This window comes from Manacus vitellinus, unplaced genomic scaffold, assembly GCF_001715985.3.
Source record: "Manacus vitellinus isolate BGI_N305 unplaced genomic scaffold, ASM171598v3 scaffold_21_pilon, whole genome shotgun sequence".
NCBI classification, from domain to species: Eukaryota; Metazoa; Chordata; class Aves; order Passeriformes; family Pipridae; genus Manacus; species Manacus vitellinus.
This window is the reverse complement of record NW_021939546.1, coordinates 1,506,548-1,577,923: the sequence shown is the minus strand read 5'-3', so window position 1 is coordinate 1,577,923 and position 71,376 is coordinate 1,506,548. Positions and strand designations below refer to the sequence as shown.

General features: G+C 39.9%; 2 protein-coding genes across 12 annotated transcripts in view; both read left to right on the top strand.

Moving 5' to 3' along the window:
• Window positions 1–19,343, top strand: part of LRRC8D (leucine rich repeat containing 8 VRAC subunit D) — a 40,817-nt gene extending 21,474 nt beyond the window's left edge. For 6 of the 8 annotated variants that reach the window (XM_018072130.2, XM_018072129.2, XM_018072135.2 and 3 more), the window contains one exon: window positions 13,243–19,343. In XM_018072130.2, the coding sequence (XP_017927619.1) occupies window positions 13,245–15,812 (2,568 nt within the window). In that variant the 5' untranslated portion in view covers window positions 13,243–13,244 and the 3' untranslated portion in view covers window positions 15,813–19,343. Of the gene's footprint in view, window positions 1–4,087; window positions 4,151–6,394; window positions 6,415–13,242 lie in introns of those variants that run through there. The other 2 variants (XM_018072133.2, XM_018072134.2) reach the window with 2 other exon arrangements.
• Window positions 19,344–36,321: 16,978 nt separating this feature from the next.
• On the top strand, window positions 36,322–65,026 carry ZNF326 (zinc finger protein 326). Of its 4 annotated transcripts, XR_001920599.2 has the most exons (14): window positions 38,253–38,281; window positions 38,777–38,851; window positions 44,473–44,599; window positions 46,648–47,053; window positions 49,689–49,887; window positions 51,618–51,652; window positions 52,607–52,694; window positions 54,940–55,057; window positions 56,040–56,187; window positions 56,507–56,606; window positions 57,843–57,973; window positions 58,895–58,990; window positions 59,420–59,535; window positions 64,308–64,418. XR_001920599.2 is itself a non-coding variant. In XM_018072136.3 (13 exons), exons 1-13 carry the CDS (start codon window positions 38,266–38,268, stop codon window positions 64,467–64,469), a joined length of 1,701 nt encoding a protein of 566 aa, XP_017927625.1. In that variant the 5' UTR covers window positions 38,253–38,265; the 3' UTR covers window positions 64,470–65,026. The 4 variants fall into 4 exon arrangements, 3 of the variants coding, with proteins under 3 accessions (XP_017927626.1, XP_017927627.1, XP_017927625.1); XM_018072136.3 differs by lacking the exon at window positions 59,420–59,535 and having other exon boundaries at window positions 64,308–65,026; XM_018072137.2 differs by lacking the exons at window positions 38,253–38,281; window positions 38,777–38,851; window positions 59,420–59,535 and adding an exon at window positions 36,322–37,244 and having other exon boundaries at window positions 64,308–65,026.
• Window positions 65,027–71,376: the final 6,350 nt, after the last annotated feature.

The window sequence follows — 71,376 nt, the reverse complement described above, 5'->3', positions numbered from 1 at the left end:
TGTTTGTTTCCTGTACATATACAGCCAGTCATTCCTTCTTTCTTTAGGAGTGGAAGTAAAGCTTTATTACAACTTGCTTCTCTTAATTTGACAAAGCAAGTTTCAGTGAATATGGCCAGTTACAAGTAAGTCTCTGCAGAGCACTAAGTGCTGTATCCAGATTGACTGTATGTTGAAAACTCAGTTACACTCCCTGATGAAGATATAATTATTAAATCAGTTTTCAGAATAGTCACATATTAAGGAATAATTTCAATACACTGTTAATACTTGCAAACTCTTTTTAGTATGACTTTACTTTGTGATTTCTCCTGTGGTCAAAGTTTAGCTAATGTAGAAGATAAAACATTTATTCCAGTTTCTAGCCCACAGCAGAGACTTAAAGGTTCTTCCATTTTGTAACTGGTCAAACTTGAAACTTTGCCTTCCTCAAACACTGCTGTGTTATACAGTATGAAATCTGATGCAATTCAACTGAATTTTTGGACCATAATCCTTTTGAGACAGGATTACACAATGTATAATGCAGTAAGGCTTTGATATAGAGTAGGAAATTGAACCTTTTATGCAATTTAAGTCTCAAGTGCTAGCAGAGTCTAGTTCTTTGTTCAAAAATAACTTTTTTGTTTGTTTCAATGTGAAGAAATTCTGACCAAGATCCAGGAGCTGGAGACGCAAGGAGCATAGAGCATAGAATTCAAGTATTGTGGAAGGTGGTAGCATCTGATGCATGGCATGATGAGACAGAGACAGGATGCCCCTACTGAATCAGGAGCAGGATTGCCATAATGGTCTGTCATGTATAGAATGTTTTAACTGAACAGTAGCTCTACCACTTGTAACAGAACAAGCAGCACAATAAGCCATTACCCATGTTTCGGGAGAAGGCTGCAACTTTCCATCAAGCCTAAAGAATGCTGTCTGTCTTCCTGCCAGCTGGCTGTTGTATTGGCTCTACTCTTTCTTGCCTTCAAATGCTAGATAACAACCATCTCATGCATGCTTATGTGTGGTGAGCAAGGATTCAACTTTGGTATTTCTGTAAAGGCCTTCTGAGCCGGGGCTTCTTCACAGTCAGCACTGAGATGGCTGTGTCCTTTTGCAAGAATTGAGAGCTTACAGCAGTAGCACATCACCTGCCTTCTTAAGGAAAGACCATTTCGGGTCTTTCCTGCTGAGTCAGTTGGTGCTGTGCGTGGATGTCCCAAGCTTTGTGATGGGGGTACAGAACAGTCCTTTACTTTCGCTTCCTAAAGCAAGTCTGTTCTTGGGAAACTGAAACCCATGAAGGCTTAAAGGAATAATTTACTTAAACTCTGTTAATCCAAAGTCGCTTGGTGGTTTTATATCTAAGAGAAAGGGTTTTTGTTTTAGCCTTTGAGGAACTTGAAACAGAGATTAGAATTGCTGTTTAGTCTAAAAGGGAACAAAAACTGTTATAGAGTTCTAGACCTTGATAAAATTTTTCTTATTTAGAAAAAATGTACTTGAGGCACAGTTTGGCAGGCAAAATTATTAGTGAAAGACAGGCTGTTACAAAACTTTATCTTAAATTAAGTGGATGGTTGCGTTCACGTTTTGGTCTGGCCATGACAAATCCTAAACTCTTGACTGATGACTTAGGGGTATGTAGTCATATGTATATTATTGCTGTACACACCCCCACACAGGCAGTAACCCAAGTGTGCAGATGAGATAACAGGAACATATAAATAAAGTGGTTGGCTAGTTGTCCTAATGTTCTTGAGTAAAACCTTGTTAAAATAATGCCGGTCAAACTTATGAATAGATCTGCTGCATCACTGATGACTTGCATTCAGCTGTGACGCGATACGGGTCACTGTGTAGGAAATTTGTGGCTGTGTTGTGTTTTGTTTTGTGTTGAGTCAACAACTTGAAATGCAAACCGAAAGCTCAAGTAAACGCTGCTGTCCCCTGATAGTTGTAGGATGCTTCCAGACTACCCTGTTCTAGGAGAAGTTGTTTGAGGCCTGTAGGGCTGTGCCACCTGATCACTGGGGAGTGCATGGAGGTCTCTTCATGCCTGTGGGAGGGGAACATTGTAGTTGTCCGGTCTCTCAGCAGCACCACTGCACTGGAACTGCTGTTTTCTGGTGGTGTTACAAGATAAAAGCAGCATTTTCTCCGTTGTTCCTGCTTTGTGTGTCTGAATAGGTGATACCCTGTGCATCACACATGCCTGTATAAATACTGCCAGAAGTGATGTTAAAGAAGAAATTGCCTTAGGACAAGTCCTGAGTCAGGACACCAGGGCAGCAAGGGAGGCTGGATTACACCTCTTTCTGAAGGCCTTGCCTTGTGCTTGATGGAAGTCACAGTGAGAACCAAGGTACTGAAATCAGTGGTGGTGTACTTACACAAGCTCAGACTTCTCATATCCCCTGTTTTTTGATATCTTGGCATGCTGATGGAAGGGCTAGAAGGTGATTTAGAAGAAGGCAAGGACCCTTCTTCTGCCAGGTCTTTATGATGTTAGTACTGTGTCCTGAACTTGCCTTGCTGGTTCCTCACTCTTGCAGAGAGTCCTGGGGACCTGCCTGGGGCCTGCTGAAGAATGTGAAAATTACCTGATTTGGCTGCGTACTTAAACAATGGCAACAACAAAACCTCTTTTGTTTTCTTCCAGTTAGAGGGCAACTCTGCATTTATTTCTGTAGCAGCTGGGGAGCAGCTATTGTGCTACCCTTAAGTGATGTGAAACTTGCTAAAACAAGTTCAAATGGCAAGCACTTGCAGTAAGGGGAAGCTGCCTCTGCAATGATTTTCTGATTTGGCCGTTCAAGCAGATAGCACATTGGCTGTAAAAGTCAGACAGACATGGTACATGGCTGCATGTCTGTGAAGGTGGCTGCCAGAAACTTTATTGTGGGTGTGTGGGGAAGGCTATAGTAATCATGGAAAGGTCGTAAGTGCTGAAGCAGGAGGGGTATCTGTCTGTAGATGAGATTGAGTGAAATGTATACTTTTCTGTATTTTTATTTTGTTTGAGTTGAAGTGTATACTGGAAAACTTCATTATCTGTTTTGAAACAAATTTGACTGTAAGGGAAAGCTTCACTGTCTGTTTCACTGGAAAGGTACATTTCAAGATCTGCTGTGTTTAGTGCCTTATTTTTGAGATAGCACCATCCTCAAACCAGTGGGAAGGAGTAAGGCTAAGTATATAGCAATGCTGTAACTGTAAATGGATTTATCTGGACATAATGTTAAGCCTTCTCAAAGATAGTAGTGTATTAAAATGTTAAATTTGATTATACTTGAATCATGCTGTTATCCCCCTTGTTTCTGTCTTCTTCTGGAAGCCTGAGGGATTTTGGCTTCTTGCTTTGAATTTTACAGCCACAAACATGCTTATCATTGCCTAACAAATAATCACTTTTAGATTGTGAGCCTTCAGGGGCAAGGGTTGTCTGCCCACTCCCTGCCGGAGAGCCCTCAGTGCAGAGGTTAAATTGCAACTGGAGCATTTGGGTCAAATAGTAATATAAATTTACTAATAGTAAATATTTAAATTAGAGGCTGTATGGATCTGTCAGTGCTGGTGAATGGCAGCAAGCAACACAACAGAGCCTTACTGAACCTTTTTGCAGAGCTGAAAGTTTTCTTGTTAGAGCAGGAATGCTGCAATCTCAGTGAGGACAGCAAGTCTTTTGGAACATTCTTTCTATCCTTAAGGCAACATTTTGAATGGGGTTTTGAGAAAATAAAGCATAAAAATGGAGGTGACCTGAACTCATCAGCAAAATTTCAAAACAACAGCCTCCAAAATATGTGTTGTAGTGCAATTCCTTTTTATGTTTAAGTACTGAAGTACACACCCTGAACCAATTATGGGACTAGATGGACTAAGCAAATAGCTTACCTCTTACAGAAAGCAGCTTAAGTTTAGAAGAGGAAAAAGAAGTATAGTAAACTTAAATAAATCCCTTTGAGGATAAATGCTTCAGCTGCAGGCATTTTTCCTGGCATGAAACCACTGGAGATTCAGCTATTGAAAGCTTGGCAGGAGTGTGGTAACATTAATAAGTCATCCTTCATCTGCTGATCAGAGTTTTACATGAGAAGTCATCGTTGTTACCCATCTGGCAGGATGTCTGAAGCGTAGGAGATCTCTGCTTGATAAAGAGCAGGTAGGGTTGGGAGCAGGCTCTCAGTAGTGTGGTGTGTGCCCAGGGTGGGGGGAGACAGAAGGGGGGGGTGTCAGAGGCTGCTTTGCTGTTACCTCGAGTAGTTTCTGTGAGGTGGCTTGACAGCTAGCCCTTTGCTTGAGTGAGGAAGTATCCCCTTCTCTCTGGGGAGAAAAGAAGCTGCGTGACATTTAAGTAGGAACACAGTTTGACTGTTGTCCCATAAAGAGTTGGAGAGAGTGTGTATTTGAAAAACTGAGGTGCAGCCTATTTATTGAGCTAACCTTTTTATTTTTTTATCAAACCAGCATAGTGGGTAAAAGGAAAGGTGGAATTAAAGCATATTTTTTCATATCCTGATTCTCAGCTGCACTTGATGCACCTTCCCACTGCTCTTGCTACAGAAAAGATCTTGGCAGAAGCAGAGGAACTCAGATGTGCGAGTAGGAGGCTCCTGTTTACATGTTGCTTGTTGTGTCACTGGGGGCTTTTTTTTGTGTGTATATACTTGTTTAATTTGCTTTTGTTGTTTTAATTTTTTAATTTATGTGACCTTTCCTAGGTTGCTTTTAACTAGTGGATGTAGTCAGTGTCACTGCAGATACTGGAAAATACAGTAGCTCCTATGTGTGCAAATCTTGTATGAAACTTCTGTTCAGTGTGTAACCCAGTGCAAGTCACCGTGTTTGCTGGCTGAAGAGATGAACCAGCTCACACAGGGAACAACAGTCTGTTCTTTAGTTAAAGGAACTTTTTGTCTACTTTTGGCTCTAGATCTCCATGAGGATGCTGTAAATGTTCCAATGCAAGGTTGCTGACAATGTCCATTCAAAATAAAAAGAAGGGGAAAGTATTAATTGAAAATAATTTACTTTAGTTACCTGGTAAACCTGCTTCCATTCAGATGGGAATGCAGTTTAGAAATTAAGTAAACCTAGACTTCTGGTGGAGAGGTCATTTTGCCCTTAAGAGGGGCTATGAAAATCTACAGCAAAGTGGACTTCAGCAACATATTTCTTTCTCTGTGACAGGCACTCCTTCCTATTCTTTAAGTATGTTTAGGGTGTGTAGTTAGAGCTACAAATATATCCTGTAATAAGATTTGTATCTTTACATTCTGTGGCTTAAAATCACCAAACTATCAGCTCTGTGTATGCCAAGTTCAATTTCTTACCACTTTGAAGTTGCTCTGGTTCCAAGTGAATCCAGAACAAGATGAGACAGAGACTGGCAGTGTGTGTGGCTGTGGATCAGAAAGGAGAATTTTTCAGAGGAATTGCATGAGTCGCTGAGTATCATCTCTATCTGAGATAAAACAATTGCATGTAACAAGCTTTATAGCCATGTGGACTTACTATTTAAATTGGCTTTTACATAAATAGCTCAGGATCTAAACCATTTTTAACTGTTCTGTTTTTCAGATTTCTAAACTAAAATGGAAATAAGTTTGCTATATTTTTTGCCTTTTTCTCCTCCAGTCCTTTTAATTTATTTTTTAAATTGTATTGCTAGAGTTTTTTAGTGATAAAAAGCAGCCTCTAGGGACTAGAGTTACCAGATGTGCTTTTATTTTGGTGCAGCTTGCTTTTGCAACTGGATAAATTCCCAAAGTGCTCTGGTTAGAAGTGCCAGATGTTTACTGTGTGTTCTTGTACTTCTGATAGTGGTCGTGAAAACACTGCAGAAACCTCACTGCCTAAAAGATACGGGAACAGCAGATTTAGAAATGGCAAAGAGATTAAATGTTTACACTCGAGTGCAAGCAACTGTACGGTGTAACTTTTAATTGCATTGTACATCCATGTCAACACAGGTTGAATCAACTGCAGTAGCTTTCAGGTGTGTTTACACTTGAATAGAAATTCTTGGTGTTAAACTGGGAGTCTTACACACACAGGTTAGGCTGTCTTTTCAGTATTCCTGGTCTGGGTGTTTTGGGAATTCTGTGCAATGAGATACAAAATGTCCTCTCACTGTTCTCGCTCTAGGTAAAACAGAAAATGCTGTTGGAAATTTGATCACTCAGCCTTGGTGGTGTGACTTGGGTTGCTGGGGGTGTGCTGCCTCAGATAAAAGAAGGATGAATTGGCATTGCATAAGTAACAGTGGTTGTAACAGCAGTGTAAGGTTGGGAGCGCATGTGCCAGGGTACACTGAGGTGTGTTCTTTGCCTTCATCTGCAAGGTCCTTGCTACTCTGCTGGAGGATTTCTGTTCTGGCAGTTGTGCCCCTCAAATGCCTGGGTGTTCGTGGGTGGTTACTTACAGGTATGAAAAGCATATAAGTTCAGGATTTACCCTGCTGGGGTTTAGCCTCATTAACTATTTCTTTTGTTTTCTTGCGTGTTGCCTTGCTGGGAGGTTTGTTTTATAACTATAAATCACATGTGATTAACTGACTTCAATTGTAACACATATAATACTGATCTCTTTACCAGCTATAGGGACCCATGAGAAGGGATGCTCATGGACCTCCCTCCAGACTTATTTCCTTCTCCCATCTCTTCTTTCATGCTCTTTCTGGTCTCTGCTGCTAACCTGTGAGAAGTAAAGATGGAGAAGTGTTGCTGAATGTTCAGCTTAGGGCCTCTCTGAGGTTTTCAAGGTCAAAAACCAACAAGTTGTATTCTGAAAGATCCTTGGTGCCTTCACTGCACTCTGAAGCCTGGGAATAAATGTCAGTGAAAACTGAAGCTTGGACTTCTGGTCAAAGCAGCTGTCTTGTAAGAGCATCTCAGGAGTACTGCAGTAGGCAGAGTGGGAAATTGCTAATTTTCTATGCTCTGTAGACACAGAGTTTGATGTAGCAAATACACAGATAATTGTGTTAATAATCTTCGGGGGGGATTTGGGGAGCTTTAATAGTGTTAATAATCCTTGAGTATTTTGGGGAGCTACTCAGAAATATAACATTGGGCTCCTGTTTGGGAAATCATCCTTAAACAGACCTCTCTGGTCATTTACAGCAAGGCAAGAATGAGGTAAGATTTGACAGTTTATTGTTAGGGAAATAATGGCTGCTAATACTGCTTTTTAAATATCACATTGATTACAAAACCATCTGTGTAGGAGTGATGTGTAGCACTAGACCTTCAAAGAGCTGGTAAACAAGGAAGATTCAATGTAAACACTTAAATAGCAGCATCCAAAAGTAAGTTAGAGTGTTATACAACCTGAAAAAGCCCAGCTTTGAAGGGCAGAATTTTTGAAGATTTTAAAAAAAGAAAAAAGTTTTTTTGTAGATTTCATTTTTGTAAGTGGTACTAATTTGACATTGATTAGGTAAAGAAACTTATTTTTTGTCTCCATCTTACTGAAGCCTAATACTTCTGTATGCAGTCTGAGAGAAATTAGATTTTGATAATTTTTCATTTAGCAAGTTACTGTCAGAGAGGTTTGTGTTGCTCATGAAGGTGTTGATTCTTTAACTGGAGATTGTATTTGCAGACTATATCAGAGATTATATGTTCCCTTTAAGGGAAAGTCCAAAATTATAGCTGTGCAATTTGGGCAGTGGGATGGGGGAACTGGGGATATGGATGATGTGGGAGTTTTTTGTTACATTGATTTTGTTTCTCAAATGATGAGCGTATGAGTAGTGCTAATGATTCCTCCTTAATCATTTAAGTGTGTTATCAAATAACAGCATCATATGTTTCCATATATGTTTATCTAATGAGATTTAATTATAAATAAAAGCTATTGGAAACTTACTTGACATGTTTTTCTGTAGGAAATCTCCTTTCAGCTTTGTGTTCGTTCCTTTTTCCTTGTTCAGTTATCATCCATTATGGGATAGCCAAACAAAAATAAATCAACCTAGATCTTTCAGATTGATTTTAAAATGAGTAAATTTGGTTGCGGTCAGATGTTTAGGGAAGAAACAGTGAGAGGGAATTCTTATCATTCTAATTTGGTGGAAAAATATAATGAAAATCTTTTTCTGTGAAACTTTTTATGTTAAATCTATTTCTGATTTTTCAGAGACAAAAGCACCAATCAGGAAGTATCTGATAACATAAGCCACTCTCAACCTTGCTTTCTGGTGTTAATGTTCTGCAGTACTTTTCCTCACTGAAAAAGTAGCAAAACACTTCATATGGTAGAGAAACACTATAAAAATGAATGTGTCAGCATGCTCAGAATGCTCATTCGTAGGCTTTTCTGTATGTCTTTATGCATAATTTCACAAGGGTTCTGGGGCTCCTTACACTTGATTCTTTGGAGAAGAAAAGAAAAAAAAAGATAATGCCATCATTTTGACGTGTGCAGATTGTGTGTGGAACAACTGATATTTGCAGGGTCCTGGCTAACAGGAATCTCATAATCCATTCTTATCTCATTAATGTCTAATAGTCTGCCTTCAGAGGTAGAAAAGGGAAATAGAAACGGTTGGTGGAAAGAGACAACAAAATATACAGTGAAAATAAATTTAAACCTATGGTCACATGATCAAAAGCAAGCTAGCACAGCCTTTTAGTTATGGGAAAACTTAATTTCCTGTGGGAAGGGAGAAAACAATTTTGTTCATGGTAGCACTTTTTGTTTTCAACTAGAAATGTTGAGGTTTTTTTAGAAAATTCTTTACCAGTTGCAGTGACAAGGCGAATTCAGGAATCTTTTTGTTTCCTGAAACAAAGTGGACTTGTTCAGAGTCTTGGGAACCTGAGAGTAAATTGAGTGGATCATATGCTGCAGTTCGTGTTTTATTTGTTTGTTTTGACTTTGAATTTGCTTTAACTTTAAATATGCTTTTAAGACAGGAGGGCCAGTGACTTACAGGACAGACAGTTGTTATCTGTGAGTACAGGAAGAAGTAGGATGTAAATAAACATTAGTGACATACCAGTCTGCTGCTTCCTTTTCCGCTAACTTCTGTATTTAAGCTAGAACAGTTTCTTAGGAAATATCCCCAATATGTCCATTTTGTATTTCAGCATTTATAGCCTGAAATATGTCAGAAATTCACCAAGCTAATCACATTCTGAGCTCTTTCTATTGTAATTTTTCTTTCAAACTAATGAAATTATTACAATTTTTAGGAATGATTTATGAAATTAGTTGCTACCCTTGCTGATTTAACATGAGCATGTAACAATTTTATTGTCATTGTTAATTTTTTCCTCTTGACATTCCATTCCCACTGTAACTTGTATAACTGCAAAATGAACAAAGTGGGTTTAATTCTACAGGTCCAGGTCAAACTACCACACTGCTTTTAGAATTTCAAGTTTTTCCACCTGAAATCTTAGAAGGTAGCAAGAAACAGCTGTACTTAGAACAGTTGCATTTATTTAGGCTAGAGATTTTTTTTTTTGTTTCTTTTTGTTCAGGAGAGAGCATACACCCAGTAGGTAGAAAGTTAATGGATGGAGCTTGGAGAAGTTAATGTTATGCTAGAACATCATCCAAGTTACAGAACTGGAGACAAAGGGGTTGGGAGGAAAAGATTATTTGTTAAAATGAAAAGTCCTTGTGTGGCTGTGCAGCCCTAAGGATCATAGGCTGCAATAGGCTTGAATTAAAATCTGTGCTTATTAAAACTAAACTAAATATGGTATTTTAAAAAGGAGGCTATCCTTAAAGTCCATGTTGGGAATTAAAAAATATTTCTCTTCAAGAACCACAGTTTTCTAGTTTGAGTCTCTTGGGATCTTGGTTTGTCAAGACCCCATGTTCTGCTGAGCCTCAGGGTCCATTTGGAAAAGGGCTGAAATAAATGCATGTTTTCACCGTGAGACATCAGAAATGTTAACATTTCAGTTTGAGCTACCTGCTTACAGAGTTCTTCTGTATCAGGATTGGGAGTAGACCATGCGCTAGTCTTGGGGGGGGCCACCTGTGGCAGGGTGTTGCAGGCTCTGCCTGCCAGACACAGACTGGCATTTGCATCCTTTTTTTCTTTCTTTTTTCCTTACTTCTGTGTTACCATTGCAGCTTATAATGAAACCCAAACCCCAGTCTGGCATTTCTAAAATAAGAGTTGAAAATTTGTGATGAAAATACGATCTACCTACTCCAAGGAATATTCCTGACATCAGGGTTTAAAAGCAGGTTTAGAAAGCTTTGAATAGTTTAAATTCAGCTGTGGAATAAAGAAAACCCAAACCCATTATGATACAGTACAGACCCGTTGCTCTGAGTACCTCTTAATTGTTTGATTTTTAAGCATGTGCAGAAATATAATAAAAGTTAACTTATATGGTTATTAGTTTAATAAAATCAAACACCACTACGTGTAATGATGGATTTAAGAGAGAAGATATCAGATTTATTTGCAGCCTGTCAGAATGTGTCTTATACTGTGTGTAGGTTTATAGTTTTTCATTTTGGTTTTAAAGACTTAGAGCATTTAAACATTTTAGACATGTGAAGACAGAAACCTGTTTTCAGCTCTTGGAATTGATTTTTGCCAGCTAGAGAAAGGTCTGCCTGTCTTTTATGGAACACAGTGTTAGTAATGCCACAGAGGAGGTTTTTGTGTTTTATAATTGCTAATCTCTGCCAAAACAGCAGCTCTTCTGTGAGTATCAGTAACTTGAAAGAAAAGACATGTTGAGAACATTGAATGTGGTACTTCTTGGTGTAAAGCTCCTGTTACACCATGCTGCCTACTGCCTTACAAAGAGGATCACACAGGCTCTGTTGTGTCTCCTAACCTTTTTGGAAAGCATTTTGTTTGTGCAAGACAGAGGTCTGGTAGAGGCGATTTTTAGCTTTAGATTCTTTTTTTATTGTTCTTTCTAAGTCTTTAGCTGGAACAACTTTGTGCTTTGTTATTTCTGTCCATTATTTCACTTGTTTAGAGCGGTTATGTCTGCACTGCTTGGGTTTCAGTACTTTATCCATGTGTTCTCATGGCAGAAGCAAAAAAATCACCTTTATTCTGTGAAAGGAATTCTGCAGGCTGTGCCCCAAACCGCAAAGTAACTTCCCACGTAATTAGCTAGTGCAAAGTTGAGGGAAAGGCTAGCCCCAGAGGAACATGCAGTAGCAGCTACCTGTGTTTGTTAGAGCAGTCAACTCATTCCTCCTTCCCATCCTGCTTGCCCTCCTCTCCCTGGACATGGCATAGCTGTGTGAGCAGCTGGGTGTGTGCAGGACTTGCCCTTGTTATGCGTTTGGCTTTTTGCTCTCCTGCTGAACTACTGCACTAGTAACCAGTGGGTGAGAAGTTCTTGTGGCAGCCAGTGTAGGTGAGACCACAGCAAAAACAGTCTGGAGACTGAGACTATCCCTTCCAAAGAGCTTCCTAGGAAAAAAAATCCATGCAGGGAAAAAAGTCACCTCTGCTGCTGTTTTGTGGTTCTCCTGTCCTGAGCAGGTGACAGCTGGGCTTTAGGAGTTTGGAGGATCCTTTATATCTATCTGTTCACACTAGCACAAATGACTAATGCTGTTCATTTGCACACTGTTATTTAAATGTTGAAGATAACAATTCTAGGGCAAGCAGTCATGCTGTGACTCAGTGTAGGTAAGCACTGGGAGACATTAAAGGAGTTGGGAGTTTGTAGCTAACTCCCAAGTAAGGCACTGCAAGGCTTTGATAGCTGTAGGGTGTGTTACTGGTCTGTGCTTCAGCACTTTCTACAGCAACTACAGCCCTGGGGAGGTGTGTGGGAAAAGGCTCAGGAACCATGCTGCTGGGAGGAAGCTCTTGTGGAGCTGGGAGAACTGTAAGACCTCGACAGCTTGTATTACTGATGAGGGAGGAGTATTTGCCATTCATTTCCCCACTGGAAAGTAAAGTGAGAGCTGGAAGCTCCTTCTGCTGGTTCCCTGAGAAACTGAGCCCTAACTTCTAAGTTTTGGCAACTGCGCCAAGAGCACCAACGGAGATGAGTGCTGCAGTGAGATAAAGCCCTCTCCTATCTGACTGCTTTCACCAGATCCCAGGCTTGGTATGCAAAAGTAGTAAAAGCTTCTGGGAGCAGAGTGTGGGAGGCTGGGGCCAGGATCCCTCTCTGTGTTGGAGGAGATGCTTTCATCGTGAGCTCCATGCCAGTAAAGAGGACCACTGGCCTTTCCCACAGACGAGGATATGGGAGCTGCTTGCACTGGTGTGGGAAGGAGGGGTGTTCGTGCATGCCTTTGGCCATATAGGCGGAGGCTGATATTTGGGTTCTGCATATAGAAATGTCTGGTTTCTAGAAATAATTATCATGTTGTATGTACATTGCCTGTGACACTGTCTTTTAGGGTGTGTAAGGTGCAGCTCTGTATGAACTGGTATGCTACAAGTTAAAAATAATAAATCTAATATATCTTAGTACTGCCTGCTTTGATCTCCTTGTGCTCTGCTAAGCCCTTCTTCTCCCGAGCAAAGGGGGCTGTACTCTTTGATAATGTACATCCTGTCTTCTTCCCTGTTGCATGTGTGTACATAAGCTAGATATTTTTCTTTAGAAGTGGCAAATTTGGGTCATAAGTTCAGCAGTTAAAATGATGATTTTACCACATCCTGCTTGCACAGGAAGCTTATTTTTTTAAAAAGCTGATAAATTGAATCCTCTATATTTTGTCAAAACAAAAAGCAAAGCAATCAGTTTAAAGCTGCAAAGATGTTTGGATTCTCACATGATCAGTTTGCTGCTTTGACTCACAGTGCATATGTTTAACATAAAGTGAAAGCCTTGCAGTCTGCTCCTGTGCTACCTGCACTAACCAGCTTCCTATGATCACTGGGCTGTGATGATAATCTGAAAAAATGTTTTCCCCATTATGTTAAGAGAAAGTTGTGGGGTTTTTTTTCCTGGTTAGCTGGGTTGAATTTAATTGGAGGAGGAAAACGCATACAGTACCATTTGATGCAATCATAGAATCATAGAATGGTTTGGATTGGAAGGGACCTTAAGATAATCTAGTTCCAATGCTCCAGGCATGGGCAGGGATGTCACTCACTAGATCAGGTTGTTCAGGGCTCCATCCAACTCAAGTATGCTACTCAAGTAGCCATTTTTACAGAACTGAATTTTGTGCAGCATAGTCTGTCATTGCATTTCTTGTTATTAATACATATCAGCTACAGCATTTTACTTTTCACATACTATAATCTCACCAGTCGACAATGCTGATTTTGTCTTTGTTCTCTTGTAGGAATGTTTACCCTTGCAGAAGTTGCATCGCTCAATGACATCCAGCCAACTTACCGTATCTTGAAACCATGGTGGGATGTATTTATGGATTATCTTGCTGTTGTTATGTTAATGGTTGCCATTTTTGCTGGAACCATGCAGCTGACAAAAGACCAGGTGGTCTGCTTGCCAGTTTTGCAGTCTACTGTAAATTCAAAAGTGCAGCCTGATACATCAGGAAAGGCTGACTTTACCACTGTTGAAACAACCACTGGTCAAGGAGAAGAAGCATCAATGAGAACTGTTTCCTTTGAAAGTACTACTGTAAGACCTGACATTTTTCTGAGCGGAGCTACCTCTTCTCAGTATCAATCCACTGAATCAGGTCAGGAGCTGAAGAAGGAGCAGAAAGATTCCTCAGGCCGTAAAACAAATTTGGATTTTCAGCAGTACATATTTATTAACCAGATGTGCTATCATTTGGCTCTTCCGTGGTACTCAAAGTATTTTCCCTATCTTGTTCTCATCCATACTATCATTTTGATAGTCAGTAGCAATTTTTGGTTCAAGTATCCCAAGACTTGCTCAAAAATTGAGCATTTTGTGTCTATATTGGGGAAGTGTTTTGAGTCCCCTTGGACTACAAAAGCATTGTCCGAAACAGCATGTGAGGACTCCGAGGAGAACAAACAGAGGTTAACTGGTGCCCAGTCCCTGCCCAAGTATGTTTCCACTAGCAGTGATGAAGGAAGCCCAAGTGCTAGCACTCCCATGATAACCAAATCTGGCTTCAAATTTTCAGCTGACAAGCCGATGATTGAGATTCCCAGCGTCACGATTTTAGATAAGAAAGATGGAGAACAAGCCAAAGCACTGTTTGAGAAAGTCCGTAAGTTCCGGGCTCACGTGGAAGACAGTGATCTGATTTATAAGCTCTATGTTGGCCAGACTGTCATCAAGACTGTCAAGTTCATATTTATACTCTGCTATACTGCAAACTTTGTCAACACCATTAGTTTTGAACACATTTGCAACCCGAAAGTGGAACATCTGATTGGCTACACACAGTTTGAATGTACACACAATATGGCTTATATGCTGAAGAAGCTGCTTATCAGCTATATTTCCCTCATTTGTGTGTATGGTTTTATCTGCCTCTACACGCTTTTCTGGCTGGTCCGAATACCTTTAAAAGAATATTCTTTTGAAAAGGTCAGAGAAGAGAGTAGCTTCAGTGATATCCCTGATGTCAAAAATGATTTTGCATTTCTCTTGCATATGGTAGATCAGTATGACCAGCTGTATTCTAAGCGATTTGGTGTCTTTTTGTCAGAGGTGAGCGAGAACAAACTACGCGGCATTAGTTTAAACCACGAATGGACTTATGAAAAGCTTCGGCAACATGTTTCCCGCAATGCCCAGGACAAGCAGGAGCTGCACCTCTTCATGCTGTCGGGGGTCCCGGATGCAGTGTTTGATCTGACGGATCTGGATGTGTTGAAACTGGAGCTGATTCCTGAAGCAAAAATTACAGCCAAAATTTCCCAGATGACAAATCTTCAGGAGCTTCATCTGTACCACTGCCCTGCAAAGGTCGAGCAGACGGCCTTCAGCTTCCTCCGGGACCACTTGAGATGCCTTCATGTGAAATTCACAGATGTTGCAGAAATTCCTGCGTGGGTGTATTTGCTCAAAACCCTCCGTGAATTGTACTTGATAGGCAACTTGAACTCTGAAAACAATAAAATGATAGGGCTTGAATCTCTTAGAGAGTTGAGACACCTTAAAATTCTCCACGTGAAGAGCAATTTGACCAAAATTCCCCCCAATATCACAGATGTAGCACCACATCTGACAAAACTAGTCATTCATAATGATGGCACTAAGCTTGTGGTACTCAATAGCCTTAAGAAAATGACTAATGTTGCGGAGTTGGAACTGCAGAACTGTGAACTGGAGAGAATTCCCCATGCCATCTTCAGTCTTTCTAACTTACAGGAACTGGATTTAAAGTCAAATAGCATACGCACAATTGAAGAAATCATCAGTTTCCAGCATTTAAAAAGACTGACTTGTTTAAAGCTGTGGCACAATAAAATAGTTAGCATTCCTTCCTCCATTACCCACATAAAGAATTTGGAGTCTCTTTATCTCTCAAATAACAAACTCGAAACCTTACCTGCCGCAGTGTTCAGTTTACAGAAACTTAGGTGTTTAGATGTAAGCTTCAACTCAATTGCGGTGATTCCAGTGGAAATAGGTTTGCTTCAAAATCTTCAACATTTTCACATCACAGGAAACAAAGTCGACGTTTTGCCAAAACAGTTGTTTAAATGTGTTAAATTGAGGACTTTGAGTCTGGGACAAAACTGTATTACCTCAATCCCAGATAAAGTAAGTCAGCTGTTGCAGCTGACTTACCTGGAACTGAAGGGAAACTGCTTGGACCGTCTGCCAGTTACGCTGGGGCAGTGTCAGCTTCTCAGGAAAAGTGGGCTGGTAGTGGAAGATCACCTCTTTGATGCTTTGCCCTCAGAAGTTAAGGAGGTGTTGAATCAAGACACAAGCATTCCCTTTGCTAATGGGATTTAGACGGAGGTGAAATGCTCTGATAACTGACTTCCAAATGGCAGATGCTAAAAAGTACAGCAATTGTGAGACGTGTTTTAGAAAGCAGAATTCGTTGGAAGGCAGGACTGCTAGCAGGATTAGAAGAGGTATAACTGAGTGTTCAATGTTTGCAGTGTTTCAAAAGATCATTTCCAAAATTTTTGAGAGGATAAAGAACCTTAATAATCTCAATTCTTTTTTCCTTAAATTGTTTGTAACTTGGATGCTGCCGCTTTTGAATGTTTACAAATTTGCTTGCCTGCTTAAAGTTAATGATTAAATTGATGACCTTTTCTTACTATGCAAGTTATTCCTTAAGGTCTGGTTTTATTTTAGTGCATTATGGGGAGGAAAACCAAGGCTAAATGTTGTATATGGTATGTGTCTAACAGCACTTGAAGCACACACTGAATTGTGTTGTTAGTGTTTAGCCATCCTTGGCAAATAAAAACAGTTTGGCTGTGATTTGAACTGCACCGGAACCACCATTTCCCTGCATTAAGGTATGTGGTTTCATAGAATTATAGAATTGTTTAGGTTGGCGAAGACTTTTAAGTTCATCAGGTTCAACCATTAACCTAACACTGCCAAATCCACCACTAAACCATGTCCGTAAAACCCACGTCTGTGCTTTTTTTGAATGCTTCTGGGGCTGGTGATTCCACCTCTTCTCTGGGCAGCCTGTTCCAATGCTTGACCACTCTTTCAGTGAAGAAATTTTTCCTAATAATCTAAACCTTCCCTGGCACAACTTGAACCTGTGTCCGCCTGACCTGTTGCTTCTGGGAGAAAAGACTGACCCCCACCTCACTCCAACCTCCTTTCAGGTAGTTGTAGGGAGCAATAAAATCCCTTCCAAGCCTCATTTTCTCCAGACTGAATACCCCAGCTCCCTCGGCTGCTCTTCATAAGACCTGTGCTCCAGACCCTTCAGCAGCTCCATGGCCCTTCTCTGGACATGCTCCAGTACCTCAGTGGTTTGTGTCATTCTTCATCCTCAAGGCCTCATGTTGTTGGGTGAGATTCCTTCTGTGGTCTGGTGTGTTGCTCCTTTACTCAAGCAAAGACTGGTCACCTTCCTGCAACTGATCTCCCCCTCAGATTCCATAACTCCTCTGTCACATGCAGCAGTGGGTGGTAAAAGGGAGAATACAGCCACTTGGCATTCAAGTTGTGGATAGTTTTGAGAGTTGAACTGTTTTTTGCAAGGTGACTTGGAAAGTCATTAAACACCAAGTGACTTTGGTGCTCATATTTTGCTCTTCTGAGTTTTCATCTGGGAAACTCGAGGTGTTTTATGAGTTGATTGGTTTTTTTTCATAGCCCTTGATTAGGACCTGGGGTGTCTGTTTCATTTACTGGACTAATGACAGACATAAGATTTTTGATTTACTCAAACATGATTTTTATCACCTGTTGTGGTGTCTTCCACACCTGGACTTTACCATAAGAGCACCCTTCTTCCCACCCCAGCCCAAGTAATTTGATGTCTTTGAACACTTACACACTGTTAGCAAACCCTAACTGTGTGCTAGATCAGTCATCAAATAAAGAAAAAAACAGACAGCAGTGAGTGTGGGATTTTTGTTGTTGGTTTTTTTTGTTTTTTTTTTTTTTTTTTAATGTTGTTTTTTTAACTTGAGTTTGCATTGCCAGAACCATTAGAGAAATATAATCCATTAAATCTGCAAAATCATCAGTTGTAAATCTCGGTCATTTACATTCCATGTGTGCAGAAAAGAAGTACTATGCTGGGAGATGATTGCATGATTACTCATGGTTTAAACACAATTCCCTATTGTAGTGTGGTCAGGACTGAACTAGTCTGTAGTTTAAGGGACTGTTCTTCTCACAGAAATCCTCATGCACAGTGATTTCTACTGTAACTTCACCAGAGCTGCCCTGACTCACACCACTATTAATGAGGGGATAGTTTAGGCCTAGAGGCATTGAGCAGGCAGGAACATTTCAAATACTGCTCTTAGGAGTCTTGCACATTTTATTGTTAATAATTTACTGTTAGTCATGCTGGGAGGACTGTTCTCAGCTGTAGGTAGCAGTCTCTGAATACATACCTGCACCGTATGTTTATGTATATCAGAAGACCAGTTTATGAATAGTGGTTTTCCTACTTCTCATGGGGATATGGTCTGTTTTCCACTTGCCAGCAGGTAGTAAACTTGGGATGTTGACAGTTTTACAACACCAAGTCACAGGTTAGGCAGAATACTTGCAGTTACTGATCTGTCCTCCACTGAGAAACTTAGTGCTAATCCTCATATATTTTTTTTTTAAGTAGAAGTTAAGGCTGCAATGGGTTATTTTTTTTTAAGAAACTCTTTAATTTGTTTATTTTTTGCACATAGATCACTTTAAAATTGCTGGACTATTGACTCTTTAGAAAAACTGTGGACTATACTATTGGTGTATGCTTTGTATTTGTTGTTGAGTGTAATTTCAGCTTCCAAGAAATTGTGTGTAGGAGGGAGGAAGAGTTGGAGGATGGCAAAATAATTAAAATATTTAGAAAAATAGTTCTATTTATCATCCGTTTTTCCTTTTCTGAAATAGAAGAGTCACGCAGAATGTGGCTGTGTATCGATCTAGCTTTTAAAAGCTTTTTTTGGTGTCTCTGATTCTCCTACTGACCCTATTGATGTTCAGAAAATAAACCTGTGTCTTTCATATGAGTATGGTATACTCAAAAAATAAACCTGTGTCCACTTAATGAATATGTTATACATAATTTAGACCATTGTTTTGACTAGTTATTAGCCGACTGTACTTCTTTAGACAAGTTCCTCCAAAATAAGTGTATGTTAAAGTTAATTTCAGGCTTCTAATGCTTGCTCAGCATAAACTCCATTATTGTTTTTAGGAAATCTTTCTCAGAGTTGGGAGGAACTGCCCATAATCCCCATGTCATCTCCCCCCAGTCCTTCCTCCTCTCTGTGACTGTTTATAATGTTCCTATTTCCTGCGTGTCAACTGACACAGTCTTGCTTTTACAGTCTTGGAAGTTCATCTCTTTTCCATGTAAGGCATGTAAAATATATTTTGCATTTCTATTTGATTTAATAAATAAGATGTTTATATCTTCCTCTAATCTATTTTTTTAATGGGTGAGAAGTGTGTTTGCATAGTAAAAGCTCTGTACCTTATGCTGAATTCGTTCTGTGGTGCCTGTAATCTAAGAAGGAAAAGGTATGAGTTACTGCTCCTAGTAAATCCTGCAGGTATGGTTTCTAACTAAGATACAGTACTTCAGCATAATTTTTCTCTTTTTTTTCCATATGTACAATCTACATGACCTACCACTGTTTTAATTTGGCTAATGGAGTTTTCAGAACGTCTGTATGGCCCCGGAAGAAAGACTTCCGTGTTTGTTCAAACAAGAGGAAGTAAGAAATTGCCCATTTTGTTTGCTCCTGCCACTGTAACTCCTTTCTCTGAAGATCCTTTAGTTTTCCAATAAATTGACCTTTTGGAAGCTGCTTCCAATGATGCAACAGAGCTGTGGCTGTCCTGAGCAGGTATCAGGCCTCTTGGTATAAGGCAGGATGCTGACACTTGTGAAAGGCTTTCTGCTGCTAAATAAATGGCTTTGCAGTCCTGAGCTGCCCCCTCTGGTAGCAAAGCAGGATGCCCAGACACTGCCAGTCATGTCTGAGAATGGGGCATCTGCTTTGTGGACTGTATTTTTAATAAAAATCTTACAGAAATAGCTGTTCTGTATATTGTATTTCCAGGGATGTGCACAGCAATTGGTGGTGTATGGTTATGTGAAGGCAATGGGCTAGACTGTGATTCCTGCACTTGAAGTCAAGTCCTACAGCTGTGATGTTGACTGTCATTCTCATTGCTTGCAGGAACAGGTTTTGGCTTTCAGACTTCTCGATTCTTAAGACTGGGAGTTGGGCAGGAAACCTCACAGTCCCAAGTATAACTCTTGTGCAGCTTGTTGTAAACATGAAAAACGAGGCTTCTATTGGGTCTTTGGCTTGGGAACCCAGGAGGGTGCTAAAGATGAGAACAAAAACCTCGAATTTGCTGAGGGATCCCAGTGTTGTTGGCAGAGCCATAGGGCACAGTGGCAGTGGGCTGAGGGTCGCTTATCTGGGCAGCTGTCTGTGATGGGATCATTGTCTGTGCAACAACTGGCCTCGAAGATATCGTGGAGTGGGGCACTACTCTTCAGTCCAAAGCAAGGAGGGAGGCTAAGCCTGGTGACTTGAGACCTATTTTTGGGTTTGGTACAGCCTTCTCACCTGGGGTAAAGGATGTTAAAAAAATTTCAATTTCCTGTCTGTAAGCTGTGGATTCTTTAATGGAGGCAAAATGCCTTCATGATTGTGAAATACACAAATCATGCAGAAATTATGTCATGTAGAAAGATTCAAGGGGCTTAGGCATTGTCATTAGCTGCATGGCAGAGCCCTATCAATGCGTTTCTAATGTGTGATCCCAGAACAGTTTGATTTAGACAGCAAACTATCAGAGGCAGGACTAGAAGATACCTCAAGATGTGTTTAAGCCTGCCACCCTGCCTCATGGAAAAGTAAGGTTCCCTAACTCATTCCTGCCAGATGTTTGGCAAGATGTAGGAATGGGTTAGACAGTGATGGAAATTCCAGCCTCTCTAGGCAAACTGTTTACTTAATGATCTTCCTGTTGAAGAAACACAGCTAGACAAAAACTGCTGATACTCTGTTTAGGCCAAACCAAATGATTGGAAATGTATTAACCCATTTGCTTGCAGAAGTACAGACCGAGATAGACTGCTATATGGATATGTTGCATTCCAAGCACCTTGGGAGGACCAAATTTTGGGATTCCTTTGAAAAAAGCCCTGAGGAACAGCTTCCATCAGTTTGGTTGCACTGTATCTGTAAGCAGTTGCATTCCCCAGTGATGGCAAGGCTATCTGCAACCACTGTGCAATGCATTTATGACTGGTCTGCCCCATCTTAGGCTGGTGGCTGACATCCTTGCCCTTGCAAAGCCTATATGGTTGGTTTGTTCACAAAGACATTTTGCAAAGGCATTTAAATAAGATGTTTCTTGAGCAAGTTGGCTGCAGGAACATTCAAGTTGATCCTTAAGATTGCCAGAACTGAAAGAATTGACATGAATTCTGTAGTGTTTTTGACCTTGGCATTAACCTCTTGCCTCCCACTGTGAATTGATAAAATTACTGCACGAACTACTGATTAGAGTACAGGGTTATCCAAATGGTTGGCATTTTAGCACTGTAGAAGACTTCCCAGTTCAGGCTGCCTATTTGTGTTTGTACAGTGTGTTCAGCACTTAAACCAAAGGCATCAAACAGTGAGGTTGCAAAACCCTGTGGGCTTATGCTGTGACCAATTTTCCAGGACAGCAAATCATTCCCCATGCTTCTGAAGGGCGGGTAGCCTGTGTTACCGAGTACAGTTGTTTCTGTTAGCAAAGATGAAGCTTTAGAATTAAGCTCAGAAACAGATTTTCCAAGCTGATTACAAACACACACCCATTCCATGATAAAAGTCATGAGAGATGTCGTTTCTGGCAGAGATGCTGAAAATAGTTCCTGTAACTCAGCCAGGCATGGGTGCAGAAGTGGCAGCTCTTTAACTCTGCACATCAACACAATACAACTTAAGTGAGGATCTTTAAAACCACACACTCTGGAGTTGGGCCAGGCTGCATCTCCCTCTGTTCCCTGAAGAGAACAGCCCCTAAGCCCTTCTGCAATTACTATCGCTAGGACCTTTGTTCTGTCTTGCCTCCAACAGCACATTGCCCCTTGATGCTGGAGGTAATATAGGGTTATTGGTTTAATAATGACTGTTTGGGAAGAATGCCATCTTCTAAATTAACACCACAGTTGCTTGCAGGAAGTCTCCCAGCACAGAGCAGGTCTGTTCCCATAAAATGAACATGTTGTGCCCATAAACAATAAAATCTCAAGTTGGGACTGGGTTGGGTAGACCATTAGTAATAAATGCACGAAATGTTGCTGTTCAGCTAACCAGCTCTGGGTAGTTTTGCTGTTTTACATGGTTTGTAAAAATGGATTTTAAGACCCTTTTCCCTGACACCATCCTGCATCATCTCTGGACCCAATGTTGCGGGCCTGGGGCAGGCTGGCTTACCCCAGAGGGTGTTGCTGGAGCTGTCCTGGCAAAGCTGGGGTGGGAGAAGGTCTGGCAGCTATGCCAGCACCTCACGGAGGCTGGAGGCTCCCCTCTGCTGAGGAAGCCAGAATTATCTCGCTCCTCCTGAGGCCTCATCTATGGGAGATGCCATACAAGAGTGTGCCCTGGACCAGAAAATAAAGGTAATACTGTTGAATGAAACCTATTGCCATGTCATGTGTCTGAAAGGTGGGGATCGTGATAATAGGAGGAAATGCAGAATCAGAGGAGAAAAAGGTAATAAATGGACCTGAGGGGAGGTAGAAATTTCAGAAGTTTTAGGATGATAGTGTAAAATCTGGAGTGTAAGTTATGTGTGCTTCTGGCTAGAGCCAAGTTCAAACCTTCAGGTTTTAACCTTGGCCTTTTGAACTCGGCTTTTCCTTTTCTTTTTTTTTTTTTTTCTTTACTTTTGTCCCCTTTGCTTCTCAGAGAGGGCCTTAGGGTGCCTGTGCAGCTGCTGCTTACATGCTCTCCTTCCCCTCTTGCTCCTGTGCAAGTATCCATGATAGCTCATCCCTGGAACTGCACCCCTGCTCTGGCTGCATGCCTGACAGTGCTCTGCAGGGAAAGCCTGGGCACTGTCGAGGGCTGGAGTCTAATCTTAGAACTGTAGCTTCCCCTTGTGAAGGGATTCTCCCTCCTCTGGCTGGCAGGTGATACCCAAGTGGGTATCAGCCAGCACAGGGAGGCTTGAAGTTCCCTTCCAGCTGCCTGAAAATGCTGGGGCTAGTGGGGTCCTGCCCACTTTCAGCTCTCACACATCCTGATGAAACCACATTTTTCCTGCAGCCCTCCAAGGAAAGGGTTTCCATAACGTCCTTAAGTTGTAATTTCCATAGGCATCCTCATGGCTCCTGTAGTTCTGTGTCCTAAGAGCCTTCCCTATCTTTGTTGTAAATTGGGTTGTCTGTTTTTTACCCGGTTCACAGAGGATGCAGAGAACACCTGATGATTGTCACAGCTGCCTTCTGCAGTGAGTGCTGCTTCTCCACCCCTTTCATTTTTTTCTCTGCCTTGGGTAAAACCCCTTCCTTCAGCCTTTCACCATGTGTTGTTTGGGTGTGTTTATTATCCCCGTAACTCTTGTTACTCTCTTCTCAGTCTTTTCAGTTTACCAAGTTTGGTGATTGGTCTCCAAGCCCTCCAGTCTCTTAGCTATCCTGAGAGTTTTATTCTGGACTTCTGCACTGCTGCAAGGATGTCTTGTGGATGTAAAATGCCAGGCAAGTGGAGACTCTAAGTATGTACCCAGGTCTGTAGGGCTGTAATGCACGACAGAGCTGGAAACCGAATGCCTTTCAGGGCCTCGGGTTTTAACCTATTGAAATTGTGAAATGTGTTTAACAAAAGGGAAAGACCAGCTGGATTGTAAATTGATCACTGTCAATACTGGTTTGTGTATTTGAGACCTAAGAAAATGCCAGCATGATCTGACCCAGGAGAATGAAATAGGTTTCTAGCTATCTTTGTATTAAAATCTTGTTAAGTAAATTGGCTTTAAAATTGTGTGTGGAAGCGCTGTCCCTGCAAGTCAGCACTAGTGTGGTTGAATAATTCACTGAGTACTTGGGAATATTCCTCAGACCTTCAGAGCTGTTTATGGCTGAGGACATGTCCCTCTCACCACAAATTTCAGCCTTCACCCAGAGCATGGGTGTTTACCCCAGGTGCTGGTGATCTGAAATCCCAGTGATCTAGTGCCATCTCTGCAAGACAGAGGTCAGCTCCAGGAGTCCACACAGGCACTGCACAAAGGAGCCTTAGCATGTCCTCTCACAGGGACCTTCTCTTCTTTCAGTTTAGGACCAGTAAAGCTGACAGGCTGCAATTTTGAACTAGAACTCTACAGAAGAGGCCTTAATTAAGTAATTTTTCTGAAGTAATTAAACGACTGTAAAATGATCATATAGATAGCAGTGCTGCACCATAGTTTGAAACCTGACTTTCTCCTCCCCATCAGGAAATCAAGAGAATCTTGGCCACCCCTATCCCAGCACAGCAGTTATGTTCCTAGCCAGGGTGTCTCTGTAGGAGTTGCCCCACAGAAGAATTACACCTGCTGCACAAGGTAAGCATATCTTCAGAGGAAGGCAGTCAGGGTTACTGTCCCAGGTAAAGGTCCTTGTGCCTCTGGAGCTTTGTTTATGTTTGTTCTTGCACTGATCATTCCTAGCAACATGTTTAACTCTGAATATATTTGTTTAATTAAATGCTTTTAACATTTTTTATGGGGCCTCTAGTTGTTGAGTCCCCCAGAGGAGCTCAGCAGCAGACAGCATGGGTTGTGAAACACTGGTGAACAGCCTGGATGGGACACAGAGGGTCTGAAAATGAGCATTTTAGCTTTACGTTCTGCTGCTCTCTCCTCACCAGACTGAGAAAGGGCTGGCATGGAGGAGACCTTAGAGATCTAGTATCACTGTGGTTTTGTTATGTGGCAATCAATGCTCCTGACAGACTGAACGGCTGCTGTTATTATTAGCACAGTCTTGGTGGGGTGATTAGCTCTGTGCAAGACTGGAGTTTAAAGAAGCTTAAAGGATGAATAGACAGATGCAAACTGGACTAGGCACTGGATATTATAAAACTATACCAGTTCTATGTGATGTGGAAAAAGGTGTGTAGATGCTGATTCTCCAGTTGTTATCCTGCTGGCCACAGCATTTCCAGTACTTAACAGCTAATGGGTCTCAGTGTGAGCTGCTGCTCCTCAGTGTATGAAGGTGGAGCAGGCTGGGTGCCCAGGAGGGGTTCCCCATGCTGGGATGTGCAGTGGGGTGGGCAGGTTTACAAGGACTTGGGGTAAAGAAGTCACTGCCTGCAGGGCTGGCTCTGTTCCTGTCAGTAGCTGTGAAGGACAATTTTGCAGGAGAAAAACAACTCTAAACACTCGTTTCAGTCCAAAAGTATTTTGGTGTGATGCAGTTTAGGAAGTTTGCAGCTGTGAAACTCCTTGCTACAGGATATTGGGGATGCTGTTAGTTTTCATAATCTGAAGAGGATGCAAAGGAAGTTCATGGGAGAGAAGTTCAGGGAGAATTGGCAAATACAAGGAAACTACCTCTCCTGTGGTATGGCCCTGGCTTTTGTCCTGATTTTCCTATGATCTGCAGCACCTCCTTTGGCTGCCGTGAAGAAGGAATGTTCTCCCACAAAATGCCCTGGTGGAGAGCAAACGGCCGCTATGTGCTGTGCAAGCCTCCCTCCTCCCCTCCGGAGGCACCGCAACCACAGCACCTGCTGACGGCCCAGAGCACACAGCATGGCTGCTAGCCTTGGGCATGGCTTCACTTCCTCCATCATGGCATCTTTATTACAGACTGCTTGGGATAACTTTCTGTGACAGAAAAACCAGATTCTCTGTCCTTCTCTGCCTTGTTTTTATCCATCCTTCAGAGCACATGCCCACTTCGTTTTTCCAGGCAGACCTGCATTGTTGTCTGGGCACAGAGGCACTATCTGCTCAAAGGGGAAAGGCATTACTCCTTGGTGTAAGCTACAGCCTTTGATAGATATTTGATTGTATCACACAAACAGACCCAAATCATGGTATGTGCCCCAGCCACTCATCTTTGCCCTCTTTAGGGGCTTCTCACTGGCAGCGACCCCTCTCCTTCCTGCCATGTGCAGGATGCCCCATCATTTGCTAGTTCCTGAGTGGTCTGAGCTTGTACAACCTTGTGGCTCCTTGTACAGCCCTTGTGCAGAAGACAAAGATGGGGCTTCAGGCACTGCTGGCAGAGGATACTTGAGTCCCACTCCTGCTCACACAGGGGGAGAGGGGACTGCCAGATACCACCATCCTCACTGATTTGTGCTAAAGACAGGCATGTACCTCTGGTCTGACACATGGAGGAGAGGAAGGGATGGATGACTGGTGCTTGGCTTTTGCTGATTTTGTGTCTCTCCAAAGCACTGTCAAAAAGAGGACCCTGATGGGGCTCTTCCACTTCCTCTGCATGCTAGGAGTTGCTGGGGGATGTGCTGATTTTGGGGCAGGGCAAGCCAAGCGTTTTGGAGCTCTTTGGAGCTGACTTATAAATGCAAAGCTTTTTTTCAGACTGAGTACATAGAGCAAGACCCTTGCTGTCTCCTGGAGCAGTCACCACATTTGGAAATGCAGGTTTGTTTCCCTCTATGAGGTCTCACACAAAAACAGTCACTAAGTGGCTGTCAAAGGCCGAGGTGGTGGAAATTTCCTGCTCCTAGTATTGCAGAGTCGAAGTGAGGCACAGCTTGGGAGATTAATGCAATGATTATGAGGAGTTTGGAACGGGTCCTAACGCATCACAAAAAGCAAAGAAATCCTGCAGTTCAATGTGCTGACTGTTCACAGGGCTGTTCTGCCTCTTCACCGCTCACCTCCTGAAGCTCTGTTGTTAAAAAGAGTATGGTTAAATGAACTCCAGTGAAACAATCCTCTAAAAAACCTGGTTGTTGCTCAGAGCTTGATCACTAGCTGGGGTATAGATGAACTGCTCCTGCCCTAATCCCCCTTAAAGAATGTTTTTCTGTTACCAAAATGTTTGTTCTGAATTCTTTTGGCTTCACATCCAAAATGATTAAAAACTTGTTTTTTCCAGATGCTTCTTTTGAAAACTGCTCACTCCATTTGGAGTGGTCTTTTATACATTTCTGAATCCAAATTATTTCCCTGGAAGAAACTACACACTGTCCTGGAGCTGCTGAAATTAATCACTCAGGTAAACACTTCCTTCTTTTTTGCTGCCAGTTTGGAACAGGAAAAATTCTGCGTAAATCTTTCCTCCCTAATAAAATCTAGTGCAAAACCTCCATTCATCTGAAGGATTCTACTGCAGCACCCTATCAGTATGTGGAGACCATTTTCTTCCTGAAAAGATTTTACTGTGCCTTTATGCTAACTTCATCAGAAAAAAAAGCACCCTCTAAAATTCAGGGCCATTTTGGAGATGCTGCTATCCTTCATTAACTAATTTGCTGTTTTATTGAAACCACAAACTTGTGGGGAACAATTCTGTGCCAGACCTTTTCAATGAGCTGGTTGTGCTCAGGTAAGCGCTCAGTACTGCAAAAGTTGCACAATCCAGCCCTTCAGCTTGTGTGAGAATATCCTTTTACAAGCTCTAAGATCAGGAGAAGTGCCTGCAATATTTTTACTTCATTGCAGTTCTCTTTAGCAATGAAGGACTGTGTGTGTGAGATGTTTATTGGGCAAACACCATGGCTTCAAACTCCTGCAAGTGAAACTGCCTTTATTGATTTTCACTGTCCCAGGCATGCCAAAAGAAAATACATACACCAAATAAGGATCTTCAGATGCCATTCGGGGATAAATGTTTACAAAGACATGAGTTACAGACAAAGAAACATGCTCCTGGCTGAAAAAAAGTTTCCAAGCTTTATGTTGTCTCTGTATTTGCTGATCTGGTTCAGCCAAGGAAATAGCAGTGAGTGCTGGTCAGCCCTGCCCTGGCGCCTGGATCCAGAATTGGGCAGGGAGCAGACATATGGCTGAGGAAGCAGGTCACTCCTTTTGTCTGCTCTGTGTATTTTGCTGAAGCCTCAAGAGGAGAGCCAGACGGTGATATTCATTCCAGTGGCACTGAGCAGCGGACACCAGCCTGCTGGGAAAAGATCCAACACCATCAATTCATTTTCATTTCCCATGAATGGTGAGAGTATTGATTTAATCCAAGGGTTAGAATTGACAACGCCATATCCATGCTTGCTGATATATAGCTTTGCTTTCCTTGTGACTTAGAGCATTTGGGAAGTGGCTTTAAATGAACAGCTTTTGTGTCTTCTTCCAGGAAGGAACTGGTGAAGGTTCATGGAGACATGGGTGCTCTGGCACAGCCCTCATGAGGCTGGATGGATCCTGGGCAGATGGGACATTACTTTGGTTGTTGTGGTCAGCTTACAAATTTCTTTAATTTGCTGAAGGAATTGGGCCTTACAGGGCTATAGGGCTTCATAAACAACTTTAATTTTCTCTTTCCTTATCCTGACTCAGATCCTCAGGTGAAGAAGATGTGAAGCTTTGATTCAAAACTCCACATCCTACAGTTGATGTCTTAGGTGACCCTGTCCCACATTTAACAGCAAGTTAATTTGGTTTCTGTATTTAAAAAAAATACATGGAGGTCTCTGACCTTTTCACTTGAGTTAAACATATATGCAAAGGCAGGGTATGATCACAGTGGAGGGTGGTGTTGCAGTGCTGCCTTTAAGTTGGCTGATCTGACCAACAGTGTCATGGATGTCAGCAAGAGGTCTTGAGACTCTCTACTTCAAATGTTTGTAAAAATACCTTTCCTAATGTTGCTGGCACAGCCCTGACTGCACACACAGGAACCCCACCTTCAGTTGCTGGTAGGTGGCTCTGATTCCCTATGCTTTTGGTGCCAAGGGATTTTGCAATTTTTTTGTGTAACTTGGATGGAAAGTGGTATTTCGGTGTTTTTTCTGTGACTGCTGCTTTTACTCTCCTTCCCCTGATATATATCTTGGACAGTTTATATATCTTAATGAAATTATGCAAAGGGGAGGTGGTGCCCAGAGGAAAGGAGAAAGTGGAAAAATTATATAAGCTTCCAGAAATAACATGGAAACCAGTTTTTTTCTGTAGTACTGAAATCCTGTTCTAGATGACTAAATTAAAAGTGTTTGTAGTAATACACTGAAGAGACAATGTAAGTGTACAAGTGTCTGCTAGGAACACCCACCTGAGTGGGATTCCACCTGTACAAGCACTGCCACCAGAGAGTTTTGCTGGCATAGCTGGGGGTTTTTTAGGGGACAGGCAGTGGGATGGCCCCTTTCAAATGCCATCTGATGAATCACAGTTTTCTGAGGTGGTTGTGGAGCAATCTTTGGCTCCGCACGTGAATTCCACTGAACAAGAGCAACGCAGGAAAAATTTCTTGTACATCATACGAGGCTAAAGCTGGAGCCAGTCTAGCCCATGTCTGTTCCCAGGGCAGCCAACTTACACGTGGTCTCTGACCCACACCTAGCTGGAACTGGCCTTTGTATGTGTGTGAGAGCTGGGCAACCAGAGTGCTTGGTGCCAGTGTGAGGCTTTGCCTCCAGTATATCCTTTTCCAAAGCCTGGTATTTTGCATGCAGGAATGTGGCAGGGGGCAAGGCAAGCTTTGTGGAATGCTAGTCCTGGTGGCCTGGGTCTCTGGGCCTAACATTATGCTAGATGTATATGTTTGCATTTACTATTGCCTCTCATGAAAAATACATAAGCAGATATCTCTCACTCTGTAGCTTTCTGTTAGTTTGCCTGTAGTTGCTGTAGTCATAACTGGGAAGGGACGAGGAAAAAGGGAGAGGTGTATCTCAGCCACAGGGCAGATCTGAGTCAGAGCCCAGAATAAACTCAGTTCACCAGTACCCATAGCTTGAGGTGACTGGGCTGGGTGGAAATTGTTGACAGGAGGGGGGAATGTATGCATTTCCTTTTTGTTTGAATCGTGATTTGCCCTTTCTGTCCCAGATTGCATAACATACATCACTTAGAAGGTTAAAATACAAGTCTTCGTGACTCACTCCCAGAGCTACCTAAAATACTTTTGGGATTTGTGCAGGGGAATCTCAGTGGTGAAGGGGGTGAATCTAATAACCTTGTAGAAGTTGAGGTTACATGTCCCTTGGTAGCAAAAAAAGGTGAAAAAAACCTGCCTTTGAATCCCCCGTCACCACAATACTCACTCCTGCCCTTTCTCAGAAGTTCCTTTCAGGAGAGCTGATTCAGCTGTTTGTGTGGCTGCACCTAAACCGGATGAAAGAATAGATTTTGAAAAGCCCTCAAAAAGGGAGGGTTGTGAACCTGTGCAGAAAACACATGTTGTGCATCCATATTAAGATCTATAGTTGTGCTTAGATGAGGTTATCTGCACTTAAAGTGCTTCTGGATTGGGACCACAGATGATGAGGCTTGCTGGAATCACGTGCCCAAGAAGTATATGACCTTGGAGCACAGAGCTGAGTGAAAGCCATGTTTCACTAGGATTTTTGAGAGGCAGCCAGCACTGTTTTCAAAGTGCTCTCAAGTATTGTGGAGGAAATGTTGACAGATACTGCAATACTCACACTGATGAATATGCTCAGGCTGCATTGAGCATCTCTACATTTGTGCCAGGACTTGAGACCCAGCATAACAAGTGCAATACAAGAGGAGGAGGAAGGAAAAGCTGATAGTGGGCAGATGCTTTCTGTCATTTTCTGGATGAGCTGCTTTGGCCTCAGCGGAAGAAGCTGTCCCCAGGCAGGCAGAGCTGCTCTGTGGAGCGGAGCAGGCAGAGTTACCAGGGCACAAGTCATTTTTCAGACCACAGAGTGAAGTTTCTTTCCCAGGGCAGAGCTGGGGGCATCACTGTCAAGGCACGAATCTCCCTGATACCCTGGAGCTGCTGCCCTGATGGCTGACACATGTGGGAGGGTGTGGGGGGTGGCACAGCACCCACCTTTTGCAGTTACTAAGCTTACGTGGTCTCCAGACCAAGGCTCCAAAGTGAGTTTACCAGCACAATTCTTGAGCTAACAGAGTGTGTAATCATCAGATGTTTCACAGAAATCAGAAGGATTTGGAGTTTGGAGGCTCCTCATTGCAGATTAAGTCAAAGCACAACAAGTGGAAAGCACAGAGAATAATTATTTTCAGCATTAAATTTTCAGATCACACTACATGCAAAAACTTGATTCAGAAACATATGCAGCATATGTAGGTTTTATGAGCCTTGAACAGTAAAGAGTTTGCTGAAATTTCTATCATCCTTGAAGTGCATGGGAAGTAGCATGCATGCAGTGTGAGAAAGAAGCTGTATCTGTTTTCTTCTCTTACACATTTTAAAGGGTTTTGCATATGTTCCTTGTTTTCATAAAACTATGCAGTGATTCCCCTATAAAATGTCAGTAACCTGGAAACAAACTGTTACATGAAAGTTTGACTGTGTTCCATGATGTACACATTGTATCATAAACCCAACAAAAACACATGGCAATTTTCCCTTCCTGCACATTGGGAAAATTTCTTCTGCAGACTAGCTTCTTCAGTAATACTCACCAACATAGCACAACTTAAGGAACAAAATACTGAGCACTCTCATGGCAGGATATATTGGGCCACGTAGAAATTTTTCCTGGAATGAACTACTTTGGAAACACAGAAAAAAAAATGTGAAATGTTACGTCAAATCATATGTTGACATTCTGGTGATTCTGTCACAAGTCTTGTAACAGGGTTTGCTGTACACCTCTGCAGTTTGATTCTAGAGAGCCTGGAAACCTGAGCTATAAGTAACAATAAAAACAATAAATTAAAAATGAGAAAAATATTACTCAATCACACTGAAAAGTGTAAAAATAAAGCTCAAGAGCAAAGGCTCAGAAAAGTGGCCTCCAAGTGCAAATATATATACCCTCAACCTTTTTTTTTTTCCTCCTCTCTTTTTAAACTTATTTTCAAACTCTGTGTGACTTCACGGCAGTTTTGAGGCAGAAGGCACAGGAGCATGGGCAGCCTCGTACCTCTGTGACCAGATCCTGTAGGAAACCCATATCCAAGCTTACTGCAGCATGAAAGAAAAAGAGGCATGCCCTCTTCTACCCATTTCCCTTTACCATGTCCCGCTAACTGTACAGAGAAAAAATGTCAGAGTGTACACAGCAGCCTGCTGTATGTTTTCTTCTGCTTCTGTGGCAGGGATGAGTTTTCTGTTTCTGAAGAACCCCCCTCATGGTGTATTGCCTGGAGTAGGTCCCTTCCCATCTGGGGTGCTCCTCTTCAGACTTCTCTTTTTCTTTCTGTAGCAAGCCCAAGGACTTGTCTCTACAAACCATAGCCATAAGAGGACTAGAGACCAAGATCTTTGGTCTTAGAACCACAGAATCATTAGGGTTGAAAGGGACCTCTGGAGATCATCTAGTCCAACCCCCTGCCTGCCTAGCGTGGGAATCAGAGCCTGGAAAAACTTTTAAAGCGAGCAGGTTATACAGGAATGTGTCCACGTGGGTTTGGAATGTCTCCAGAGAGGGAGACTCCATGACCTCCCTGGGCAGCCTGTTCTATCCCTCTGCCACCCTCAAAATAAAGAAGTTCTTAATGTTGAGGTGAAACTTCACACTTGTGAAGTCTTCAGCCACTTGAGCTGTATTTTTTCCCTAGAAGGTGCTTTTTCACAACCTCTCGTTTGGCTTTCTTGTCTTCAGTCAGAGTAACAGTATTCTAGTTAATGGTGGCTTTTATTTTAAAGGGAAAGAGCAATGCAAGAAAAGTAAAGTACTTCACTGATAATTTAGTGATTACTAGAAAGTTGCTCTGCAAAGATAATTTCTGTGTCATAATGAAGCTGATATCTTCTCTCTATATCCAACCAACCAGCTATTGGCAATCATGCCAAAAACCAAACCAAAACCCGAAATGGGTTTTCTATTACCTGTACTTCAGTGTTCTACTGTGACCCAAGAGTTATGGCAATGGCTCTCTTTGGCAAGTACCTGCTGCTGCTTGTGGGATGCTACCGAAGGTCCAGCAGGGCCACAGAAGGATGCAAGCTCCAGCAGGTTTGTGCTATGGCATATTTGAAAGCTTCTAGTCTTTTCTGTAAATAGCTATATGAAGAAGTTTGTTAAGTTTGGTTGACTTTTGATCTATATTTTAAGTGTTTTTTTTCCCTGTAGGAAAGGATAACGTGATTAGTGTGTTTCTGTATTAGGATGCTTCCACTCCCTCCTTTTGAATTTTAGGGCATCTTTTATGCTTGTATTCTCAATATATACCTACAGAGGCCATAATATTTGACCTTTGGAAATCCCATATTATGGCTCTGATTTATGCTGTGATGACAGACATAAGAGCCCACTGAAATCAGTGTGGCTCTGGATGGTTACCATGGTTCTTCTCTGAGCCTCAGATGGAAGGATCTGCTTTTATGTTAATATCTAAGAAGAAACAAAGGGAATTGGAATTCATGTTTTATAAAGAATCAATGTCATTTTCATGTTCCTACCTCACTCCCCATCATCCTAAAATGCAAAGAAAGCTAAATGTCAAGTGTCAGTGGAGATGTATGTTAAAAATTAAAATACATATTTTTTTCCACTGCTGTGAATACTGTTTTAATGGCACTGGAGAGATGTGCTGTTGCAGACAGGTGCTCCTGTAGATTTAAATACTATGTCAATCACACCTACTATGTCAATCACAGGGTTAAGAGGCAGACAGCTTTCATCAAAGGCCAGACGAACCCCTCCCAATTTAGATCAACTCCACTGCAATTAAACAGTGTTAGTGTTAGGCCTTCACAATTGTCAGTACCTGGTTGCTACCCCCTGTTAGCAGCAGTTGATAGTTATTCTACAGAATTTCTTTAGGTTTTAGAAAATGCTTTAAATGAAAGCATAGAGGAAAACACAGCACTTGGAAAAACGAGGAGAGGGTGTGGGTAGTTACGGTACTGAACTGCAGAAGAGCTGTATTTCATAGTAACTGTGCTGCTGTTTGTTCTTGGAAAAATCACTTATTGTTCTCTTATCCCTGTACTGCTCTGAAGAATCTACAAAAAAAAACATTAAGAAAACAAATTCAAGGAAGCAGTGGAACGTGAATTCAAGAGCAGAATGTGATTGCACAAGGAGATTCTACACCGAACTGAAACATTCATGTTTTGGATCATTGAGAACAAATGAAGTACAATACCGGTCTGTTCCCTTTCTATTCTTATGTCTCCGCTTTGTTTTACTTTCCTTAGCTTAGATTTTTTTTCCTTTTTGGAGTCCTGCAGGGAGGAAAAAGGAGCCTTTGTTTTAAAAAGTCTGAGACCAACAGTGGCCCATTGATCATAATTAAGTCTAAAATAATACGCTTTTGCTGACCTGTTTGTATTGAATCCAAAAAATTTTATGTTATACCTGCTGTAGTCTTGGTCTGCCCCCAGATTCAGTTGCTTGTTCCTGAGCTTCTGGTTCTGGGGCAATAACTTTTAAAGCCTAAATAAACCTATGTGTTTTCAGGGCTGCATGTGAAAACACCTCCTTTTCTGTATAAGAACAAATCGATCATAATCAGATGTTGTCTTTGTCATGTACTCTCTTTTCTTTGACAGACAGCTGTCCCCATAACAACCATCTCTGTTGTCAATAACTTCCTCAGATCATGAAATGGCACACAGGATGGTGGTAGTTCTCATAGTAACACTCGGAGGTTGCATAAAAATTTTAAGTAATCTTACCGTGATGTGCTTGGACCCAATTCAGAGCTTCCTGAAGTCTGTATGAAACTCTGCTGATTTCAACAATCATTCATCTCTTCAGGGGCTGCTTCTGACCTTTTGAATTCAGGTTTTTAACATGACAAACTACAGAGGCTTAACCCTGTGGCTCTTGGTAGTCTAGTATGCTCTAATGAGTCAATATGCTTAGTTGTAGAACAAATATGCTTCAGGAAAATAGTGGAGAGATTCACAAAAAATATGTCTTGGCATCATTATCCTATGAATGGGGAGTGTTAGGTGCCTTGGACATGCTTGTATCTGTTCTCAGCCTGGGTCTTTACAGACACCCACAACACACATGCAGGCATAGTCCCATCCAGCTCGTAAGAATGCATGCTCAGGATAAAAGCCCTTCAAGGGTCACCCAATACCTGTCTCCCAGACTGCTCATTTGACTCACCAGCTGGTCTGGTTTGGAGTTCATTACCAGATCAGATGCACAGGCATAGAATAGAGAACACAATCACACGGAAGGTAGTTAAAAACGGAATTTAAAAAGAGGATAGGACAGACAGTGGCAATTAGCCATGGGGCTCAGTCACACAAACATACTGACCAGCAGCCTACTTACATGCAGATGGCCTTTTTTTATATCCTTGCTCCAACACACCTCAATCTTTTTAGCTCTTCCCTGATCTGCCTTTGTGCCTCCCTTCCTTGTCTTTGGCCTTTTCCCTAAACATCTTATAATAATCCTGTATCATTGTAATAGTCTCCTAATCAATCACAGTGTTTCCCTCTCGGACACTTTCTTGTAAATCCTGCTCTCCTTTATGCAATAGTCCCCTTAGGTTGTACAGCCTACCAGAGAGTTTCGATTGTTGAATTTCTCAGTAGGTTTTGCACCAGGGAAACAGATTTGGTAGTCTTAGGGACAATTGACTCAGATGAACCCAGTTTTCTGGATTTTTGTGTTTATTTTGAATAACCATTAGCTACACTGATCACAAATCTATCTATTCTGCATTATTTACTCCCTTCAGAGCTGCTTATTCAGTACCATTATCATTAAAAATCTCATTTGGCCCAACCAGATGAATCGGAATAGGGTGAGAATCCACTTAGTGCATTCCACAGCAACCCACCCTGCAGCATGCATTGAGTCCTCAAGCAGAGATTATACTTTACAGTTTTGACTGCTGTGTGTTTTAGGGCATCTGAGAACACAAGCTTGGTACTGACTTGCTACTGAGGATAGCCTTCGGATTCTGTACAGGTATATGCTATGGTTTAATCCATCAGGTTTTTTATTTCATATAGAGCTGTGCCTGTGTGTTTTCTTGCCTGGGAAAAATCTTCAAATATGTTGTGTTTTTTTCTTCTTTTTTTCTTGAGAAGTGACAACATCTGTGCAGGTTATGGTGCAGTGGTGGCCAGGCCCTCACAGGCTGGCCCAGGCAGATGCCCAGCAGGAGCCCCTCCAGCTGTACAGCTCACAGGTGGGCCTGCACCTATCTCCAGGGCAGCGGGATGCTGCTCCATACAGGTCAGCCCATCTGCAGGGCAGTGGGATGCTGGTCCTTGTGCCTGTTCACAAGCACAAGTCTGCAGATCAGGCTGTGCAGTGCCGAACAACTACTGCACAAAAGGCTGCAGAAAAGAGGGTGCTATGTTGCAAACACGAGACGCACAGTCTTGGACATTCAGGAAAATGTCTACTGCATGAATCTCATGTTCAGTGCAAGAAACTTGTCTGGTCTGCACGAGGGTGTGGGTGTAGAGGGATGGGTACACAAACAGGTCTGTGTGAGGGGTATTTGGTTTTTGAACATTGAAATCATTGCTCTGCCCAAGCATAACGTATCATTGGACAACAGGTTGGTGGTAAAGCCGAAGGAAAGGTTCCCTTTGGCAGGGAATAACCACTGTCTCCGCATGTATGTCTCATCCGATGCTGGGGTGAGAAGGGAGCCGGGAGCTGCGGTTCACATTCGTTCGCAACTACTGCCATCCAGAGCTCGGGAGGCGAAACTGCTCTGCCAGGCTCAGGGTTGAGTCTATTGCAAAACTTGGACTCTTGACCTCGGTGAATTGTTGTATTCTTTTTTGCTTTCCTGCAATGGGATTTTTATTACTTTTTGGATGGGGAGAAACTGTAATTTTTTGATGCTGTCCTGCCAACCACCCAAGACTCAAGGAAGCCCTATTTCCCGGGCAAAATCAAACCTCAGGAGATAGCGGCTTTGCCTACTCATGCAGCCTGAAAGTTCACCCACAGCCTGTCCTCACAGTCATATTCCCAGGTTTTCTGTACCAGATCTGCTCATTGCCATATAATTTTTTTCCCTCTCTCTTTTTGTTTCCTTTTGTCAGGGTTTTATAAAACATTAAGAAACAATAGGGAATGAAATACTTCTCCGCATGTGATCTTCACATAGGTCATTGGGGTTTTTTTGCATGATCATATATCTGGGCAAAGTCGTTTTCTTCTTCAAATCTTTGTCTGCATAGAGGAATAAAGTGTTACCTTACGACTAACCTAAAATGAAAGTCTATGTTTAATGTTAGCCTGTTTCTTTCAGTGCAGCCTGTTACAGACACCAGAATACTTTATCTCAGGAGTGGTGGATCATAGAATCATGGAATCATTGAATGTTAAGGGATTGAAAGTGTAGGAAATAAATAGGATGTTTTATTACAAGCAGGGGTTTCCATGGCTGCCTCGTGCTGGGGCACTTGGGAGCCATTTTGTTTAAAGGACTGGGGAACTATTTTGTGGTCAGGGACCAGTGGACTGCTTGTGATTCTGCTTGAAGTTGCTTATTGCTGCTGCCTACTTGCTGCTACATACAGTTCTGCTTGGGGTTGCCTATTGCACTGCTTATAGTTCTGCCTGCTTACTGCTACTTATTGTTACTTATTGTTCTGTTTGCTTTACAGTTCGAAGGTGAGCAGGGAAGAATGTAAGGTGGTGAGACCAGCCTGGGCTCACTGCCAGGGAACCATGCGGCCCGCGGCAGGGACACAACCTGGTAGGTGGATGAAGACAACCAATGGGCTGCACCAGAAAGCGAAGATTGCCTTTTAAGAAAGAAAAGAGCGAGGCCTAGCATGGGAGGAGTGAGGGAGTGGTTCTGCAAATCGAAGGGTCTTAAAGGGCTCGTCCCTCCCAGTCAGGTGTGCTCGAACCTGGTCATGAGTTCGGTGCAGCCAGCGCGCTGTTAATAAAGTTCTTTGTTTCACTTTATTTGGCCGTCTTCTAAATTTTAATTAGAGATACTTCTCACAAAAGGGACCTTAAAGATCATCCTGTCCCAGCTCCCCCTGCCATAGTCATGGACATCTCCCACTAGACAAGGTTGCTCAAGGCCTTACATGTTCTGGCCTTGAGCACTGCCAGGGATGGGACATCCACCATGTCCATAGGCAACTTGTTCCAGTGCCTCACCACCCTCACAGTAAAGACTTTCTTCTTTAAACTGATATTGTTATGTTCATTGAAGGAGAAGCATCACAGGAGAGTCATTGCTTAAATAAACGGTTTATTTTGTAAAGCCACTTGGTTTGCACAACACCGCAGCAGCGCACACTGGGAGCTGGCAGGGCACCTCACGCCTGAGGCTGTGCAGCTGCAGGGATGCCACTGAGGGCTCACTCCCGCCAGGCACTGCCTGACCTCAAGGGAGCGTTTTTTACAGCGGCCACTTCAACAGGGCCCGCGGGCATGTGTGTGGGAGGCTGAAGGTGTGGATGTTCTGCCACTCCTCGTCCTGCAGCGGCCTCAAGCGAGACAGAGCCCTTCGCCAGAACACAAAATGGCGGCTGCCAGGGCTCAAAATGGCCGCCGCGCAGCCTCCCTCGTGACCCGGCTGGTCCAGGAGCCGCGCGCAGCGCTGTGCGCGGCCGTTCCGGGCCCCTGCTCACGTGACGCATAGCCGGACCAATCGGCGCACGCCGTGGCCGTGCGTGCGCCGCGCCGAGCCCGCCTCGCCGCGTTGTGGTGGAAGGCGCCATTGGAGGCGGGGAGCAGCGCTCGCCGCCGTCGCCGCCGCCATGGACTACGGGGAAGGTGAGGGCGCGCCACCGCTGCAAGGGCAGGGCCTGGCCGCCGCCGCTGCGCCGCTGCGGGGCCCGGCCGCGCTCAAAATGGCAGCGGCCGCTTTGTTACGCGCAGGACGGAGCTCCCCTCACCCCACTCCTCGTCCTCTTCCGCGCCGCGCACTGCCGGGCTGGGGGAAGCTGCGGGGCGGCCGGCGGCGGGAAGGGCTGCGCGGGAGGAGGGCCTCCGGGGAGGGGCGGCGGGCGGCGGGGGGCGCGGGGCGGGGGCGGTGCCCGCGGGGCGAGGCGCCCTGGGGCGCGGGGAGAGCGGGGGCGAGGGGGCGGTGGCGGCGGGCGGGGGGGCGCGGGCAGAGCCGGGGGAGCTTGGGGTGAGCTCTGTGAGGGGGTCGTGTCAGGAGCCTGGAGATCCGACAGGAGAGAGAGCTGCCTCTTGTTGCGGCTCCCTGTCTCTCCCCTCCAGCTCTTGCTAAGCACTAAGTCATTCTCACTGACCCATCCTCTCCAGCTGAAGACAGAGATTGGAGATTCCCAGATACCCCCATGCATTGTGGTGTGAACATGCCCAGTGGGTCAGTCTCAGGTATGAGCTATAAATACGTCTAACCTGTAAAAAGAGTTGGGGCTGAACAGTCAGTGTTGACAAAAACGAAAAACAAACGGGTTGTTAGAAGTGCATAACATGGTTTAAGTGCACATGTTGTTTTCTGGAGGAGTTATAACTGTCTGGGAGTGAGACTCGATTTTCATCTTGGGCATGTCAACATGAACTCCTGCACGTTCCAAATCAAAATTGTGAGATCAAGGAATGGGGATGGGGGTGGGGGTGGGGAAATACAGACTTTTCTTATGATGATGTCTTTTTTGCATAACTATTTTCTTACAAAGTACTGTATTTGATTCTTACTACTTCTGTTGAAAAGAAAGGATATTCCCCTTCTTTTATATAAACATGGAAAAAATCCCAGAACCTGTAACTACTTGAGTTTTATTTATTTACTTTTTTTCATAAAATTTACCTTAACTAACAGTTTGGGAAGGAATATAGGAAGCATATAAAGTAAATGTGAAACACCAAAAGTTAGCTCTTGTTTTTGCACTGTCAAAAGTACCAAACAGATAAAACAAATAGGAATGCACTTATTTTTCTAAGATGATTAAGTTTGTGAGTTTAGTAAGACTCAAGAAATGATTTGACATCTCTTGCTAGCATGCAATCAGGTACTAAAAGGATGTTAATATAAAACCTTTACTGTAAACTGTACCCAAGCTTCATTTACAGATGCTGGCAAATAAGCGCTTGCTGTTGGATCTCTTGGTGCTCTTGCTGGCTGTTGGATGGAAATAACACATCGGATTACAGATGCATCTTTGATTGCAGTATAATCATTTTTGTGATACATTTCTTGAGTCTTAACTTTTTTTTCCCCCAGTGATATTATTTTGCATTTATCTTTCATTATAGTAAAATAAATGAATTAAATCTATGGCCCTGTTTTTTAATTTTCTATATTGATTCTTAATTGAATGTCCTTCTGATTTTTATTATAAAAAGTTATTATTAAGTGGCAGCTTAAATGTCTTATTGGAATATTCACTGTAACCGTTAATCAGAACCTGCTTTTCTGAGATCTAATGACAGTAGTATTAAAGTGAATCCAGGCTCATCCTATGGAAAGTAACTAATCAAATGTGTGTTGTACAGTTAGCATGTTCCTTTTATGTACCTCTGTAATATGAGTTTTCATTATGATAATTAAGCTATTATTTGTATTTATTAAAAAATTTTAATTATGATGTATGTGGTTTGAGACTTTTACAATGACTGTTTATGCACTGTGTGTACATGAGCAAGGCATGCAAAAAGAGTCTTACCCCAGTTCTGCACAGGGAGCTGAAGGCTGTTTTGTGGGGGTCCAGTAGATGGCAACATAGGATGGATGTTGGGAATTCTCATCTTTGTCCAGTTTTCTTTTGAGCTTTTGGCAAGGTTCCTACTGTTGGAAACTTTTAGCCAGTGAGAAGCACTTTTAGTTGGATGTCTGATGACTTCTGTAATTTCACTGTTGTCCCTTGCTGACGACTCTGAGACAGGGTTGACATGCTCTGCAGTATAAATTCTGTAAATATTATTAACAGAAATATTAACTATTCATGTTAATATTTTAGTTATTGCAACTACTGTCCTTCTAATCTAGAAGGGGAAATGGCCTAGTGAGAAGGTTGTGATCCTAATATAGACATAGTGTTATGAAAATGTAATGTGCCTGGAAAAAATACTGCTTCCTATTGCACAGTGGATCCTTAAGGTTGTTGCAGTCATTTTGGATTATGAATTTAAAATATAGTGAAATTTAGCTTCTTAAATTTATTATTTACTGCTGAAAGATCTTTCTCCTTTCTCATTTTCCTAGCCTTTTCATATACTTCACATGGAGAACACTGTTGAAAATGATATCTTCTCTTTTTACTGTAAATATGATTTCAATTTTCTCTGATCTTAACCTTTTTTTTAAATAGAGTCGTTGTGCCAAGAGATTCTGAGTGTTATCTACTATGTCTTTAACTTCTTACTTCTTTTTATAAGGAAATTTTGATTTTTCTTTATTGGCTATTGAGATTTATTTCACAGCTATTTTAAATGATTTCTCTACCAGATATGGCTTCTTTTTTTTTTTTCTTAATTAATCTGAAGGAATACTTGTACATTAATATCTTAATTTGTAAATTAAACTTGTCTTTTAGTGTCCCATTCTTTTTTTTTTTTAGAGGTAATATTTTTTTCACCTTTGACATAACTCTTCTCTCTTGTCTGTATCAGTAGACTTTTAAGTATGATATAGAAACTAAAAACTAGATAGTTCTTCTTGCAAGTTCTATTTCTGTACTTCAGTTCAACACTTCATTCATCTGCACTGTATTTATACAAGAGGCTGCAGATACCAAAACCCAATTTAGTCCTTTAATAAATTCTTTGTTTAAGATACTTTGACAGTGCCTTCATCAGTTCAGAGATTCACTCTATTTTTAAACTTTAGAAGCAAATATGGACCACTGTTTTTTCATATTTTTTATTCATAGATACACAGATATAACATTTCTTCAACAATTTCTTTTATAAACAGTTACTATTTAAAATAAAATGAACTTTTTTCTTTAGTGCTTAAACACATGTTCTCTTAGCATGTGAAGCAATTTCACATTTAGTCTGAATAATTTGCATGGACAGGGAACTTTTGCATATCTCTACTGGTGGTGACTGATTATTATTAAGTTACTATATTCAAAAATTAAAGTCCTTTTAATTTTGGTTCATCTAAGTGAATATTTACTGTCGTCTTGTATGTTTTCTCCCTTTTTAGGGTAAAGCTTATCTGGAGAACAGACTTTCAAAGTAAAGAAAAGTTTAATACCTGAAGAAATACTGTGCTTGTTAATTTGAATGCAGTATCTTTGTCAGGCTCTGGACATGAAGTATAAAATCTAGAAATCTTTGGTGAAGTTTGCAGATGACAGGATGGCTGAACCAGGAGGCCTCTGGTTGGAATAATAGGTTAACTGCTCAGCAGTGTGGAATAGTGCATGAAGTAGTCAGAAGGAGATCACAAGGTCACCTTCATTACATCAGATCAAAGATGTGTCTGTCCCACCTCACCAATATCCCGTATGTCACTGTGTTTGGGGGTGTGGAACAAGTGGTGCAAGTACTCTTTTAGGATGTTTATATGCCTTCACTGGTTTGCAGCTTGGCGACTTTCTGAGCTAGAGACATAGTGTTTGTGTTTGACATACTTTGAATTTCTTGTCAGCTGATTTATCCAATTTCTGTGTTAAATCTATATAAATTTTTAGTAACTTCTTGTTACTCAGTTCCAGTACTTGTATCTATGTTTTGTGAAAAAGGATCTAATTAACTCTTTAGCTTGTTACTTGTAAGTTTCATTTGCTACCTCCAGTTTCTTATAGTAAATCATTCAAGTGATTATTTCTCTTCACGTTTGTACTTTTGTATCCCTGTTAACCATTTTCAAATATGAATATATTATAATGTAGGTAAATGCAGTGCACTGAGTCTGGAAAGGATGAGAAAGTTGTTCGCTGTTAGGGAGGAGGTGGTGATGTCCTAAAGGCAGTGATTTGAGGATTTAGGGACTGGCATAGCTCTACAGCAAGACTGCTGCTGTTATATAACATGGACTGTGGACAAGTAAGGAGAGTGTTGAGCTAATGTGGATGTCAGAAGTGACTGTGGAATGGATTTAAGTATTTGCTTTGATGCTAAACATTTTAGACTAAAAATTTATTTCAAAACTATGCTTCGAACCATTTTTTGGAAGAGTTCTTTGCCTGTGAATGGTTTTGTGTTTTTCCAATACAGAACTTCTGACATATGGACAACACTGGTCCCTACTTTACTACACTGTAGTAGAATTGCATTGCGATGGGAGGGATCTTGACAGAATGTTGTGTTCTTCCTTGTTGGATGATTAGAATCACCTCTGCAACTCAGCCTCATTGGTTTTGTGTCCTCTTAGGGCCTGCTGATAATAGGGAGCAGGTGAAGCTGAGATAAATTATTGGGTGCTTTCAGGTCAGGTATATCAGTTTTCAGAATGTCAGTGATTAGTTATACTGTATTAAAAATACTAACAGCCTGAATCTGAGATTGACCGCGGGATCATCTAAACTTAATTTCTGGGAATCTGAGTTTGTTTTGTTGACTACCTTCCTCTTTTTGCTGGCCTGCATCTTTATGTATATGGTCTTGAGGGTATTGTACTGGATTAGGTGGCAGATCATTCAGTCATGCCAGAGAGGAACATAAGTTGCTTTTATTAGAAGCCTCAGCCATTTCTTTTTGCAGTTCAAGTTGATGATGTGTTGTGCTACATGATTACTATTTTGAAAAGCTTTTTTTGTGCTTTGATTTTTTAATCTTTATTGTACGTTCAGCATATAAAAAGGTGCAGTGTGACTTCCATGTTTAAAGTTGGGTTTTTTCCAGAAGTATCATCTTTTAATTTTTTATGAAGTACCTATGATCATTAGAATAAAAAAAAATCAACAGGAGGTCTTTATTTGTTGGAGTCTTTATTCAGGTATGCTAATAATATCTGTGTAAAACTGATACAGTCAGCTCAATACCATGTGCAGAATTTTTTTGATGACAGACATGAGAAAGTAAGTTAAGAGTGACATGGTGCTAATAAAAAGCAGGTACAAATGGGATATAGTTTAAATAGGTATTTTCAGCACTACAGTTACTTTCATGAAATGATATGCACACAGAATTACTGTGTTTCTTTCAATATGACAATTTCTTATGACTTCAAGTGAGCTAGTTGTCCTGGAAAAGTCAGTGTTTTACATGTGGAGAAATGTATAAAATACTCTCTCTTGTCAGAGTAAATTTATTTTTGTCTTTTCTGTGTTCATTCCATTTTCCTTCTCTGTGTTGCTTTTTGTGTGAGTCTTGACTTGCCAGGTTTTCTTTGTATTATCCAAAAGTTAGTGTTGGTTGGTACTGGGAAACAGTTTTGGCCTCTAGAATGCTAGTGAAGCACAAATTGTGTATGTTCCAGAAAGACAGCGGATCATACTTATTATGCAGATTTGTGACACTGTTTTAGTGCTTTGAATTTATGAGTTTTACTTTTACATAGGACTTCCAGTGCTGAGGAATAAGTTGGGAGAAAATTAATTTGTTTGACTGTAACCTATAATACAGAGTCTGCACTGCAGCAAGACAGCTTGTAACCTTGACCCAAGGTCTCTGTCAGTGTGAGTGAAGGTTTTCTATGGCCTTGGATAGAGAAAACAGATGCCTGTGAGTTGTGTGTATTTTTAAAGGGTCATAAGCGGTCTTAATTCTCCACAAACTTCTGTCATATTCTACATCAGGTGTCTCCATTTAATTCTCTTAATTTAACTTGTGTGGATTCTAGCTGATGGAACAATAATCCTGAGTTACTCGCTACTGGGAAAAAAATACGAACTTGATTCCAATTGTGACGTACTCAGATGATAAGAGACACATAGCTTCTCTAAACACAGTGTCAAAATTGTTTTGCAATTGGCAATTTTGTATTTTGTTTGTAAGCACCATGGCAAAGAGTAAACCTTTTACTTAAGAATTTAAACTAGATTACTTAATAAGACTCCTCACTTGCTTTCTTTATAAACATTTTTCTGCTCTTTTTTTAGACATGGACCGTGATTATGGGCATGGAGGCTATGGTGGCCCACGATCCATGGACTCTTACCTTAACCAATCCTATGGGATGGAGAGTCATGGAGGTGGAGGCGGAGGAGGTGGTGGTGGTGGTAACAGGTAAAATAATCCTTCAGTTGTCCCAAGAATTGATCAAATCCAATTTAGGTTAAAATCATTCTGTCTTCTAACTTAAGTGTTCCTGAGGCATGTTGTTACGATTTTGTACAAACACTTCCGTTCTGAGTCTTCATGTCTGATAAATACTGGCAAATACTAGACTGTAAGAGCTGGATTCTGGTAATAATCAGCATTTTTGTGGAAAAGTTTGACAGTGAAACAATGCGTCTTTGAATGAAAATAGCAAAAGTTCTGTTTTTCAGTAATGACTAGCAACTTGTAGCTGATTGGCCTGTCATACCATATTTGACATAGCGGACTAGACCTGACTGGTTTAGTGCCTTAGACTGAATCTATCAACATTCCGTTTTCAAGGAACATTTAGGGTATGTGTTCTTTGGTTTGAATGTGGAGTGCTCAAATGATCTTGGTATTGAATCTGAAAGTCATGTCCAGATTATTTCATTGGCAGGTACTGATTACACTCGAAACTGTGTGCATGTTCTGGGCTGCTTTTTAAGATGGATTGGTCTAAAACTAAAAATTCTGATGCAGTGGTCTTAAAGTTGTGTATTTCATGCTAGGATTCTATTACTGTTGCTCTTTCAGATAAAAACAGTAGGGAGCAGCTGATTTGATTTAGGTCTTAATATTGTATTCAAAGAAGCATGCTTTTCAGAGTAGTGATCCGATCTTGGAGGGGATAGAAGGAAAAGAAAACTTAGATAATACGATGGTTTTCTTGTGAGCGCCCTTGAATTTTTATCTGGCTGTAGCCAGACTACTGTATGATTCTTGTCTGTAGTCACTGTGGTGCCACTGGAAAAGGACAGTACTAAAATAGGGAGGCTGGAGAAGTATTGTGTTTTGCTTCTTGGTTCTGTTAAACATTTTAGTTAAGTATAATTTGTTCAATAATGAATGTTGAGGCTGACTGAAAATTCTGAGCAGATTCAGGAATGAGTTGTACCTACCATATAGTAATCTGCATATGATTGAGGTCCAATGACTACTTGAACACCAAAATGTCTCTTGCCATGTTATGTTACTATTGTGCATGGTCGTCTTCTAGTGTCATTTTCTGTGTAGCTTTGGGTCTCCTGAGACTAACATATTTTAAAATTAAGGCATTCAGTTTACTATAGATACAGTTAATAAGTTGAGTCTCTCCTAGTTTACATTGTATCAATCAAGGATTGTCTTTCCCAGAGCCTTCTGAATCACCCTGTTATAACCCACCAGGGACACTAATGTGTTTCCCTTCCAAGTGGTTACAAATATTGATGATTTCCAGACTGACACTGCTCCCACCCCAGGCATAACTAAAGATTTCAGCTCCTTGTTACTTTACTCTAAAATTCCAAGGACTGTTTGTGTCCACTGTGCATGCACTGGGTAGACTTCGAAAATCCTGAGTTGCTAGACTTAATGGTCTGCAAGTGAAAGCTGGATATACTGAAGACCGTGAACTCTTTTGACTGGGAGACTGAATTTTACAGGGAAGAAAATTTCCAAAACCTACAAATGTGAATGGAAGAGCACTTGTATTTTTCCTTTAAAATGAGAACTGTGGGGTACTTAAGACTCACAACTGTACCACTAAAAAAACAAAAGATTTTCTTTTTTTCTGAGTTCAGAACTTAGCTGCCTTTTAACTGCTGTTTAACTGTTAGACTGTGAGGGTTTGATTTCGAAGAAAGGAGAGTTTGACTAGCCTATGAATGTCTGCAGGTGATTATTTTTGTGAGACTAGGGCTGGGCTCTAATAATGTTTTAGTAAATACATGTTGCTGAAAATTTTAAGTAAACAAAGTTCAGGTATACTGAACTTTAGAATTGTTTGTAGCAAAAATGGCTCAGATAGCTTTCTGTCTGGTCATAGTGTCAATTGCCCAGCCCTAATCAAGATTAAACAATAACACGACTGTACGGACCAGTATAGTAATAAATTGATTTTAGTTGATAAATGTCAACTGATAACTTGTCTTTTGTAATGTGTAACATTAGTAAGCTTACTTTTTTTTCTCCTCACTGTGCAACTTTTCCAGGTTTGGACCTTATGAGTCTTACGACTCCGGGTCTTCTCTGGGTGGGCGAGATCTGTACAGATCTGGCTATGGTTATAATGAACCCGAACAAAGCCGCTTCGGAGGTAGTTATGGTGGTCGATTTGACAACTCCTACCGGAATAGCCTTGACTCTTTCGGAGGTAGAAACCAGGGCGGGTCTAGCTGGGAAGCACCTTACTCCCGTTCAAAATTGAGGCCTGGGTTTATGGAGGACAGAGGAAGAGAGAGTTACTCTTCCTACAGCAGTTTTTCTTCACCCCATATGAAGCCTGCACCTGTAGGCTCTCGGGGGAGAGGAACGCCTGCTTATCCTGAAAGTGGATTTGGAAGCAGAAACTATGATGCTTTTGGAGGACCATCAACAGGCAGAGGCCGAGGCCGAGGAGTAAGTACAGAATCTTTTCAGATTCTTTTCACTAGACACTCTTTTAAACCCTTTCAAGACCACTGCTTTAAAATGAATGCACTGTTCAGTACAGTGTGGGGGTTTTGTCCAAGCAAACTATCATGGTTGACAATGTTGTTTATCCCTTTGAAGCTGTCTTCAAGTAGAACCCAGTCGCTCTTTCTAGAAGACTAGTTGATAAGGTTTGTTAAATCTCTCCTTTTGCTTGAAAGGTGAAGATAAAAGTAGTAGGTTTGGTCTAAAAGGGATTAAAAGGACTTTCATTTTTCCTTGTAAACACTAGCATCTCTGATGCTGGTGGGGAAATTCTCGAATATTGTAAAAGTTGAATTCAAAGTCTTTTGAAGTTTTGAGTAGGTTAAAGGTGCAATGTATAAGCAAAAAATAAAACCCAGGTTGTGAATGCTAGGGTAGTTTTTGTTTTCTGTAAAGGCCAAAGTTTAGCTAATACTTTAGTGTGTTGAATACATGTTTTATTAAACATCAAGTCTTCTTTTAAACTTAACTCTTGCTCTGACTTGTATATTGGAAGGGTGATGGGGAGAAAATGGCAAAGGTGAGTGGTTAGCAGTTACAGTGATTCTTTCTCAAAATTAAAGCGTGGTTAAAGGGACATCATCAATTTGAAATCAGGTCCTTTCACAGAATTGAAATCAGTCTCCACATAGTGTGCCTAGTCCTATTATTTGTATTAATTTGATTTGAAGATTTATGTTATAGCTCCTTTTCAGTGGATTCCGTTCCAGTGTAGGATGTAAAAACTGTGTCCAAGGAACAGCATGATTAACTGTATGCAAAACAGTGGATCGCAGTTTGAAGAAGTAATGCTTGATGTTAAGTGAGTTGGGGGGGAAAAAACCACAATAGAAGAGAATAAAAAACCTCACCAACCTGACAGAAGTACTGACTTTAAGTTGATGGTGTCCCTTTGTCTTGGTTTTATAATACCAGTTCTGGCTGTTTTTTAAAGTACGAAGAGTTCAGTGAACACTTTTCTGCCTGTGCCTGTAGGTGTAACTTATCTTTTAAAATTTCTAAGCGTGCTATATTTCTTTGGGAAGTGATTCTTTAATTTTAAACCATACAACTTATTGTAGTTTGAAGCTTAGAGGAAGATTGTTTTTTTACTGGGTCTTTTAAATGCCTATTTGCGTGGTGGTTTTGTTCCAGAACGTCTACTTTGCAGCATCCTTGAGTATTGTAGTTGTCATATTCAAATTTTAGCTCAGATTTGCACATGGCTGTTAGGTAACATGTAGCATGGTATGAGAAATAGATTCTAATCTTTGTTTCTCTACTTGTGACGCTGAAAGTGTTATGTTCTTAAGCCTCAGTTCCATCCTTTCAGAATTTATTTAGATCTGAAAGCTTTGTGCAGTTACAACTGAGTTCTTTTTTACTTTGCTTTTGAAATTTATCCTTTTAGTCTTTTGTGTAATAAAGGAAAATGTAAGGGCTAAACTACTTACCATATGTAAAATGCATTGCACCTTTAATAGGTAGATTGTCTGTTTAAAAAAAACCTGAACTTGAAATGATCCAAGTGCGTACTTCATGTCAAATTGATGTGACCAGTGTAAATGTACATGCTAGGTAGTTTATAGCTATCTCAACTAAATAAGTTAACATGGAGATCTTGTGCATGGACTTCTGATAAAGAAAAGTGCTGGCTTTGGTACATTCTATCTGTCATTTAAAATTTGCTTTAAAAAAGTCATACTTTTCACAAGTATTTTGAAGTCACTTTTAATGTTCTTTTGACAGTGTAATATTAATTATCTTCTCATGGAAATACAAATATTTCTGCTTATCCAAGTCACCCATCCAGTCAGTGGGCTTTCTTCTGTCCTTTATTAATCAAATAATTGAGTTAATATTAAGAAATATGTTAGCACTTTTTAAAATTTCCCTCTTCAGATTACTCGTTTATTCCATGTCTTCAGAGAGGTAACTTTCATATACAAGTGTCCACAAATGAGTGTACATAATTTTAGAAATATTAGAAAGGTTTAGTCTTTCAGCTGAATTTTCATTCCTATTGGTGCCATGTTTTTGTGTCACTCTCTCCAGGCCCAACTTAAAAATTTTGATTTTATTGAATTCAGTGGAAAGATAAGTAAAAGAAAGAATGATCTTCTTTCAGTTAATCTCTTTTCCACACTGTACAACCTTCTTTACTCAGTTTTCAAATAACTGATATATCATTTGGCATAAGATGCAGAGCAAAGAAGCTTTTTTTCCTTTTTAGTGTTGAAAACTGAGTCGTTTAGCTCTGGTTTTTTCCAGAGGGAGATGTCTTTCATCATCTAGAGAATCTGAAGAGAGTAACCAAGATAGTAGGCAGAGATATGAACTTTGATAGATATGTTCATTGCCTGGACAATGGTTCTGAATAAGCAGAAACGCAGTTTATACAGACATATTCGTTCTACTGGACAAACACCCACAAAGCCATTGCACAACAGAACATCAGACCAGGAGCTTAAGTTTCTCCTGCATTTTGGTGTAGAACGCAGATTTTACTTACATTCACAGTTGTGTTGTACCAAGTAGTTGTTTTATTTATATTGATTTCATATACTAATACCTTCCTCTTGATTTTGCAAATTTTCAGCATATGGGAGACTTTGGAGGAATGCACAGACCTGGGATTGTCGTTGACTATCATAACAAACCCAGTCCTGCAGCAGTTGCTGCAAGAGGAATAAAAAGAAAAATGATACCACAGCAGTATAACAAACCTGGTGGGACTTTCATCAAGAAACCCAAAATGACAAAACCTGTTTTGAAGCTGAGCCAGAAAAAATCGCCTAGTAAGTAATAAGTGCCAGAATTCTTAAATTTAGATTACTAATGTTTTTATTCATTAGAAATGACTTAGCTTTAATATTCAGAAAGAGGGCTGTAGGTGCTGTTTTGTAATTCTTTATTTTCCACCTTTAAAGTAGTCCACAACAGATTCTGTGAATATACTCATCTAACTTTTCTACTGCAACAGTAATTTGCTGAATGACATTGAATATTTTGATGTGTTCAGATATGTACTGTTGAAGACTGTCTCATTGAGACTTCATAATGATACTTCCTGGAGGCAAATTTTCACCACTGAAAATAATTTCAGGTCTCTGAAATTTCAGGTTGTCTTAAGTGACAATGCCTGACAGATATTAAAATGTGCTCTTGCATGAGCCTGGGCGCCACTGTCCAAATTCTTTGGATATTAAAAGTAGTGCATCAGCTGCAATAAAGACTTAAGGCATGGGTCAAGAGGAGGGGGAAAGGGAGACAAACTGAGAAAACACTGAACATTGTTATAGAATAATTTATGAAAGGCAGAAAGAGTTTGCTCCCACTTGCAAATGAAATGCTGTAATGACAAGAAGAACTCTTAAATGTGATAGACAAACTGTAAATATAAATTTCAAATTGTATTAGTGATGCTTGGTTTCTTCCATAAAGATGTCCTACAACTCTAATAACTTTGATATTGCAGGCAGAGTTGGAGAAAAAAGTCACTAATGAGGTTTGAATAAATTACTTGCTTTGAGGGAATGTAAACTTGAGTATTAAATATTATGATCCGTGCGTACAGCGGTCAGATTTTATTTTTTTGTGCTTGTAATTTCCTAGTAATTTGGATCTACAGTGTTTTATATAGCTTGGTTTCAGATCACATCTGAAAATAGCTTAAAGTTACTGTAGCTCACAGCTGGCAAGGTAAATGCACAGACTTGACAGAAACTTCCATGTGTAAATTTTATTTTTGATTTTGTAGTTCTGGATATATTACTGTTTATTACAAAACTGTTCCCTTAACTGTAACTTCAAGAATACTGTACAGATTTCAGGCACTGGGTGTATAGAACGTATTTCTCTGCCTTTTGTATAGGTAATGTTATTGGTGGTCTTATTAGTTTTGTTATGATTAAATGTAGAATATGCATCTGAGTTCTTCCAGTACTTTTGTACATTCTCCTTTTCTAAGATGTGTTCAGACAGAACACTTCTAGTTTATTATCTGATCCCCTTCACTGATTTCCACAATCCGAGGACCAATATACTACATAATATTGAAGTTACTTTAAGAAGTAGAACAGATAGCACCTGCTAGAATGCAGGCTCTGAGATTAGGGGGAAGAAACTGTTGAGTGGTTAACACAGTTTCTGAAACTTGAACTGAAAGATGCCCTAAACTGTATCATGTAGTTGAAAACTAAAAAACAGGTGGCAACTAACAGAAGATATGATGCAATTGGTATACAATGTATGTATGAAAATATATCTCAAAATTATATTGTCCTTTCAGTCTTAATTTTCTTTTTTGGAGTTAAATATAGGTGACTGCTTCTAAAAGTGTTTAATTTATATTTCTAAGGATAATTGATTTTACGTTTAGTAGTATTATTAAACTATGATAAATTGTAAATGTAGACCATCCTACATGCATAACAAGGATTATGGTTTTTTTCCTAAATATCTTATTGTCTTAAAATGAATTGGCAGTGACAGCGCTTTTGAATTCTTTCTCATTTTATGTTAATAGACATGAAGACGTCTTTCCAGGATTCTACTATAGAGGTAAAGATTCTCAGAATTGAAAAATGTTTGTGATCCTTTGAGAACTTTGCATAGTATGCCTTAAGGCAAATAATTGCTAAGCGACAGTTATGAAGTTGAACATTAAATTATATAAGCTTTTCTAAACAGGTTTTTTTTTCTTCACTTTGTCTAAAATTGTCTTATTTTGATGCCAGTCTGAAAGCCTTACTGATTTCGAGTGACAAGATACAGCTAGTGCAGATAACCTGGAAAATAAATTTTCAAGTGTATTTTTAGACCCTCCCTATTCTCATAATGCACAGAGAAGCTCTCATTTGAATGCTTCTCAGGTTGCCACAGGTAGACAGCTTGAACTCATACACCTGTGATCTGCCTGGGTGGGTTGAGAAATTAAATACGAAGGAGATTGCTAAACAGAAGTGAGGAGGAATGGATAAGACATAAGACACATCAAGGAGAGAGGGTAAATAAAAGAAGAACCAGTGTTAAAAGTTGTTCTCTGACAGGGTACAAAGGTTAGTCTCCACTACAGTTGCAACACTGTATAAGAATGTGTTAGAAAGCTAAGCATGTGTGTGTGTGTGTGTATACAGATATATATCTCCTGGTTTAATGTTGAAATACTGGAATGGTGTTTTCCTTCTTTCTGAGTGGAGGTATTAACACGTTCTCAACTAAGTAGAAGTCTGGATTGGAAGTCAGAATACTTATGTAGAAGACAATTTTGACTGTGAAATGAATTCACTAAGGCTATAAGGCATTAAGGAGAAATGCAGAGCTAGAGGTTTTTGTTCATCGAGTCCAAGAAGATACTCAATTCACTTTCTTTCGTTACCATGTTTGATAGAAATAGCAAGTAATAGATTATTGAAAATTAAGTAATTTATGCTACCTTTCTGGATTTAGAGTGACATTGTTTTGCGGGGTGTTTTTGTTTTGGTTTTTTTTAATTTATGGATTTGACTTTATTAGGAAATTGAAGTTGATACAAGTGGTGCAGTCGTTATATATGAAGACTTTACAAGAGATGCTTATGATCTTGGATATCAGACTTTTGGAGGTAAGTCAGTTTACTTTGTCAGGTAAGGTATTGTAGGTATAGTATTTGTAAGTCTTTGAGTGAATAGATATAGTAAGCCTGTATGTATGATCTCTTATAGTTATTCAGTAGCATGACTATTTCTGTTTGTTTGTTTTTTAAGCATTTATAAATTTAGGCTGTGGAAAAGATGATTGTTTCTATCATCCATCCATCACTTGGTTTTTCTCATGCTTACTGTTTATGCTCTCTGATCATCTCTGTATGTTGTTGTTTGACTTGTTTTAATTTTTGTGAAACTAGTGTAAATGGTCTTATACTTAACTACCATTCTGTTGCTTGAATGTTGTTAATCCCACTGGTTCCTCACCCATATCCTATTATTTATCCCACTAGCTGATCAACCTCACCCTTAAACCCTAGGTGAGTCACTTTTATAAAAGTGGATTCAGTTAACTCAGAGAGCTGCTGTTAAGAATGTGGGATCTGTTTCATGTACAGTCTTAATGAAACAGGTTTATTATTAGTTTACATAAAATCAGTTAAGTGTATATTAACTGTGGTAATTTCAGACACATACATAAAGAAATCCAGTGTTAAGGCTGAAACTCTTTTTAGCCTCCTTTTCCTTGTGTACGCTGTCCCGTTGCATATACAGTCTAATCTGGTAGTAAGGAGTGCTGGAAATTTGCAGCCAGGTGATGAGTGTTTCTTTTCTTGAAATAATAGTAAATATTTTTTAGTTTATTTTTAAATTGTACAGATTTTCTTTCTTTTTAAAACTTTGCATAAGCAAAGTTTCAGAAAGTGGGAATCTTAGTTTATATGTAGATTCAGGCTTCCATTCCTCAGCTTCTAACAGGACAGGCACTTGAATTTGGAAGTTTGAGGGAGAAGATAGAGGCCATTTCACTCCACAGAATGTCATACCAGATGATTTTTACAGCAGTGAAACAAGTGACCATTTGCACATTTCCAGGGTTGGTGGTAGGGCATGAAGTGAAATTCAAATCCTGAGATCAGTATGGGAATTGCCTCTGGGAGTGGGTGGTTGTTTGTTGTTTTGAATTTGAATTTTTAATTTTATGGATGGAGTTTTTGCCATCTCTGGATCACAGTACATTTTGAAACTCTTCACTACAGAATGAAAAACCTTGGGATAATTAGGAGTGAAGTGTAAGCTGTTAGTCAGTGAAAATGTTTTCAGTACTCAGTGACACTTGTACAGCCACAGTGTGTTTTGCAAGTCTTGGTGTTTTCTGCATTATGCTGCTGTATGTTCCTTTCCGTTGCTGGTTGGATGGAGGTAGATTTCCTGGAGGCTGACCTCTGTTCTAAGGTTGAACTGCAAAAGAGAGCAAAGTGTTCCTCTTTTTCTTGCTCTAAACCTACTCACCGAATAATACTCTGTTTCCATTTGTCCGTGGAGTTTTAAAGCAGACATAGGAAAGGCAAACACAAGTGCACTTATGCAGAAAGTCAGTGTCCTTGGAAGTCTTTAATGTTGCAAAACTAATTTCTGTTCATTTATTTGTTCACACTTACATGCCAGGTGGTAATTCAATCAGGTTCTCTGAAGGTTTGGTTGGGTTTTTTGTTGTGTGGTGAGTCTGTCTGTCCTTGTCTATCCCGCCCTGCCTCATTAACTGATTTGTTTCTTTAGCTGAAAATCTTTGGAATGTTTTTCTGTGAAATAAGTGAAGTCTAGTGGGGAAGAATGATAAAGTTGTTGGAGTTCATTTTTGGTACTGTATGTTGGAGATACACTGTCTTTTCTCCTTTATGAGAACTTTTGCTTTTGGTTTTGTAAACTGCCTTCTCGGCAGAAGAGTCTGTTATATAGTTTCTTTTTATGTAAGGGGATTGTAGCAATGGTTCTCTCAAAACATGGGAGAGTTTTAAATAATGTGTTTCTCCCTGTGTTCCAGCAGTCACCCTTTCCTAGTCACTTGAAGAGGCCTCTAATAACTAGGCACAACAAGGAAGGGTTTGTTCTAACTCTGAATTTCCTTACTTTTATGACTGTAACCCAGAATGTAAACCCTTAGCTACTTAGTGGACATTGCTGAAAGCAAATGTTTAACTTGGTTGTCTTTAGAGGAGGAAAACACAGTAAAATTTCAGGACATTTAAGTGAACCATGTCAGTGTATAATCTTTCTCTGCATTTTGAGGTGTTTGTGGAGGAGACAAGGTAGACAGATACTTTTACTGTTGTTGTTTATTTGGTTTGGGTTTGTTTATTAATCTTTGTATTGCATGTTAAGATGGCAAAGGAGGAGAAGGTAAAAGTGAGGAAGAAGAAAAGCGGCGAATCGAGGCCAGAAGAGAGAAGCAAAGGCGTAGAAGGGAAAAAAACAGTGAAAAATATGGTGATGGATACAGGTTTGTGCTGTAACTTCTATGTCGTGTGCAGTGTTTTACTTCTTTATGCCTCATATTCTTTCCTGAAAGCCCTTTTGGACTGATATAGGAAAATAAAATGCAACAAAGAAACGAGGAAAAAAAACCCCACCTCCTTCCACCCCCTAGCTTCCCCCACTCCCCAACAAAACGAAAAATCTAACCCAAATAAGGAAAAAAAACCCCTCAAGCCAAGACTTGGCACCCAAATTCATTTCATGGGACCACTGTTGTATCAGAAAATGCACAATTTACTCACTCCTTCTCCCTCAGAAGTGCACACTTGAGAAGTAGCTTAGAATGGTATTCCTTTTGAAGTATTTGTTCATACTGACTTAAGAAGCTGTCAGAAGTTGACTTTATTCTGGTTTTATGTGTGTGTATAAATATATATATGTATATATGGTCAACTGTTTTGTGGCAAAAATAAGTACATAGTTTTGTAACTTTTCTTAATTTTGCCTCAGCCCAGTGGGCTACACTGTACAAAATGTTCCATGTCAGTGCTGTATATATCATAACATTACTGTCTTTTTCTCATTGTACTGAGGAGGTTTTATTTTTTTATAAAGATTATGTAGTTTTTGTATGGAAAATGAGCTTTAAATGAATTCTTCTTACTACTTGTAATTAGGAAACCATGGCCTGACTGGACTATGATTCTTTGCCTGTGAGAAGTATTACAAAAGGTGACATGAACTAGAGAGCTGTGATAGACAGACCCACAGAATAATGTGGCTTTTAAATGCCTGGCTTCTGATTTCAGCAGTTTTTATCTTCTGCATAGATAATTAATTGCTCTGGCGCTGGCCTGATTTATATTTGATTCTTATAGCACTTATCCTTTATTATGGAAAAATACAAGATTTTTTCTTTTCTTTTTCTCTGAAAAAAGTGTCAAGTCCACATAGTGTTGGATGAGTTTTACTTTTAATAGTAATATTTAATGTATTTCTCTTAATAGAATGGCATTTACTTGCTCATTTTGCAAGTTTCGAACGTTTGAAGAAAAAGAAATTGAGGCACATCTGGAGAGTGCAGCTCACCAGGAGACACTGGATCATATCCAGAAGCAAACCAAGTTTGACAAAGTAGTGATGGAATTTCTTCATGTAAGACAGCTGTTTTTGATCTATATAATACTTCTGTATGAGAATATAGTTACAATTTACCATGCATTTCCAAAATATGCTTAACTTATCATTGTTACTCCTTTTGCAGATGACTCTTGTCGCAGCACATATTACTAAAAGTTGAAGCGAATTCAGAGTCCATGAAATACTGTTACTTTTACAGTAAAAAGTGAAAGTAGTGCCTTAAGAAGTGACAGCAATTAATTGCTGTTTGTTACAGAGCTCTTCTGAATTCCTATTGGAATATTGACAGTTGTAGATCAGATGTCTTACAGTTTCTTCTTGTGATCCTCTGCAGGAGTGTATGGTGAATAAATTCAAGAAGACAGCTATGCGTAAGCAGCAGACAAGTAACCAAACGGAAAATGCTCAGGCTGCTGAAAAAGATATAATGGAAGGTGAGCGATGTGCTTTATGTGAAAATGCATACTGTGGGGCTCTCCTTGTCTTTTTATCCTTTCATTTGTCTTCAAATTTAATTAAATGGATTAAAATAGTCAGTTTTCCCACCTTTTCTGTACCTGGTTGGGATACCTTTCTTTATTTCTGACACAATGTGGAATGTAAGCACAGCAAGCGATAGCAAACCTTATTTATGTTTGCTATCCAGGTAGCCTTGTCAGAAGGTGTGATAACATTGTGTTAGGTACTTGACAAACATAATTATGTGGGCTTTGCCACAGTCTTATTCGGTATAAGGCAAGAGGAGTCACAACAGGTGGTTGCAGGCAGATTGAAAGAGTGTAATAAAGCAGTAAGGTGATAATGGTCAAATATGATGGCAAGGGTTTGGATAATGTAAATAGGAGAGTTGCTGTGGTTTTGAGGAACAGTGCAAAAGTTTGAGCACTTTCTTGGCTACCCAAGATGCGTCTCAGCCTGAGTATTTTTCCCATTGGCTGCCGTACAGGCAGTTTTCTAGAGCATTTCATGCGTGCCCACCTTGCTGTACCATATTCTCCCACCCTGTTCTTTTCTTGAGGGTTTTGAAAATATGTGCTAGAGCCAGAGGAGACATCTTTTGAGTGCTGTTATTTTAAACAATAACTTTATTTGAATGCTACTTTAATTTAAATTTAAATACTAAAGGCTATTTTAAAATGGATATAGCCAGCATCCTAACAATCTCACAAATTCTTCTTGTGTACTTTCCTTGAGTACTGGAGGGCCTGTTTGCCTTTGTGAAGAGAATGTTTGTTTTATTAGCAAGCTAATATGTAAAAGTGCAAGAGGAATTGGGTTCATGTGCTTCTTCCTGATGGTGAAGGGAGGCAAGGAAATAAATTAGTTGTTCTTATAAGAGGTAAAGTAAATGCAACTGCTTTGGTCAAACTTTGTTTGTTTGTTATATCAAAATGTGTATTGTTAAGGATATTAGCTATTGTTGATTTTAAATAGATGGCCTTTCTGTACATTGCCTGGATCTCACGTATAGTCTGTGGAGAAGTGGAGTTGGAGAATTTGAGTGGAAAACTTCCTCCTTCAGTATTGCCCTTAGGGAGCCCCTGTGGTTCAGTTTCACATGTTTAACAACTGAGAGCTCTAATTTTTGAGTATAAAATAAATAATCCACTTTTCCACTTGCCTAGAGTAACACATTTTGTGTTAATGATCTGTTGCATCTTCTTTGGCAGGGGTTACCGCTGATGACCATATGATGAAAGTTGAGACTGTTCACTGCAGTGCTTGCAGTGTGTACGTTCCTGCATTGCACAGTTCTGTTCAGCAACACTTAAAATCTCCTGATCACATAAAAGGAAAACAAGTAAGATATGACATTATTAAGAACAAAAGGGCTAGCATAATCTAATAGTAGGTGAAAAGTGTTTGGTTCTTGGTACAAGTAATTTCTAAGTTCTCACTGATGCGACTTATCCTCTTGAAAGCTGGAATGTCCTTATTTCACTTTGTAAGCATGAGATCTCATGAAGTAGCCAGTGCTTAGGATCCCTCGGTTAATGAAATGTTGGTGTGCTTAAGAGCTGACAGTAGCAAGTCATGGAAAAGTTACTAGGAATGACTTTTTTATTTTATGGGAATTTGTTTTACTGAGCTTAACTGTTGGAAAAATTATTAAATTGCAAAACATAATACATGTGTTTCTAGTAAGATGACAAACATGGTGCCTCTTTTTTTCTTGTGTGTTATCTTTTTAATTTGAAGAAAAGTGAGACCAGGTTAGAACTAGCAGTAGTGTGGTATTTGTTGCTGTTATAATTTATAATGATATACTTTTAAGACTGGTAGTAGGGCTGAAAGAGAAGCATGAACATCATAGTAAGCAAGATTGCCAAAGTAATGTTTTGTTTATATATGAGCTTCTGTGATTGTGGAGTATCATAGAACGTGTTGGGTTGGAAGGGACCCTGCAAATAAGCAGGGTCGTCTTCAACAGTGTGATGGAAAAGCCTGTGTGTTGTCTGTAGATGAGAACAGGTAACTCTGGTTGCAGTTCATTATTTATCAAGATATGAGAATATATTTTGGTCAAGCTAAAGCAACAAACTATAAACACTACTAAACTTAATTGAACTTATTATGTAATTTGGACGTAAGTGCTAAGAACAAACAGATCATGCTGCAATATGTTCATTATTTTACTTATAGAAACTGACCGTGGATTCAAATTTATGTGGCAATTGTAAGAGGTATGTGATAATTATTCACTGTAAAATTTGTTTCCTAGGCCTACAGAGAACAAATAAAAAGGGAGAGTGTTCTCACTGCCACCAGTATATTGAATAATCCTATAGTCAAGGCACGATATGAGCTGTATGTGAAGGTAAGATGCAAATGGAAAGAAAGTAATTTGTAATGTTTGCTATGCCACCATTTTCTCCACGTTGATGGAGTTTAACCTCTGTGCTCTGTTAGGTAGCTCACAGATTGATTATGCTTTTAATGTACTCTGCTGGTCTAAAATCATTGTCTTGGATAAATTTATTTGCAGCAAAAATTACCACCTTCAGATTTACCAGCTTTTGGTTGTTATTTAGCACTTATTTGTATTTTAATTTTTAATTAGATGCTCCTAGAAAGGAAAGTCAACCTTTAGGAAAGCATCAGCAGTGTCTTTATTCATAATGCTAACTGTAGAGCACAAATGACTTTACAATTGAGTCCGTCTTTACATTTAGAAGCAAGAGTTCCATCATGTGGCTTTGTACTGAAGTGTAACACCCACAAGACTCAGCTACTTTTTATTCCATAGAATTTCTAGGGTTGATGGCAGCATACAAAAATGAAAGCTTACAACAGTAGTTGATGAGATCAGAGAATTCAAAAGGCATGGCAGCTTGTGTTGCAGATACATGGCCTGAGAAACAGGTAAATTCATTTTAGCAAAATACAGGGTTTTTTCTACTGGGCCACTTTGCTAAATGACTCTTTCTGTAGTACTGTTGTTAGCTGTTTCTGGTATTACTTTTAATTGATTTATGATTTTGCCTTTGCCAAACAATAGACTCTTTAAGACAAAGCAATACTTTCTTGAGTAAATATGGCAAGGTATGAGCCAGTGCCCAAGTTAATTGTGATTTAAAATGTCAGATTAGCTGTGTGCTGCAAAATTATGTAGGGATGAGCATGTGAATCAGTTTCAGACAACTGTTCTGTATCTGTTATGAGAAGGTTGGAAATGTCCAAATACCAGAGCCTGGAGTATCTGTCTGTATTTCCAGCCACCTCTTCTGGTGTTCCTTGTGCCTGGCATGTGTTGTCCCATACAGCCCCCTAGTGGGAGACTGGTAGAAGGGAGAATGGAAATTTGCCATTCATCAGGTCGACAGGGGGCAATCAAAATTACCTAAACAGAATTTTTCACAGGAAACCACAACGGGGCAAGGTGGGTCTCAAATACTAGTTGTGGTAAAGAGTTGGATGACTACTAGTCTCAGCAGGGTGTAGTTCTAGCAGGAAGTACTAGTCTTAACAGAAAATGAGCTTTTCCTAATTCAACTCTAATTGAGATATGTACCTCTTCCAGGGCACACATTAAAAGAACAAACTTCCCAATATGCACAGAGAAACCAAGCTGTGTAATAAGAAAGAAAAAAATCTTTTATCTTTTCTGCTAGTGTTAAAATGTATCAATAGGGATACATAAACCTCAGGAGTTGCTGACCTGAAATTTTGTTCTACTTCTGTCAAAGGCATTTGTGATACTAATGAGCCGCTTTTGCCACTTGGTACAAAACTAGGCAGCTTTGCAGGTCTTGCCCGCTCTGAATTTTCTCCCTCCTCACTGCATATGCAGAGTAAACAACACTTTGCAAAAGAATGTTGAGTTTGGGGATTTTTGTTTGGTTTTGTTTGAGTTTTGGGCTTTTTTGGTTGGAGGGTGGGGAGAAGTGTTTCCCCATACAGTCTGCCCTACATCTAAAACAAGCTGTTTTCAGCGGTTAACAAGGATTTCCTGGAAGATGGCAGGCTCCAAATGCGTGTGTGCTCTGCTCCATCACGTGCTGTATAATAAAACTGCACTCTGCGGTTGATTATACATTTGGATAAGGATGAAAGGGATTTGCATAACCAGAAACCAGATACATCTTACTGAGCAGGTCCTGGTGAAAGTGTATTCAACCCATCCCAGAAAATGCCAGTGCTAACCATTCTGAAAATGTCAGTGGTCTCCTTGTGAAGACAGTCTTGCAAGTTTTATCTTCCTCAGTTTTCTAACATGTCTTCTAATGCTTCTTCTCTTCTCTGTGCTGCTGCTTTGGTGCTGGTGTCTGCCTTGTTGGAAATTTGTCAATATATTCAGTTTCCAGAAAACTACTGTACCAGCACTGAGGTTTCCAGCAGTCAAAACTTGCATGAGATCTTTATGATCCTATTGGTTCTGGTGGCCATCTTTTGCACTATCTATTACATGATTTTTTTCAATTTCTGTATTTGAAAGTCCAATTCAGTGCTTAGTTTAACAGTGTATTGTTTGCATCCTGTTGTTTACGTGCAAGGAACTTTTTAATTTCTTGTTTGATATTTTCATCATAGATACTTTAATCAAAGAACCTTGAAAGGATTGTTTTTTACCTTGGGCAACCTTTTGAAGAGCCCTGTTTCCCTGGTGCTGTTTTTGTGTGGTACCCCTTTATGCTTCCAATATACTCTTTGTGTGCTTTTTTTAAAGATTTTCACTTCTCCTTGTTCTTCTGCATCCATAATGTGAAGGGGAGAAATCCACCATGACCCACTTTCTGGCCACTCTGAAACAATCCTCTTAAAAGTTTGTGAATGTGTAGTAAGTCCCTTTATAATAAGGAGGAAAAAAAGACCATCTTGTTTCTCCGGGCAAAAAGTTATCGCTTGGTGAAGTCATGACTATCTAATTTTGGCCCATTTAGAATTTCCTAGACAGAACGATGTCTATGATTAAAAGCTGCTTGGATGTTACACAAGAGAACCATTATAGAGTTTGACATTTTTTATCACTATGTCCCAGGACTGTTTGATCACAGTGAAGGCATTTTAATGTTTACTGGTTAGGTGGACAGACTTCGGTATCTTTTTGGATCAGGTTGGAGAGACCTCTGGTAAATAGATTGGTTTCTGGGGACATGGGAATCCCAAAACTTTGGTTGTAGATGCCAGTTCATAGTCTTAAGCTTTCTGTGCAATTTAAATATGCTAGAGACAAGAAACCCCAAAAATACATCTCTTGGGACTAAACTACTTACTGGTGTATTTTGTACTTTCAATGCATCATAAAGTCTTTCTGCAGCAGTTTAGTACTGTGCCTGTGTTCTTGTTTTCTGGGGGGTTTTTGTGCCTTTTTTTTTTTTTTAAGCTATCTGGGACCAGTGTGACTGTCAAAATCAACTAGCATTAGAATTGGCTCTGCATGCTGTGCTGGATGCCTCTAATGCTACATCACTGGAAAAGAGTGTAGTCATTAGGATCTTCCCCTTGATGGCAGTAACTTTTTCCTTAGCTTGAGAACTCGAAAAGTGCATTTTTCTCTAAAAAAACAGTTGGAGAAGGCAACTTTGTTGTCGTTGTTACTATTGTGTAGAGATCTGTTCAACCGGAAGTAGTGTGCTAAATCCAGTTCTGCTAGGCTAGCCAGCAGCAATGTACAGTCTCCGCAGGAAGGAAGTGTAACAGTTTTCTGTAGCTTGTCCCCAGTAGACAGGGACAGTCAGAAGTTGTCTGCAGGAGTGAGGAAGTAGTCCTTTCAGAGTGCATTCTTTAGCTACCATTTGTCATTATGCCTAACCTAGACATAAGAGGATTTAAATCTTTACTTTTGTATCAGACCTGTTAAAGGGCTTCCAGTATCCTTGTGAGTCATTTACAGAGAAAGGCCACCTTTTTTCTTTTTTGAGGAAACAATACTCTCTGTTAGGACATATGAAACTCTTAATACACCTTTTTTCTCTCTGTAAGGTCTCCCGGTAAGCATGTATTTGAAGCTAACTAGGTGAAGTATTCTTAACTCAGTAATTTAGCTTTTGTCCAAAAAGGAAGGTAGATGAATGCAATTCTGGAGAGTTGCACTAATCCTCATTGAGTTAAGGTTTGGATCCTCAGTCTTTTTGTTTCACAATGCTTTCCATAGATGTTGGAATTAAATTCATTTGGGCACTTGCTTTGCTGTATGTTTTTTTTTTTCATGAAACAATGTCCTGAGCCAGTATTTTTGGTATTTCAGTGTTGGGCACTGTTACCTGAAGTAGTGTGAAATACCCCTTGGTGTTCATAGCCCAGTGGTGCTTGTCAGTAGTAGTGGATCATCTAAAAGTGGTGTGAGCTTTACCTGAGGGTTTGGTTTGTTGTTTTTCTGTAGGGCTCAGGTAAATTCTGCTATCTGATACAGCTTTCTACGTACTTGACCATTATGTATGAGCATCTAATTTCAAAAAAGCCAAACTTGGTATCTTGAAGTTTAAATGCTACCTTATTCTTGAAGTTTAAATGTTACCATTTATATGTGGAAACTATGTCTTTGTTTATGCTACGCGTTGATTGGGCTCAACAGACATTACTATCTGAATATTCTAGGCTGGCCATTACAAAGTGCATGCATAGAATTATCCAGGGACTTGGAATAACATGGTCTCAAAGAATTCGGCTTTCATTGGGTTAAATCTGAATTTCAATCTGAATTTAGGATTTGTCTTGATTTTTAGAATAACACTGAAACCAAGCTTTTGTTTAGTGGCATTTGCTGAATATTTTTATAGTTTTTTTAATTTTTCAGTGGCCACCTGAAAGATTCTGCCTTAAAAATGTAACTGAAGTGAAAAAAAAAAAAAAGGAAAAGGGGCCTAGCCCCAAATTTTCTTTTGTATCTTCTAAATGATACTCTTAAAATCCTAGTCTTGGTGCAATTAGTGGTTGCTGTGGTATGTTAAGATCAGACTTGCTCTGTCATGTTTGAATATGAAAGGAACTTTAGCCAAGAAACTCCTAATGCTTTTTATTGTTATTCTTCATTGTTTATCGATTATTCATAGTTCTTAAACATCTGAAACAAGTGAAAGCTGAGGTATGTCTTGTGCTGAATGAAATGAAGAAAATGTGAATCTAGAATGCCAGTGTATTTGAGGTACTGAGAAAACTATTTGATAATCTTTGTAGATCAACAATGGAATAAAGTTCAGGCTACTCAATGTAATTATTTCTGGGTTTCATTTACTGAAGAGTTTGTCTTTTTTGATAGAATTATTCAGAGTGAATAGAGACTGTACATAAGGCAAAGCAGAACAAAACTGTTCAGTTCCAATTTGGTTGTAATTGGGGAGAAGAAGGTAGCAGCTGTAGTTCCTAGTAAAAGCATTTTGAAATTTAACCATGTAATTTTAATTTCTGAAAGTGGAAGTTAAACTGGCGTGCTTTGGCTTTTTCTCAATGCTATTTCTACATGCATTAAAAGATTTTATTGGGATCCCAGTTTCCTATGTGCCTAAAAATGTGGTATTGCTAATTTTAAATCAAGCCTCTTGATTTTCTTGCTAAAAACCCCAACTATTAAAAACCTGTATAAAATACTGTAGCATTTCTTAGTGGCTGCCCCTTTCATTCACTGAAAAAGAGTATTATTTTATTTTGTGCTTGAAATAAATATCAAAGTGTTTGTTTTCAACCTTCTGCTTCAGGGTGAAAATCCTTTTGAAATTAATGATCAGGCTCAAGAGCAGCAGACAGAGGAAGAGGACAAAGCTGATGAGCCAGCCGAGGGTGAGGAAGAGGAGGAAGAAGAGGAGGAAGAAACTGAAGAACAAACTGACTTCACTTTAGACCACACTGAAGATAATTAAGTGCAAGAAAATAAAAATACATTGGGGGGGTCCAGCCAGCTTTTTATTTCTGCTCTAAAGTGGCTGAGACTTTTTAATAGTCTCAGATGAAGTTGGAGATTCCCCACCATTTGCATGCATTCCATTCCATGGAGAACTTGTTTATATAATTCCTCTGTGTTTCTGATTTTGTTTAAAATGAAATTAAGACTATTTTAGTTGAGCTTTTTATAGAAAACTGACTATTAAAGCTGATCAGAACATTGTGTTGTATATTTTTTTAAGCATCCTATTTTTTTGGTGTGTGTATTGAAAGTTGGATATAATAATAATTTTTGGTCTAATCAGTTGAAAAGAAAGGTGGGTCTCTGGGGTAAATACATTAAAAGCTTTATCGTGTAAGCTATTAATATTTACCTCTAAGTACAGAATGAGTATCTTCAAAAATTGTGCTGTTGAGTGTGGCTGTTTGGGGAACTGCATTGCACTCTGTATAATAGAGTATGTGTTTATAATGCCTTGTAGCTTTTTGTGATAAGATGTACCAGTTTGTAGCAATAAAAACTTAAGAAATGTTACTGTTTAAAGTGTCTGTAGTTAAGTATTTCAAGAATTTCCTTATGCTGACTACTAAATTGGTTTCCAATTAGATCTTGATTGATATTGTCATTGAAATTATTTAAAATTTGTAGTTGCATCTTAGTGACTTCTGTTATTTATTACTGATTTTTGATATATTCAGACTCCACCTAAAGAGAGATAAGGACTTGAGCCTTCATAGCATATCTTGGGGAAGTGTGTTTTCTGTATATTTACATGTTGTGTACTCTTGTCTGTCTTAGAAATTACTTTTAAGTACACCTGTGTTTTTTCTGCAGTTCCTGCTAATCTAGCTTTTGACTAATGAGAAGTGAAATGTCTGATTTAACGGTTTTTAAGTGCAGCAAAGTAACTTGGATTATTTTTCCCTAGATGTGGTAATGTAACAGAAGTAACTGTACAATCTCTGGTGGTCTTTATGGGGATTGTTTTGTAAAAATCTGATCATACGTGTAATGTTGCGCATTTCTGTTGGAGAGCCCTTTTGTTAATTAATAGTCATCACTGTATAGAGGTGGTATTACAATACTTCTAACCTCACCTGTAAACCAGTTTGCTTTTTCAGTGATGAATTTTACAATGAGGGGAAGTGTGCAAGTGTTATGGGAGTACTTGACTTAGATATTAGGCCACCTAACAACCTAGTAGCAATCATCTCTGAAGAATGCTGTGCATTGCAGTCATTTAGCTGTTGCCTTTTAGTGTAACTTTGAGAGTAGAAGATACAACACCATGAGGAAAGAGAGGGAGCTGAGTTTGGTGTCTTGACCTCCTATTTATGGCCTTATATTTTTTTATTTCTATTTTAAAAAATCAGCATGATGTAGACTACATTGTTGTACCTGTAAGTGTCAGCTTGGAACCAGAAGCTGCATGGGTTGGTTGAAAGATGTGTTAAGCCTGCAGCTGTTTGAACAGTATCTCTTTTAGCTGTGCAAGCTTATAAGAACAAAAAGGCTCCCTAGACCTCTAAATACTCATTCTCCTGTTCTCAGTCTTAAGGCTAGGATCAGGATTGATATTTGCATTACTTTTAAGGTGTAACTCCCCTTCTGCCTTACAAGCTGGTCACTCAGCTATTTGTGTTCTACTTGTAGGTCTCTTGCCTTATAAGAGAAAGATGCATCTTGTAATCTCTTCCCAGACAAGTTAACAGGAAGTGTATCAGTGTTCTAGAAATTGGAGAGAGCTTTAGCATGAGAACTTGTTTGCAGTAGTTAAGAGAATTGAGATGCTGCCCAAATTTCTGCAAGTGGTGAGTTTTTTTCTCTTTGTCTATGGCTCCTTTATTAGTCGGAGAGAATGAAATTGCTTCTACTCAGCTAAGATAAGCCCTTCTACTTAGAATCTCAGTACTTTTTATTTCCATTGCTGCAGTCATTTTATCCATATGGGATGGCATCAGGATCTTTGAATTCAAAGCATTTGTGATTTGACTGTTACCTGAAACATGTAATTTACTACTTCTTTACAGTAGTAGTTCTCATGTATGAAGTGTGTTAAATGATAGCTTATACTTGGATGACAGATTTTGGGGGGTGGAGGGAACAACTGCTGGTTATAATGGACAAAATTACCTTTTTCCGTAGGCTTAGAAGGAACTTCTAATGGAGTCCCTGGGTCCCTTTTGTAGCTAACGTTTTATGAAATTAATTTTCCTAGATGAGTGAAGTATGGACATAATTTCAGAGGGAGTTCTGGCTGCCTGTTCAGGTGACACCATTGGTAAGACACACACACACCCTCTCGTTCCAAACTGAGTGAAGATAGCGTTTGTTTGGTTCAGAATCTCAGAAGTAAAGACTACGATTTTATGCAGTTCTGGAGAAAGGTGCCTGCTGATTTACACATCTCTGCTCAAAGACCTTTAACAGTTTCCTTTGAATTCCCCAAAGACCAGCTATGTGCTGTCAACTGCCTCACTCTTTATAAGTGTTGGTTGCAGTAGGATATACCTTTCCCTAGATGGTTTTCTGAATAACTTTCTTGGAATGTTGAGTACACCAAGTGAAAACCATTTATAAAACCACAAAAAATTTGAGAACATGTTTGTATCCCGCATACCTAAAGACCACTTTAAATGAAAGATGAGTGAAAAACTGGACTTAAAATGTAGTTGTTGATACTTCACACTCCAGATGATAACTGATTGCTAATGGTGTTTCTTGGAGAGTCAGCTGATTAGGGAAAAGCAGTTGGAGGGAGTTTATGGTAGATCTTATGCTGGAAGCAGTATTGAGAGGGTTGAAAAAATTTTGCAGATGGTAAAGTGACACTGAGTGAAAAGTGTTTCAGGATGTTTAAAAACATCTTTTGGGAATAAAAATGGCTTCCTTATATTACAGGCAAGATCTCTCTAAACCTGTTTCAGTGCATGGGCTGCATAACTTTTTAGTGTCTTGAGTAGAATAACAGAGAAGGTGTGGTATGGCTGATCTGAGTAGTGAAAACTGCATGGAATGTTTCAGGTGAGAATTTGCAAAAGAATTGCAGGATTTGACTTGCACAATGATGCTAATGCTATTTTTATTTCTATTGGAAACATCCTGATGTGTTTTTAATCTTCTATAGGAGTACTGAATGGTGTTCTTGGTTTATAGTTGTGCTGAAGAATACATGCAACTCACATTCTAACTACCTCTTTCTGGAGCTAGAACTTAAATCTTTTTGCTCTGAGAAATGTTGACAAATATTATGTGGGGTTTTGTTTGTGTTTTTTGTTTTGTTTAGGGTTGGACTTGCAAGGTAGCCAGTACAGTAATATGGGCACTAATCCTTGGAATTTACACATAGTGAATGACTGCCCTATACGTGTACTCCTATGTGTGTTGCAGCCCAAATGCACTGGGCTTTTTGTATACACAGTATAATTGTAGAATAATTAGCATCACACCTGTGCAATACTCTGCTTGTTTTCATGCTGTGTGAAGGATTGAAATCTTTAAACAAGCATGTAGATTCTCTTGCTTTGGCTCCTCCTGTATTACTTACAGTTAAGAGTTAAATCAGTTTTTAGCTTTCTGAATAGTAGTTTTACATTTTCTTGCTCTCATCTGTCAACAGACTTTTACAAAAAAAGCTTTTCTTTAAATGTTTTTTTCAGCTGCTAGAATGTTTCCTACTCTTTTTAAGTAGCCCTAAAATAAAGGATCCAGAATTTTGCTTCAATTGGTTATCCTTCCACTAACTGAAGTCCTTACCTACTCAGCTTTTAAGACTGTAGGGAGAAACTTTATTGTAAGGAATGCCCATAGCCATCAGAGAGTTGGGTCTCTCCTAGGGTCTTCTTCCCATCTTATATGAAGGAAAGACTTGGTAAGTCCCACATACTCTTGAGTCTAAAGCCTGCAATGAAGTTCCTCAAATCATGTGAGAGGATAAAAATTCTATATCCAGTTTGTTAGCAGTGAATGTTTATTCTGATTTAAGTATAAAAATAAATAACATATCATCTGTTTAATTTGTTTTTAAATTAATTTCTAAACTTGTGTCAAGTTTTTAGGCTTACAATCTTGTACTTCCTTTTAAAATAAGTCCTACAGCTCAATTCAGCTGTCTTTAAACAGTTTTGACTGGTTTAAAGTACAGTTAGCCAATGAATAATAATAAGGCTTTCTGTATAAGTAAAATTGTGTATAGACTGAAGTCCAACATGTAATACAAAAGAGTTTCTGATTTTATTCTCCAAATCTAAGCTCTCCTCATCCCATCCTTTGGTACTTCAAAGCTGATGCTTACAGGAAAAGGAATAAATACCCAGAGGGTAAATTTGAGCATTAAAATCTGCTGGGGCAAAAGCAAAAGAGAGGACTTCTTAAGAAGGCCCCACAACCCCCTACTATCCTGTGATTCTGATTTCAAACAAAGTCCTTCCCGTATGCAGAAATGTGGTTGGGTTTTTTTGGTGTGTTTGGATCTTTTTTTTTCCATGATTGAAGATTACCAAATGTTATAGGAGAACAAGGAATAAATAATCTGCTTACCTTTTTGGTCCCCTACAGGTGAAAGATTTAAGTATTTACACCAAATGTACCTGTTCTTTTTATGGAGACTTACCAACTTCATTCCTGTTTACCCTGGACATCTTTCTTGTGGACTCTGTAATACGTATTCCAAACTGTTGCTGTTTTTGTAGAGTTCTTTATAAACCCAAAGTTATGAAGGTAAGTCAAGGGTGTTAGGAGCTTTTGGGAATCACCAAAAAAGCTAAGGATGGATAATATGGTGGCAGGAGGAATGCATATATTGTGAATAAGTACAACCTACTGTGTATTTAAGTGAATATTTGTCAAATATTTTTAAGAGCCGAACAGCTGTATTGACTTAGGAAAAGAGCCACAAGTGTCGATGTGCCCCATTTAAAGAAGAACATCTTGGTTAATGTACAATCCGTTTCAATCTTCTCACTTCAGGCAGGTCATAAGACAGATGTCCTTCATCACCAGCTAATAACACTGTGGTCCACATCCTTTTTTTTTTCTTTTGTTGTCAGTCTGTAAGGTTGCTGTCTTATTAAACCATCAATCATTAAGCTTCCTTCAAATGTACCTGTAAATCAGTCTTCCTCTTTCCACACTGAGGGGACTGAAACACATTGGAGCCTGTTTGAGTTTCTTAGAACATAGCTAAGATAAGCTGTTTAGCTACTACTCATATGGGAGTGGACAGTTAACAGTTGTCTTAACATCAGAGTTGGAGTCAAGCAGTGCTGAATGTCTTACAGCATTACTCATTAGAGTTTCCTATCTGGTCCTACTCTCCATAGGTATCATAGGGACTACTAGAGTCATCGGGATGGAGTAATCTCTAGCCTGTCCCTCTTGTCGCCCTGCAGACATCTGCTGAGTGTCTGGAACATAAGATCAGATTTTGTATTTCTCCCTGAATTTCCTTAGAACTACGTCCAGGAGTTGAGGTCAGGTCAGGTTGCAGGTCAACGTTGCAGCAGTTCCAGAGAAGCTCAATGGAGCTGGTGAAGGGTCTGGAGTACAAGTCTTATAGGGAGCAACTGAGGCAGCTGGCGGTGTTTAGTGTGGAGAAAAGGAGGCTTGAAGGGGACCTTATCACTCTCTACAACTACCTGAAAGAAGTAGTGAGGTGGGGATCAGTCTCTTCTCCTGGGTAACAAGCAATAGGACAAGAGGAAATAACCTCAAGTTGCATCAGGGAAAGTTTAGATTGGATATTAGGAAAAATTTCTTCACTGAAAGGTTTGTCAAGCTTTGGAACAGTCTGCCTGGGGAACTGGCTGAATCACCATTCCTGGAGGTATGTAAAGGATATGTAGATGTGGCACTTAGGGACATGGTTTAGCGGTGGACTTGATAGTGTTAGGCTAAATGGTTCTGTGATTCTAAGACTGTCAGTAGCATATTTTTAAATAATGTCATAAGTGGGTTTTTATGTACAGAAATTATAATCTATAGAATATACCTAATTCTATCTATTGCTTGTCTGAAGGTAAAACCTTGTGCAGCCTGTTACTGTTACAGTGCACAGCAGTCCTAATGCTGGAGTTCTCAACCCACTGTGTACTAAAGAGTTAATTTGTTTCCATCACTGGGGATTTGAATTGCTTGTCAGTGCTGAGGTCACTGTCACTGTTAAATGACAGATGTCTTTCTGAAAATCCCTTGCATCTTTCCTTGTGTTGTAAAGTTCAGTGACTGCAATAACAGGGTGTTGTTCTTTAATAACTGTTAAATTTATTCTTTAGAGAATTTACAAAGATGTCCTATTGCTCTGGGAGAGCTCCCTTGATGCCGAACTCTGCATTTTCTTTTTGCATAATGCCTACAGATTTAGAGCCACTGTACTCCCAGTTGTATAGCTTCTGTATCCCTTGTTCAGTGCTGCTGAAATACTCGTAAATCTCCTTTCTTCTAGTGGCTTTGTGCAGCAGCTGGGGTATGACAATAAGGTCCCTGATCTATAATTCCAGACAGCCCCGGAGGGTGAACAGATCGACCAATCCTCATCCCCAACGTAAGCCTGGGGAACTCACTGTCCCTGGGAGGTAGTTGTCTAATGCTTTCTATTAGTATTCTGTATGAAACTCTTCTTGATGCTGGACTGTTGTTCACTTAGAGAATTATCCAGTGCACAGTATATAAACTCCCACTAGAGATTGAATGCATGTAAATAAAGCATGCCTTAAGTCTAGCATAATGTAACTTTAAGTGAGAAGAAATAGACTCACTCTAAGCACCTTGTAAGGCTGCATTCACCGCTCAGATCTGCACAATGCAGTCACAATCTGCATTTCTATGTCACATGGATAAGAGGTAAGGAGGACAGCTGTATAGGTTTTCTAATTCCAGGGATTTCC

What these genes read in the sequence shown, in the direction of transcription:
- ZNF326 (XM_018072136.3), top strand. An exon ending in GAGCCAGAAAAAATCGCCTA is followed by an intron (nt 49,888 to 51,617) that starts GTAAGTAATAAG and finishes TTATGTTAATAG; the next exon opens with ACATGAAGACGTCTTTCCAG. An exon ending in TCCAGGATTCTACTATAGAG is followed by an intron (nt 51,653 to 52,606) that starts GTAAAGATTCTC and finishes TGACTTTATTAG; the next exon opens with GAAATTGAAGTTGATACAAG.